General features: G+C 44.7%; 1 pseudogene; it reads right to left on the bottom strand.

Annotated features, from left to right (window-relative positions):
• Window positions 1-44,773: 44,773 nt before the first annotated feature.
• On the bottom strand, window positions 44,774-47,833 carry LOC129326199 (mitochondrial ribosome-associated GTPase 2-like; annotated as a pseudogene).
• Between the last annotated feature and the right edge of the window lie 24,256 nt (window positions 47,834-72,089).

The following is a 72,089-nucleotide window of genomic DNA, read 5'->3' as shown; positions in this document are numbered from 1 at the left end:
AAGTCAATGGACATCCAACTGACCTCTGGAATAGTTTTATTTAGCATATTTTTATCCTGCTTTTCTCCCCAATGAGTACTCAAAGCAACTTACAAAAAATGCTAACATAATTTAAGCTAATTGAAAGAAACAAAATACAGTGTATTTTGGGAGGAATATACAAAAATGAGCTGGTATCCACCCAGTCAGTCCACCAGGTCTCAGGCTGTGAGCCAAAGGCCAAGATGCCATGCCGAGATGTTAAGTCCCTCAGAAGAATGCAAAGTTTACTGCCCCGCCAGACGCATACTGAAGGGCAATGTGTGTGAAATGGTGCCTCCATATCAATGGAATCCACACGGCTGCCCACATGGTGAACTCTCAAACTGGCTTCACTCAGAAAAAGAAGTACTTCCGACCATCAAAAGAGTAATCCAGAGTGGGAAAAGGGGACAGAGCCAGTGGCAACAGCTCTGCCCTGGATAGAAAGAGTTTCATCCCAGGCGCTTCTACATGTTCTGGTGCACCCACTTATTTAAATCATAGCACAGATAACCACAGGCTGATTGCCTTCTGACAGACTGCTCTTCTCCATTTATTTTCTATACCAATTCACCAGAACTGAATGGAACTTTGCAAGCTCCATGCTGAAATTACACGGCACGATCCCAACAGCAGAAACTTCACATTTCACTTGCATTAGGATTATTCTGATCAACACCACAATATTGCATTGCAACTTCTGGAAATGTTGTTGGTTAGGTGAGAGTCCAACAGAGCTCTGTATCCATTTTTATCCCACACTTCCTGTCAATGGATCATGCTGGCATATACAGTTTTCACAACAACCCTGTGAGGTAGTATGAGCTGAGGGAGAAAACATGGTCCCGGGTCAATCAGGAAGCTTCTTGGTTGACTGTGGACTGGAACCTGGCTCTCCGCAATCTTAGTCCAGTTACAACATATTGCCTCTCGCCCCTATGAGGAGTAAGCTCTTTCTTGAAACCCCTGGTCAAAAGCAGTTCCCACATCCTTCACCTGAAATACTTAAACGACAGCTTGGGGTTGCCAACTCTAGGAGTGCTCTGGCCTTAAAGGAGCTGCTGCCGGGGACTGCTGCTGCTGAAGCTGCCTGCGCTCTGCTGACCAGGGAGGCTACTCCATTGAGGGCTGAGCTTTTCAACCTGCTCAGCCCTGCCCCCTGAGTGCTCTGGCCTTAAAGGAGCTGCTGCCGGGGACTGCTGCTGCTGAAGCTGCCTGCGCTCTGCTGACCAGGGAGGCTACTCCATTGAGGGCTGAGCTTTTCCACCTGCTCAGCCCTGCCCCCTGAGTGCTCTGGCCTTAAAGGAGCTGCTGCCGGGGACTGCTGCTGCTGAAGCTGCCTGCGCTCTGCTGACCAGGGAGGCTACTCCATCGAGGGCTGAGCTTTTCCACCTGCTCAGCCCTGCCCCCTGAGTGCTCTGGCCTTAAAGGAGCTGCTGCCGGGGACTGCTGCTGCTGAAGCTGCCTGTGCTCTGCTGACCAGGGAGGCTACTCCATCGAGGGCTGAGCTTTTCCACCTGCTCAGCCCCACCCCCTGGGTGCTCTGGCCTCAAAGGAGCTGCTGCCGGGGACTGCTGCTGCTGAAGCTGCCTGCGCTCTGCTGACCAGGGAGGCTACTCCATCGAGGGCTGAGCTTTTCCACCTGCTCAGCCCTGCCCCCTGAGTGCTCTGGCCTTAAAGGAGCTGCTGCCGGGGACTGCTGCTGCTGAAGCTGCCTGCGCTCTGCTGACCAGGGAGGCTACTCCATCGAGGGCTGAGCTTTTCCACCTGCTCAGCCCTGCCCCCTGAGTGCTCTGGCCTCAAAGGAGCTGCTGCCGGGGACTGCTGCTGCTGAAGAACTGGTGCTGTTTATTGCTGCTTAGGATGTTTGTATGCTGTGATAAGGGGATGGATATGAGGAAGGCATCTGAGATAGGGCCAGGGATACCAGTCCTCTGGGGACGGGGGAGGTATGGCGGTGGGGCCTGGTTTAAAGGGAGAAGGTCACGGAGATGTGGAAAGGCTCGGTGCCCTTCTAACCTACGCCCCATCCCGAGGCACGCCGGTGCTGGAGCTAGGAAAAATCCTCCTTCGACACTGATGTTGTGCAATGCCAGGTCCATAAATAATAAGACCAGTATGCTGCATGATACTTTTATGGCAGCTAATATGGACCTGGTATGCGTGACCGAGACTTGGGTGAGGGAAGGAGAAACAGTTGCTCTTGGTGAGCTGACCCCCCCGGGTTATGCGGTCCTTCATCAGTCACGAACTGAGGGTCGGGGGGGAGGGGTGGCAATCCTTGTCCGGGAGGGTTTCTCCTTCAAGCCGCTTCCCGCCCCGAAGATCTCTGGCATTGATTGTGTGGGCCTGGTGTGGAATGCCGAGGAGAGTTTGGCTGTCTGCTTGGTGTACCGACTGCCCAGCGCACCAGCAGATGCCTTACCGCGCCTGCTAGAGGTGGTTGCTGGGTGGGCCTTGGAGTACCCCAGGTTTTTTTTTTTTTTTTTTTTTTGTAAAATTTTTATTGGGTTAGAACATTAATATTTTTACATTACATTGCATTCAATTATCCCCTAATTTTTCGTTTCTAACCCCCTCCCTTTCCCCCCCTTTTGTTGACTTCCAACAGCTTTCCCACCCTCTGTCCCTTTTCCCTTACTTCTATTAATTTCCTCTATCTAAAACAAATATATATTCTCCATTATATTAAGCAGTACATCTTTAACTCTTTTACTTACTAAACATCCAAACTATACTTCTTTAGATAAACAATTTATCCCATTTTCCAGTTTTGAATATTTCTGTATGTCATAAACCATAAAAATTTCCCACATTTAAATCAAACAATTTGATTTGTTCTCTCTATATTAATCATTTCTTCTTTTTATAGTATTTCTATATAACTCATCACATAGTCAGTCATTTTAACTCTTCTATACATTCAGTTTGGTGCATATAAGTCTTATCAAGTAAAAAAAAATATTGTTAATTACTCAATCCTCATGTTTAAACCGTTAATTATTCTCTATCAATATTCTATCAATTAACCTTTACATATCTATATATATCTCAATCAATTAATTAATCTAACTGCTTATAAATTCACATTTCTCTTCCTCCCCCGGTAAAGTCACCCCTCTCTTTTATACTTTTATTGTACTTCAGTAGTTCTCAAACTGCCACAGTTTTCCTCCCACCTCCCACTTCTTCTCCAGATATTGTTTCAGCTTCTCCCAGTCTGTGTTAAACTGCCCTGAGTCCAGATCTCTCAGTTTTCTTGTCATCTTGTCCATTTCAGCCATATACAGCAATTTGTAGATCCAATCTTCAATAGTTGGCACTTCTTGTACTTTCCATTTCTGCGCATACAAAAGTCTAGCTGCTGCAGTCATATAAAATATCAACGTCCTATGGTGGGCTGGGATTCCCTCCATTCCCAAGTTTAGCAGCAGGAGTTCTGGGTTCTTATTTATTTGAAACTGTAAAATTTCACTCATTTCTCTTATTATTTCCCCCCAGAACTGCCTAGCTACCTCACACGACCACCACATATGATAGAGGGAGCCCTCATGCTTTCTACATTTCCAGCATTTATTAGAAGTGTTCAAGTTTCCTAGCGCAATCTTCTTTGGTGTCATGTACCAACGATAGATCATTTTGAAAATGTTCTCTTTAATATTAATACATGTCGTTGTCTTCATTGTAGTTTTCCACAAGTATTCCCATGCCTCCATTGTTATTTCTTTATTAAAATTTATAGCCCATTTCACCATTTGTGTTTTAACTGTCTCATCCTCGGTATACCATTTCAACAGTACTTGGTATACCTTGGATATTCTTTTCTTGTCCTCTTTAAAAAGGGTCTGCTCTAGTTCCGAATTCTCTGTTCGTATACCTCCCTTTACAGAGTCCGAGTTATACAAATCTCTGATCTGTCTATACTGGAACCAATCGTAGTTCGGTGATAGTTCCTCTTGCGTCTTTATTCTAAGTTTAGACACTTCAGTTTTAGTTATTTCTTTGTACGTTAAACATTGTTGTTCATTATCAACAGCTCTCGGATCTATCACCTCGTATGGAACCACCCACAAAGGGGTTCCTTCTTGTAGGTAAATTCTGTACTTCTTCCAGATTGTATATAAACTTCTCCTTACAAAATGATGCAGGAACATCGAGTTGACCTTTACTTTGTCATGCCATAGGTATGCGTGCCATCCAAAAATTTTTTTATATCCCTCTAGGGCTAATAGTTTCTTATTCTTTAATGTCATCCACTCTTTTAACCAAACTAGGCAGATTGCATCATGGTAAAGTCTCAGGTTGGGCAGTTGCATTCCGCCTCTTTCCTTTGCATCTTGTAGAACTTTTACTTTCACTCGAGGCTTCTTGCCTGCCCAAACAAAATCTGATATTTTCCTCTGCCATTTTTCAAATTGTTTAGAGTCTCTGATGATTGGTATTGTCTGTAGCAAAAACATTACTCTTGGTAACACATTCATCTTAACTGCTGCAATCCTGCCCAACCATGACAAATTCAGTCTATTCCATTTGATCAAGTCTCTCTCTATCTGAGTCCATAATTTTTCATAATTATTCTTGAACAAATCTATATTTTTTGCAGTCAGCTCAACTCCCAAATATTTCACCTTACTAGTTACTTCACAGTCCGTTGTTTCCATTAACAATTGTTGTTTCTGCTTAGTCATGTTTTTACATAATATCTTTGACTTCTTTTTGTTAATGAAGAAACCTGCCAAGTCACCAAACTCCTTGATCTTGTCTATCACTTTTGGCATGTTCTCCAATGGATCTTCTACAATTAACATTATGTCATCTGCAAATGCTCTAACCTTGTATGAATAGTCCTTTATTTTTATTCCTCGTATTTCCTCGTCTTGTCGTATTTGTATCATCAGAATCTCCAATACTAAAATGAACAACAATGGAGATAACGGGCAACCTTGTCTTGTTCCTTTACTAATCGTCAATTTCTTGGTCAGTTCATCATTCACTACAATTGCTGCAGTCTGGTCTCTATAAATTTCTTTAATTGCTCTGATGAATCTTTCTCCCAATTGTAGCTTTTCCATAGTGGCAAACAAAAAATCCCAGTTTAAATTGTCAAACGCTTTTTCAGCGTCTACAAAGAAGAAACCAACCTCTTTGTCACAACGCTTATCATAATATTCAATAGCATTGATCACTGTCCTTAAATTGTCTCTTATTTGTCTGTCTGGCAAAAAGCCTGCTTGTTCCTCCTCTATGACTTCCGAGAGCCACCCCTTCAGTCTCTCCGCCAATATCTTCGTAAAAATTTTATAATCATTGTTAAGTAGTGATATAGGTCTGTAATTTTTCACGTTAGTCAAATCTTGGCCCTCTTTTGGGATCAATGATATATTCGCTTCGCTCCAAGTGTCTGGAATTCTTTGATCCCTAAAAACTCCGTTCATCACCTCTTTTAGGAATGGTGCCAGTTCGTTGGCCATTGTCTTATAAAATTTAGCCGTAAGTCCATCTGGCCCTGGCGCCTTTCCTAGATTTGCAGATTGTATTGCCTTACTTATTTCCTCATCAGTTACTTCACTATTCAACTTATTTCTCCAAGCTTCCGAGATCTCTGGAAGTTTGGTTTTCTCCAAATATGATGCTATTGATTCTTTGGTTACTTCTTTTTTATTATACAGCTTAGCATAAAATTTATAAAAGGCTCTACTAATGGTAGTCTGCTCCAGGTACGTTTTATTTTCTTCACAGATTTTATTTATTATTTTCTTTTCCCTTTTCTTCTTCAATTGCCATGCCAAATATTTCCCAGGTTTATTAGCACCCTCAAAAGCTTTTTGATTCAGTCTTTTAAGGTTCCACTCCAATTCTTTATTACTCATTGCTGTTAACTGTTCTTGAAGAATTTTAATTTCCTGATGTATTTTCTTTTTCCCTGGTCTCTTTTTTAACTGTATTTCTTTGGCCTTTATTTTCTCCTCAATCTCTTGTCTTTTCTCCTCTTTCTTTTTCCTTGCTCTGCCATTTAAGTCCATTAGTATGCCCCTTACAACCGCCTTGTACGCGTCCCAAACTTTACTGGTTGGTACTTCTTTATTCACGTTATATTGTATAAAAAACTTTGTCTCTCTTCTCAATATTTCCATATTTTCACTTTCCTGTAGCAAGTCCTCATTTATTCTCCAGGCTTTCCTTTTTCTCCTTTTTCCAAATTTCCACATAATTGGATTGTGATCTGAGCCTACCATCGGCATTATTTCTACCTCCTTAGTCCATAACGCTAAGTCCTTTGAGGCCCAGATCATATCAATTCTTGATAATGTAAGATGCCTTGCAGAATAAAAAGTAAACTGTTTGGTTTTAGGATATTCTCTCCTCCATACATCTTCGAGAGTCTCTTGTTGAATCAACTCAAAAAAAAACTTTTGCAATAGTCCTCTTTTCTTTTGTGCTGTTGTAGTCTTTTTATCTAGTTCCAAATCTGTCACTCCATTAAAATCTCCAGCAAGAATTATCTGGTCATATACAAGATCGTCTAAATGCTTCCTTAAATCCTCAAAGAAGCTTTCCTTTGCACCGTTAGGTGCATAAAGTCCGACTACCAACACTCTCTTTAAATTCCAATTACATTCCACCGCTACAAATCTAGCTTCCACATCTCTCATAACAAATTTTGGCTGCAGCTCCTCTTTTATGTACAACACCACTCCTCTTTTTTTCTTGTTAGAGGCCGCTACAAATTCTTTGCCCAATTTTCCAGATTTTAAATATTTTACATCCTGTTTTCTAATATGGGTCTCCTGCAAACAAACAATATCACATTTTTGTTTTAGTAGCCAATGAAAAATATTTTTCCTCTTATTCGGTGAGTTTAGTCCATTTACATTCCAAGATAATACATTACACTCCATATTCATGGTTTTGTTGGTAAGTCTTTTTCATTGTCCTTGATAAATCTCTCCATCTCCCGCTCAGATCTGATGCGTTTTTTTGCCCCTCCAAACTCAAAGGACACTCCTTCCGGTAACTCCCATCTGTATCTGATATTCATGTCCTTCAAAGTTTGAAGTAGCACTCTATATTTTTTCCTGTCCAGTAACACTGATCTGGGCAGTTCCTTCATTATGATAATCGTCTTGCCATCAATCTCCAATGGATCTTGAAATTGTTTTGTCACAATCCTCTCTTTCATGTTTCTAGTTGTAAACTGCACAATCACATCCCTTGGTAGTTTCCTCTGGGTTGCAATTCTCGAGTTCACACGGTACGCCACATCTAGGATAGCCACAATTTCCTCCTCCTCCTTCCCCAGGTAATCAGCCAACACCTCAGTCATCTGTTCTTGCGCTGACTTCCCTTCCACTTCTGGCAGACCACGAAAACGAAGCTGCTTCTCCATGTGTTTAGTTTCTGCAACTGACATCCTCCCCTTCACCAGTCTCATCTCTGTTTGTTGCGTTTCTATTAAATTCTCCATCGCGTCTTCTACTGTTTTAACTCTCTGCTGCGTTCCTTGTAATTCACTACTAATCGTTTCCACGCCTTTTTTCACTTCTGACAGCTCCGACTTTACTGTCTGTGTAACTTCTTTGACCTCTTTAATAAGCTCCAATTTCGTGTCCTTAAGTTCTTTCATCATGTCTATAAGCTTTTTGTCCAAATTTTCTATTGCCGATTGCCACTCTTTTTTCGACATCGTGGGGCTTGCTTTAGCTCGCTCCCACGAATCTGCTCTCTTCCTTAGCTCCGTGGCGTATGTTTAAACGTTTTCCTTTTTTTCAAATGTCCCAATCTTTGCCAAAATTAATTTTTTGTATCCAAAATGTCGGGCGTCTTTTCTCTATGGTTTCTCTATGTTATTGTAATCCAAGATGGCCTACTTCCTCTTCCGCTGAAGCCGCGACCCTTCCCTTTTCAAAAATGGCGATTCCCTACTTCCTGTCCGTCGGCAAGGGCCGCTTCCCTCCAGCCACTCTATTGTTGTTACGCACTTCCTGTCTCCCGTCTTCCCACAGCAGGTCTCGCGATGGTGTCTTTTTCCCACAGCTCCAAAACCACAGGTATTCAAAACAATAGTCCGATTTTTGCAATAACTTCTTTAAATTTAGTCTCTTTTAAAATACAACTCCTGCCGAGTCTTCACCTCCTTTTCACTAGTCTGTTGCAGTTTAAAAATCTACTTTCTTTCCTCTCTGTTTTTATCAATCTGTCCCGTTTCAAGAGATAGCGATCTTTACCTTCTCTTCAACTTTCTCGGGTTGTAATCGCTGTTTCGATCTTAAATTCTCCTCTCGACTTCCCTCCCCGATCGAAGCTTGGGTATGTAGGTCTTATGCCAGCCGAATTGGCCCCAGAACTGCCGCAGAGATTATAGCCGACCCGTCGCAAGGTGGGACCTCAAGGATTGGGGGGGAGACTCCTTGAGTAGAGCCCCCCCTCATCCGAGATCTAGCTCACCCTAGGGTCTTGAGCGTTCTTTGCCTGCTCCCCGCCTGAGAGCAGTCGGCCACGGGTTATTTTCACCCCTCCGGCCGGTTAAAACGGCAGTCCGGTCAGCTCCGCAAATGGAGCTGCGTTAGACCTCCATGAATCCCAAACCGGAAGTCGGAGTACCCCAGGTTGATGGTGCTGGGGGATTTCAATGCCCATGTAGATGATGCCACCTCGATACAGGCCACGGACCTGGTGTCAGCCATGGCAACACTGGGACTCTCCCAATTTGTATCGGCACCCACACATGAAGCAGGCCACACGCTAGATCTGATCTTCGGGATGGGATTGGATGTGGTTCTGGATAAAGTAGAGTTGGTGCCATGGTCAGACCACGTGGTTGTGAAGGCCCGGCTGGGCGTGCCACCCCCCTCCTGCAAGGGCGGTGAGCAAATTTATGCTCGCCCGCGGAGACTGATGGACCCAATTGGGTTCCAGAATGCTCTGCGGGAACCAATGCTCCACGGTGGTTCATTAGATGAGCTAGTGGAGGGCTGGCAAGTCCGGCTCTCTGCGGCCATCGATGAAATCGCCCCCCGTCGTCCTCTTCGCTGCCGGAATCGCCGGGCTCCTTGGTATACAGAGAAGCTGCGGCAACAGAAACGGGAGCTAAGACGACTTGAGCGCGTGTGGCGGCGATCTCGTGACGAGGAAGCAAGAACATCTTATAGGCTGTTTATGAAGTCCTATGAGATGGCGGTGAAAGCTGTGAAGAAAGAGTATTATGCAGCTTCCATCGCATCAGCTAGCTCTCGCCCAGCTAAATTATTTAATGTTGTCCGTTCATTGGTCTCCCAATCAGGTGGAGACCATCAAAAGTTGAATTTGGAGATAAGCTGTGAGGCTTTTGCAAGCTTTTTTACTGATAAGATCTTGCTTCTCCGCCGCGACTTACCAGCCACAGTTGATACAGTAAATGAACTAGAGGCCCCTTGGCCGTCTTCGGGACCCATATTAGATCATTTCAGCCCTCTTTTCGGGGAAGAGGTGGACAGGATTCTGCAGGTGGTACGGCCTACCACGTGCCCCTTGGACCCGTGCCCGTCATGGCTGGTGAAAGCCAGTGTTGACGGGCTTCGGAATTCCTTGGAGGCGATTATAAACCTGTCCTTGAGCTCTGGGGTTTTTCCCAAGGCGCTGAAGGAAGCTGTGGTACTGCCTCTTCTGAAGAAATCATCATTAGATCCTGCTGACCTGCTCAATTACCGACCAGTTTCCAACCTTCCGTTTTTGGGGAAGGTGATTGAGCGGGCGGCAGAGAAGCAACTGCAGAATTTCCTGAAGGAGACCTCAGCCCTAGACCCCTTCCAGTCTGGTTTCTGCCCGGGACATGGGGTCGAGACATTGTTGGTCGCCCTCACAGACGATCTCCGCAGACATCTGGATCAGGGCGGATCAGCACTGCTGATTTTGCTGGATCTGTCAGCAGCGTTTGATACGGTCGATCATGAGCTTTTGACCCACCGCCTTGCCGATGTGGGGATTCAGGGGACAGCACTGCAGTGGCTGGTCTCCTTTCTCCACGATCGGGGACAGAGGGTGGCGCTCGGGGAGAGGGTGTCATCTCGTAGGCCACTGGTTTGTGGTGTGCCACAGGGAGCGATACTCTCTCCATTATTATTTAATATCTATATGCGCCCCCTCGCCCAGCTGGTGCGGAGTTTCGGGCTTGGGTGTCACCAATACGCGGATGACACCCAGCTTTATCTGTTGTTGGACGGGCAGCCTGGATCGGCCCCTGATGCCCTGGAGCGTGCTTTTGAGGCTGTGGCTGGTTGGTTGAGACAAAGTCGGCTGAAATTGAATCCCACGAAGACGGAGGTCCTGTATGTGGGTCGTGGGGAGATGGCTTTGGGACCCCGGCTTCCTACACTTGATGGGGCAGCACTTACACTGGCCCCGAGGGTTAGGAGCCTGGGGGTGATTCTGGATTCCTCCTTGAAGATGGAGGACCAGATCACTGCAGTTGCCAGGTCTTCCTTTTATTATCTTCGGCAGGCCAGGCAGCTTGCCCCTTATTTGTCTCCCCGTGACATGACTACAGTGGTCCAAGCAATGGTCACCTCTAGGTTGGATTACTGTAACGCGCTCTACGCTGGGCTTCCCATGGGCCTGATCCAGCGGTTACAGCTGGTACAGAATGCAGCAGCGCGGGTCATTGCTGGAGCACCGGTGTGGGAGCATATTACACCGGTGCTACGCCAGCTGCATTAGCTGCCAGTGGAGTACCGAATCAGGTTCAAGGTTTTGGTGTTAACCTACAAAGCCCTACGCGGACTGGGACCGACGTATCTGAGGGACCGTCTCTCACCATATGAGCCCCGGAGAACTCTCCGCTCTGGCGGAAAACATCTTTTAAGTGTCCCTGGCCCTAGGGAGGCCCGCCTGGCGTCGACCAGGGCCAGGGCCTTTTCAGTCCTGGCCCGGACCTGGTGGAATGCTCTGTCTTGCGAGACAAGGGCCCGGCAAGATTTGCTTGCATTTCGCCGGGCCTGTAAGACAGAGCTATTCCGCCAGGCATATGGCTAACGCCAGGCAGTGCCTGCCCCCCCCCGTGAAGGGGGGGTTAAACCATCACCCCTATGCAAACACAGAGGCATGTATGAACCACTGGGCAGCATGAATTGTTATATTTAATGTTTTTAAATGTTTTTAAATGTATTATTTAATGTTTTTAAATGTTTTTAAACATGTTTGTATTTGTTATCCGCCCTGAGCCTGCGAAAGCAGGGAGGGCGGAATATAAATATAATAAATTAAATTAAATTAAATTAGGTTGGGAAATTCCTGGAGATTTGGGGACGGAGTCTGAAGAGAGTAGCATTTGAGGAGGGACCTCAATGGGGTATAATGTGATAGTCCACCCTCAAAAGGAGCCATTTTCTCCAGGGCAACTGATCTCTACAGTCAAAAAATCAATTGCTATTCTGGAAGAACTCAAGTTCCCACCTGGAGGTTGGCAACTGATCTGTTGCGACTGGGCCAAAAAAAGGTGATTCTATTTTCATTCAATGCACTGAGCTCTACTGCAAGTTATAAAATACCAGGATGAGATACATTTGCCATCTTGAATTATTGTCTAATGAGGTGACTATCAAGAAAATTGTCCACAGTGTGGGCATTTAGTTTCTTTCTGTTCTGTTCTCAAGAACAGCCCAAGGGACGGGGCTCCTTACGCTGCTATGAACCTCCCTTTGCATGGTGCTCTGCTAAAATCGTTCAATAAGATGATTTGTCGTGTAATGCCCTCTGCAGCAGCCTGAATGACTCTTTCGGCTGTCACTGTAGCATTGTGCCACTTCAACTTCTCACTGACCTATTGCTGAATATAGCTTTGGCCTTTAAAAGAATTGCCGATACCTTTTGCAGGGATAATAGCCTCCAAGACTTTTGCTCCAAGTTCAACTTTTAAGATTCCTCTCACTTTTATAGGCTTTATCGGTTTAATGCAATGGTTTTGTTTTATTACTCGCTTCAGAATCTTCTCATCTATCCTGCTCAAACCAAGTTTGCCTTCCACTTGGGTAATACTTTAGAGTTGTTCTACAATTTTTTGTCTCCCTGACTCAGACCAATCTGTCTTTCGTTTATGTCGTGTCGCTTGGCTGAACATTGAATGGTGGATTGATAACTGTGCACCTTTCTTATGGGCTATTATCATGTCGTGTACATTTTTATAGCAATCCCCTGCTACAATATTATTGGAGCATTTGATCAAGTAATATCAAATTTCTCTATTAAGTACTTTAGTCTTTACAAAACTTACATTAAAAATAAAAGGCTAGAGATGGTGCCTTCCTAAGAATGGTCTAAAGTTCTCCCTCCTTCCCCCTCCTCAAAGAAACCATACTATATTATGGAAACAGAGAGGACTTCAGACTCTACTAGGTGTGTGCAGTTCAGGTCCAGAATTATTATTAGTTTTTGCTCATTTGTTTAAATTCCACTTTTCATCATCAAAATAGTGGATACTGATTTGGTATTCTGGATTCAAGCCACCAAATTAATTCAGTTTAATTTGGAAAACCAGGCTCGGCTGTTCCTTTGTAGTTTCCCTGCAAAGAAACAGCAGTTCCAGTCTTATTTGCAGAAGGGGGGCATTTTTCAACCAAACGCCACTCAATTTTCAGAGAACCTATTTCTGATGGTCCTCTAAATACCCCCCAAGTGTCATGAAGATTGGACCCCAAGGCCAATTCTTTGTGCGCCCAAAGAAGGTGCCCCCAGCCCCTCTCCATTATTCCCTATGGGGGAAACTATCTGGAGGCTATCTAGGGGGCTAGGGGTGGCATTGTTCAAGAAAAATCTACCAATTTTTCCAATGGCCAGCTCCTGTCTGGCCTCTAAAGATCCTCCAATTTTCAAGAATATTGGACCCCGGGGTCAAATTCTATGGGCCCCCGAAGGAGGTGCCCCCATCCATTCCATTGTTTCCTATAGGAAAAAGTCAAAGCTGACTTCTACTGCAGAAACACACTAGGGCAAGGCTGCCATGGCCAAGGCACCCTCCCAAATACAGGCTGATCCCATCCAAGAGAAAGCCCAACAGAATCAAACTGAAACATGGGAATACGATTCCTCCAGAACCAAAGTGAAGCAAGGGGACCAACATCAAACCAGAGAATCACATCCTTTCCATCCAAACCAAATTGAAGCAGGGGAAGCAAACTAGGTGTACTTACAATCTTTGTTAAGAACCCCTTGACATAATGATCTACAACAGCACTGGACTATTAATACACAATGTAATAAAAAAGAACACAACAAAAAGTTGCATGTCCTAGCCTTACACAGCTTATGGAATTCATACTGGATCTGAATATATTCATATCCTATCTCTTTGTACGTAGCTTTCATGGATTCTTTCTTTTTCTTTTTTTCTTTTTAGTGGGTTTTTCATGGATTCTTGACCTTGGGCTTGCTTCTTTCTCAGTTTCAATTTCTGAAAAATAAAAGGGTGGCTGTATAAGAAAACAAGTAATTTTATTTATTCAGGAAATACATAAACTGCCACTCCACAAACTTATTTAAGGGGACTCAAAATCAACATAAAAATGATGAGAATCACCAATATTAAAATAAGCTGAGAACTGTTTTATGAAACTTGTTTTAAGCAGCTAAATGTTTTACATGCTGTTTTATGCTCTGAGTGGGTTTTTTTTGCTTGTTTTTTAAACAATTTTATTACTTTAATGGTGTATATTGCATTTATGTTTTATTTTGTGAGCTGCCTCCAGTAAGTCTTCTGGAGAGGCGGCACAGAGACTTTTTAAATCAACCAACCAGTAAAAGACAAATAAAATCAACAATATCAATTCAATTTTTTGCAATTTTTCGTAACTAGAGAATTATTCAGAACTTTAGATGAACAGGAAAAATTTAGCTGTACACCTAAAAATGGTAATAATCTGCCCAGCAACAGAGATGTACTGCATCTGTACATGGAAGTTCCATTTAGCTATAAGTTTCCGGCCTTAACTGAAGTGCCACCAGCTGCATTCAGCTGGTGGTACTTCTTGATTGTGTCCAATTGGAATACATGCAGGGGAGACAGGCAGGCTGCAGCAGTAGATATAGCCTCTGAAGAAGGCCAAATGTTAAATGAAGCATCCCAGCCGAATGCCGAAGCGACTTCAGAGCATACAAATGGCCCAGGAAATAGGATCTGCCACATAAACACTTGCAGCATCTGACGATGAGTTTAATACATACATCATTTCTAGCATATTCTAGTATATCTCAATTAACCACCACAACAAAAGATCCTGGCATACTTTCATCTCTTATATTGTTCTAATGGGAAACAGATGGCTGAACATTAAAAGATATTTGCACCCTTGTGATGTTTCAGCTAATGGATGAATTGAGCCTTTTCTAGTGTCATAGACAGCTATCAACTGCAAGAAATAGATACACTTGATTAGTTCCAACAGTATTTTTAACTTTTAAGATGTTCTCAAACGAAACACAGTAGGTTACATTTTTATTGAAGTGTACAAACTGGAAGAGACGGTTACGTTTTATGTTATTCTTTTGCTCCATAGTGATCAGAACAGCCAACTCCACCCCTCCCACCACCCCCGCCTGTTAATGTTCCATTTGTTGTTTTTCTTCATCCTTTAGCTTGGAAATTTTTAGCTGTAAAAGTTATTTCAGATGACAAGTCGGCTGTCAAAAATAACTGCAATTTTGATACACTAGTTTGAATGAATGTTTTAGATACCATATTTCTGACAAAATGCCCCCCAACCCCCCCCCCCCCCCCACACACACACACCAATAATAAGCAACTGTTGTTTGGCAACTAGGCCAAGATACTAGATATTTGTGTGTATGGCCAATTTTCTTTATGCAGCTATGTTATGTATGCTATATAATCTGATATATCGACTGATTCTAGTGTTTACATTTCTCTCTCTCTCTCTTTTTTTTAATTTAAAGGTAGAAGGACCCAACACAGCCGAAGTTGAACATTTTAAGTTCAGTTGGTTTGAACTGAAGCAAGTTAAAACTGTACTTTAGTTTCGCATTGAAATCAATGGGTCTCAAAATATGCACCACTTCAGTTGGAATGTGCCCCTTAAGAATTCTCACAAATTAAAAACCATTTCCACCTATTTGCTTTTCCGTGCCAGTTCTTCTTCCTATAAGTGCCATTCAACAACTTTAAAATGAAACCTTTATTTTATTTTGCATGTATTTGTCAGCATTTTAAAATTTTATTTCTGCCAAATACTAGTAAGCATATGTTGCTTATACCAGCCAGATAACCATTAGTTAATTATTGTCACATTGGGAATTGTCTGCTAATCTTCACTTCTGATGCCATCAAATAAGGGAATGGGTGGCTGGGCAGAGCTTTGGAGGAGGATTGCTGAAACACTGACATGCAAAGATACTCATAACCAAAGCAAGATCAGAAGGACCGAAAGGATGTCAGCGTGAGGCCTAAGCCAAATGTCTGAAGCAACTAAACAAACTTCCTTACTCCATTTCTATGCCTGCAGGCCTACCAATTCCAGGAGATTTGATTGACCAATCAGTGCATTGCAGTGACATGTGATGGTGATGCTATGGAGCTCCATCAGCATCACCTCACACCAGGAGCACGTGAGGTACTCCTAAGAACCACAGCTGGATAGATATGTTTAATGGATGTTTAGCCCTTGCCTCTCCATAGACCTGGGGACTTCTTCCTCATTACCAGCACCTGTACTAGAAAACTGTAGAGTCATTCTCACATTGACTGAGCTTACTATAATGCAGGTAGGCTCTTGCCAATAGGCCATAATTCTTGTGATCAAAGAGACCAGTTTCTCTACAAGGGATCCCCAACCTTTTCCAGCTGCAGGCACCTTTGGTAAACTGGCATGAGGTGATAGGTGAAGCTACAAAATGACCATCTGTGGAGGTAGGAACAACCACAACATAGCTGCCACAAGAGGCGGGGAGTGAGGTCCCGCATAACTCTAATAGTAAATCTTTACCATTTCAGGCAGAAGTTGTCTTTAACAGGATAACTTTTGAAATGAACATTGTTTTAAAATATTTTCTTGCATACACACAGCTTACCTTCAGTCATGCAGAGAAGATCCTTGTGCTGTGGAGGAAGCTGCTGCTGAAGCAACTTTTTAAAAATCTGCACAGCCAATCAGATCTCTAATTGCCAATCAGAAGCCCTGCTGGACAACAGCCCCACCTACTTTCTAAAAATATTTGCTGAACACCTTGTTGGTGACCCCAGATATAAAATTTATCTATACATAACATTAACTCAAGGAAAATAAGCTTTCCTGTAGCTTATGTTTTATCCTAATTTAGCCTGAATTCTCCCTGTTTTCCTCATGTTCCCAGCTACATTTGATAAATACTACTTAAGACCTAAAGGTCGAAAGAGAGAAAGAAAGAAACATTAAATCTATGCATAACGTTTTACATAGTTATGCATGGAGTAATCCCTTGAATGCAAGCTTAAGAGTGTGTGTGCACACAATGCCTAATGAAATCTACACTACAGCCAATGTTACTTTATAGGGATACCACTGGAAAAGGCAGATATGTATACATTTGCTTATTTTGATCATTTTAACAGTTTTAGTAATGTTTTTAATTGTGCATTTGTACTGTTTTTTAGTCTTGTTATTGGACCCTTTGGTTCTTTTTGGGTCCTTGTAGCTAGTGCTGCTTTGTTAGCCACCTTCAGTTGGAAGAGACAATGTGGGATACAAATATGGCACCCGGTTGAGTTACGGATACAGTTCAAGGTACTGGTCTTAGTATTTAAAGCCCTCCATGGACTGCGACCTGCAAACTTACGGGGCCATCTCTCTCATTATGTCCCCTGCAGGGCCTTGTGCTTTGCGGATAAGCAGCTTCTGGTGGCCCCCGGCCCAAGGGATGTTCAGCTGGCTTCAACTAGGGCCAGAGCTTTTTCTGCTCTGGCTCTGGCCTGGTGGAACACTCTCCCAATGGAGATCCGGGCCCTGTGGGACCTTTTACAGTTCCTCAGGGCCTGCAAGATGGAGATGTTCCACCAGGCCTTTGACTAGGGATCAGCTTTTTTGTCCCCCTCCTGATTGCCACACCCTCCTTTTGTAGCCACCTTTGAGTTACATCATGGTGGTGCCAGGGCTTATGATGATTTTGCAGTAGCTGAACTGTCTGATGGTGCCTGAATTTTAATGTGTTAATGCATTAATAAGGTTTTTATTGTAATTTTAACAGTATATTTGTTGGAAGCTACCCTGAGCCCACTTGCGGGAAGGGCAGGGTGTAAGTTGAATAAAATAAACAAATAAAATAAAGAAATAAAGTTTACAGGAAGCTGAAATTTGCTTCCTTGGGAACAGAATTTGGGTTAATTGGGATGTGTGTGAATATGTAGAACCCTTCCTGTAGGGCTGCAGCTGTGTTAATATACTTAAATTTTCTCTTTTCTCTTCTTAAGGCTAAGGCAGGCAGTTTTTTAAAAATCTCCTGAATTTTTCTGATCTATCCCTGTGCTTTACAGTCTGATTGCCAAAAAGCTCTCGGTGCCCTTTGCACTTAGAGCATCTAACCAATTCTGGGATGCTGGTTTCCATGGCTCCCAAATGTTATTCATTTTGTTTAATAAATATCATTACTGACACTCATCTTTCCAGCAGCTTGAGCAATTTTGCCCCAACGAAGAGCACAATAGCTCCTGCAGCCTTGTGTAATGTGACCCTGAAAATTAATTTCCCATGCAACTTTTGTCATTAAGGATTGAAGCAAAGACTGATTTCCCTCTGAGTTTTGAACCCCACTCCTGGCCTCACTTATGTTCAAAATAATTGTAGCCTGGCAGCAGTAAAATACATGTGAAACAAAGAGCCTTTAAATGTTAGAAGATCAATTATATTGGTTGGTCTTTCTTGGGAGCCAAATCACTAGCACAATGAGATATATTAGTTCCCAGTGTTAAGTTCTAAGAAATATTCCTTTTCATGCCTTAAAGGGAAGGGGGGAATCCTCATTTCCACTGCAGCTCACCCGCCAGATGTTTCTGCCCTGAAGGTTGTGCATTTCATAGAATCATAGAATCATAGAGTTGGAAGGGGCCATACAGACCATCTAGTCCAACCCCCTGCCAAGTGCAGGATCAGCCTAAAGCATCTCTGACAAGTATTCATCCAGCTTCTTCTTGAAAACTGCCAGTGAGGGGGAGCTCACCACCTCCCTAGGCAGCTGATTCCACTTTTGAACTACTCTGACGGTGAAAAAGTTTTTCCTCATATCCAGTCGGTACCTTTGTGCATGTAGTTTTAGCCCATTGCTTCGCGTCCTACCCTCTGCTGCCAACTGGAACAGCTCCCTGCCCTCCTCCAAATGACAGCCTTTCAAATATTTAAAGAGAGCAATCATGTCCCCCCTCAACCTCCTCTTCTCCAAACTAAACATTCCCAAGGCCCTCAGCCTTTCCTCGTAGGGCTCAGTCTCCAGACCCCTGATCATCCTCGTCGCTCTCCTCTGCACCCTCTCGATTTTGTCCACATCCTTTTTGAAGTGAGGCCTCCAGAACTGCACACAATACTCCAGGTGTGGCCTGACCAAGGCAGTATAGAGAGGGGCTATGACCTCCTGCGATTTCGATGCTATGACCCCTTTGATACAACCCAGGATTGAATTAGCCTTTTTTGCCACCGCATCACACTGACTGCTCATATTCAGTTTACAGTCCACTCTTACCCCGAGATCCCTTTCACATATACTACTGCCCAGAAGTGTATCCCCCATTCAGTATTTGTGCTTCTCATTTTTGTGGCTGTGTTCATATTTGGGCTGTGAACATCCAAGAACAGGTCGCACCTGGATTGGGTCAGTGCTGAATAGAATCCTCACAATGTCATTCTCAGCTAAAGAACAAAATAACAAATGAGAAGTGTCTTGAAAGTACTTAAATTGAAGAAAGGACATTTCTACTTGGTGCAATAGAGCCAGCATGGTGTAGTGGTTTGGGTGTCAGACTAGAATCTAGGAGACCCAGGTTCAAATTCCCACTCTGCAAGGGAGGCTTGCCGGGTGACCTTGAGCCAGTTAAATGCTGCAGCCTAACCTACCTCATATGGTTGTTGTGGGGATAAAATGGAGAAGACTTATGTAAGCCATCTTGGGTCCCCATGGGGAAGAAAGGTGGAGTAAAAATTAAGTAAATAAGTAAGTTAATATTCAGCCATTCGGGCCACCACAGCAGCTAACAAAACAAAACAAAATAATACATATAATAATACCTACAAAATAATACAACCTGGGTTGCCAGGTTCTTATACACACCTGGAAGGACGGGGGGGGGGGGTGGCATTTCCCTTGTGACTGTCATATGCTCCATCCAGAAGTGGCATCATCATGCTGGCTGCAGGAGCACTCCCGCTCTTCTGTGTGTGGCCAATTCAGTCCATTTGGGGCCAAAATTGGCCCAAAACAAAGCATGGGAGCACCCTCACAGCCAGCACGACGATGTCACCTCCAGGGGGCTTGCTGCCTCATGCCGATCGCTGTTGGATTGGCAGGTAAGAAGACAAATCCCCAGGAGTCTGCCCACCACCAGTGGGCACTTGGAATCCCTAGTTATAAGGCAGCAGTCCCCATCAAGTATATCTGGAAATAAAATGTGTAGGTTTACAGATTGACCCATCTTGACCCAACAAGTCAAATTCAACTCACTAGTCATTAGTGACACCTTTACTGGTATGTTTTTCTCTACTTTAGCTTCCCATAAATTTGCACTGATACTTGTTCATAATTCACAAAACAAGCAGCATTTTGAGACACTGTTTTGAGACATTTTCTACATAGTCAGTGGCATTAAATATTGCAGGTGACCAAGGAGGAGATGCCCTCTGAATATATACAGGATGACAGAATTGCTGGGATTACAAGTAGAGATGGGCACGATCCGCATTACGATCCAAAAAACCCCACGATAATGGCGATCGCGCGATCGTGACTCAGCGGATCGTGATTGGCCATGGCCAACAATTCAGTGATCGGGAGGGGGCTGGATCGGGGCTGGATCGTGCTTGGATCGGGAAGCCAGACACTCAGGTGCCAGTAATCTATTCCCGGGGCAACGGAGCCAGGGGAATGCCTGAGCTGCGTTTCCCCTCCTTCTGTCGCCCTGGAAACCCGAATGGAAGCCCAGCTTGCCTTGATCAGCAGGGTTTCCTTCCAACCATGGAGAAGCAAAGCAGTCACCAGTTGGGAGAAGACACCCAGGGGAGGGAGGGGGAAGGGGGTGTTCTGTAGCCATGGGCACTCCAATCTCATCCCTGCAAACCCTGATAGGCAGCTCTGACGGCCAAACACAGACGGCCAAACACAAACACAGATGCCGCCGGCATCACCCACCGTTCTTTTCTCGCCAGCGCGCTCCTTTTTGGCCTAGCGGGCAGGCACATGGGGGGTGCTGCCGGTGAGCAGCCAGACCCCCTGCCCCCTGATGGGAGGCGGTTCGTCGCCGTCTCCCCGTGCCCACTGGGCCCGGTGGCCGCCGCCAACACCCACCTTCCCACATAGCTGGGAATAGCAGCGTGCCCCGCTTTGGCTTCCACAATCCACGATCCACGTATCGGGAACGGGAGATGATCGGTGTGGATCGTTTAGTTGGGATCGTCACCGGCGCCGATCCACGATCAGCTGGATCGGCAATTTTTTTTGGATTGTGCCCATCTCTAATTACAGGACATTCCAGTATCACTGTGGGCAGAATGTGCATCATTTAAAATCAGCTGCACTGAGTGTACACACTGTTGTCATGTTTCCACAAATCCTTCCCAGGCCCAGGTGCAAGAATTCACAAAGTCATCCTGTTGAGAACACTAGATAAACCCACTCAGTTTAGGAGTTAGGCACAATGGGCAGGCATTGAAGAGACAAGCCATGTGCCTTTCCCACCCAAGCAGGCACCTCTTTTGTAAGTTAACTTTTTTTTTCCTGCCCGGTAAAATGGAGAAAATGAGTTTGTTATAAGAAGGCAGTGTGAGAACAAAATGTTTGCAATACAATTTAGAACAATGTTGAGCGCTCAGTGACAACAAACTTTTCTTGATTCTTTTCCCCCAAAATGCTGCCAGTACTCGGTATCTGCAACCAAATTGCAATTCAAGCAGAAGAGAGATCACATACCACTATTAGCTATGGACTTTAGCCTGCCAGGTGCTTGGCAAACTCTACGTTCCCCATTTCCTGCTCTGGTTCTGGTTCTGTTCTGGTCTCCATTTGTACAGCATTGTGACCCCAATACTGTATGACAAGAGCAAATTGGTATTTGGGGGGTGGGGGTTATGATAATATTTGTTGATAGATTGTTCAATCAATAAATAAAATTAATTACACGTGAGAAACATGCTCAGTGTAGAAATTTTCAGGCCCTTTTACAAGGTCAACGTGCAGAAATATAGCATATGAAGCTTTCCTTGGCACAGGGATAAAATGATCTGACATTATACATTAATTTTCATCAGGGCTTTTTTTCAGCTGGAACGTGGTGGAATGGAGTTCCGGCACCTCTTGAAAATGGTCACATGGCCAGTGGCCCCGCCCCCTGATCTCCAGACAGAGGGGAGTTTAGATTTTTACTGAGGGCAATTTCAAACTTTAAAAAACTCCCCCCTTGTTCCAGCTGACCCAAAGTGTTGTCATTGCATGGTCCAAGAAGGGTGCATGCACCTTGCACGTGTGCACGTGGTACCAGGGGCACCACCTCTCACCAGGAGTTGCCCCTTGTGCTGGCAACCCACTGAGTTCCACCACCTCTTTTCCCCGAAAAAAGCCCTTATTTTCATACTTCAAGCTTCTGCTAAAAACATGAGCTAGACTATAAAAAAATGAAGTTATAATTCGATTCTAATAGGTTTGCTTAAGAAGCCCGGTTGCATTCATGAGTTAGTTAAAATCTTCATATTCCAGAGGAGCTTCCCATCTCACGAGAATTTCACACTACTCCGATTAGAAGGCAGGACAGATGAGGGACCCTCGGTGAAAAGATACTGAAGTGGCTCGTATCAATTCACATCGTCCAGTTTCATCTGGCTTGCAAAGAAACAAAAAGCCTTTCTGGTTTCTTCTTTGTCTAACTTGTTTGTCATTTGTGGAAGGTCAACCAATTTAACCCAAACTGTTATTTCTGTGGAAAGTTAGTCTTATTGGTCTATCTGATGAGAACATTCAGGAAATGTTGCTAGAAGAAAATTAACATGGAGACAGAACTCCCTAATAACTTGGCTTTAATGCAAAAACAAATGCTGCCAGTTTATTTATTTTTTAAAGTAACCCAAGTGTTTAAAAGTAAGCATCCCTGGTTGAACTATTCTAGCAGTAGGTATCCCTAGCAATGAATAGCAATACACATCTACATAAAAGCAGACAGCTGACACAAAGTAGTCTTTTAGATCGCTACTTCAGAAAAAAACAGGAGTTATTGTAAAATATTGACTTTCTGGTAGCAATAAATTTGCTTTTGGGGTTGTTGGGTGCCCTCTGAATACCAATACGATGCAAATGAAGCAATGACACACAGTGATTGGCATTTCTCTTACCGCTGCCAACCTTTCAGGGGGTATCCACATACAGAATGCCACTGATTTGTATGCAGCGCTAACTCATTCTATCTACCATCTCACAGAACAGCAGGTGCATTTGACCATGGTGTCGGATAGCATTCAGTAAGTAAATTTTATGCTGGACAGTTTACTCAGATGCTTGACTCTTGGGTTCTGTTTGCTAACAAGTTCCTCAGAAATGAACTGTCGAGGCTGCTATGGACTTTTTCCTCCCAGCTTCAATCTTCTTCACTCCAGACAGCAGTAGGCCAATAAAGCCTGAAAGAAAACACATTACTTCTCTGAAGGGGCACATTGGATTAATGTTCAGTTTCATTACCTCAGCTGCAGACAGTCAAACAAAAATGGATTCCACAGTGCTCTTTCACATGTCTGCCACGGTGGATTCTGCCGTTTTGTGAAGGAACAGCCAAGGACGGAGAAAGAATGGTTTCGATATAAGGGTTTTCATTGGGGGAGGATGAGATTTTTATCCCACATAAAGAAGAAAATTAATGGCAGGGGGAAAAGAAAATTGGAGGCGAGGGAGGGAAAAAACTGCACAGAACTAGACGAGTATAGTAACCAGGGCTAGACATGGGTGGCCACCCTCCTTTGAGGGTCATAAGACATATGTCAGGTATTGGAATCATGGACTAACTTCTAGCTGAAGGTTTTTCTCTCTGGGAAGCTTGCTCTCACTTGCTTTCTTCTGCCACAAAGCAGAACCTTGATCCATGGGACAGGACAAGAATAAGAACGAGACATGAGAGCTGGAACAGAAACTCAACAAGCAACAGCTGTACAGAAAAGCTGGCCTTCTGGACAACATCTACAACAGCCAGACCGTCTATGTGTTGCTTCCTTCTTACCTGCTCCCAGACTTCTCAGAGCAACAGGGCTGGCCCTGCAGCACAGCACTGGTCCACAGCTGCTGGCTCACCCAGTACAGGTGCAGATGGCACTGTTGCTTGCTGGCCTAGGCCAGATGCTGTTGGCCAACTAGCATCTGTGCACCTGTACCAATGCTAGTTGTACAGTTCTGCAGGCACAGCCCAAATATTTCTGTCATCAGTTCTTGATAACGGCTGGTAACCATGCCTATTCCCTATCAGATAGTGATAGTCATGGGGACTCTAGCAGAATGCGCCCCATTAGAAAATACGACTGAATTGGGTAGTTGCTAGGCATATTTTGCACTAGCTTTGTTTGCTCACCATTGCCCATGAATATGCTAGGCGCTGGTGACAATCTTTAAACCTAACAGGGACAGTGCTTGTCATGTGCACCTGTCTGGCAGTCTTTTAACAGAAATGTTCAAAACTAATAACAGCTTTTAAGTTTCTAGCCCTTATGGTGGCTTCATTGCACTAGCTAATTAAAATAATACTTTCTGCCAGAGTTGGAACAAAATACAAGAGGAATATTAGTAAATTAACTGACAATCATATATTTAAGATTTCAAGAGAAAATTGGTATCAAAATTAGTATGCACCAGTACATATTCTGACGCACATTTTTTATAAAGGTCTGAATTGTCAGGCCACCACCTACTTTTGAATATGTGTAACTTAGGCCGATTCCAGACGGCCAGAAATAGCGTTTTTTCCATGGGAATAATCGCTTACCGGCCACGCGTGTATTTTCGCCTCCATCCGCTTTGTCTTGTCTCCATCCGCTTTGTGCCGTGCCGTCCCGCTTCCGGATGTTCGCACGGCCAACTGAGGAACCCGGGATTGGTTCTTTCCTACCCGGCACAACTGACGTCGGGGGCCTTCATTAGTTCACATCTCGGGGGGGGTTTTTTGGTCTTTTTTCTTGTTTTGCGCAAATGCGCAAATGCGCATGTGTGCGAAAATGCGACGTCGACGATGCTCTCGATGATTGGTCGGGAGCGTCTTGCGAGGTACATTGGTTGACGATGTGGCCCCTCTCAGCCATCTGCCTCGAGATTGTTTGGAAGTAGTCCAGGTTCCTATGGGTGCTTCGGAGAGCTTCCTGTATCTTCTCCTCCCCCCAGAAATGTAGCAGATCCATTATCTCTCTATGCCGCCAGGACACCCCCACTTCCCAGCCACTTCCCCTCCGCCGGCCATGCTGCTCCCAACAAGCCGATATTGCACAAGCACAAGCGTGTGTGCCTGTGCCTGCGTGCTGTGATTTCTCGGCAACCGAGATTGCCCCCCCCCAAACGCCCCTGCAATCTGCGCACAAGTCTGCAGGGCAAAGGTCAGCGATACGTCTTAGGGTTGGATTCTCTGAGGGTGACAAAATGGCGGCCGATAGTAAAGCCTCAAGTGCGCATTTCAGGAGGGCCACACCAATGCAATTGCGCACATGCGGAAAATGGATCGGAAAAAAACTTGGCCACGCGTCCTGATGCTGATTATGCATCTGTGCACATTTGCGCAGTTCTATGTTCGCAGACGTGCGAGTGCGCAAATGGCACCTGTGTTTTTTTTTTTTTTTTAAATGGCGATATTGTGGCCGGCCACCCGGCAAAGGTCTGGAAAGGGGAGTGCCTCTCCGCCATGACGAATCGTCATGAAGTGGCCAAACCTGCCATACCATGTTCACACCGTCCGCTTTTATAGCGCGACCAAGCGCCATGGACCGCAGGTAAGCCGGGATGGGAAATTGCGGGTTTTTACGAATGCTGTTGCTTGAAAAGCGAAAGCACTCGCTTTATTTGTGCCCGTCTGGAATCAGCCAAAGTATGTATTGTTGAGTTGTTGCAGTGGAAAATCGAAAAACTAGCATCATAGCCTTTTCCCGGATGATTCTATCCTCTTTCTGCAGGTGTATTTGCTGAGCATTTTGGTGGGGCTTTGCACATATTCTATGGACATCGCATCACAAAGATTTATCCTACTATACTCGGCTTAGGAAGTTTTTTCTAAAGGGCACTGTGTCATCATAACACAGATTGGGAGGCCAAAGCACAGTAAGTACATCCCACACTGTCCGTCCTGAATAGAGAACAGAGGTCAAGTTTCAAGCCTCGCATGAATGTTTCCAAAGATAAATGCATCTGAGTATGAAATCAGACAGATAGCTTTTCTAGCAAACCATCTGTAATTCTAATTGGGAGGTCAAACAGTTTAGCAGACAACTCAAGCGTAGATAGAAAACAAGCCGATTATACAATCTCCTTGTCAGATTCAAAGGGTCTATATTTCTCATTTTTTGATTACCCCAGATTACATTTTATTAGCATCAACCATTCAAATACTCAGACAAAACGCCAAAATATCTGAAAGCCAATATCAGCTACTTGCTTAGCCAAGACTGAACTACAGGTGAGCCAACCTTGGGACCTATCTGAAGGAATGCTAAACTGGGGACCTATCTGAAGGAATTTTTACTCACCCCTCAAAAATGCCATCCTAATTCCAGCAAATTGGGGAGAGGGAGAAATTGAAAGGGCATGTTTGGGGTGGGGAAGAAGACATTCTTGCAGCCTTGGCAACCAATCCAACTAAACTGCAGCAACAAAACTACAGCAGAACACACAGCTGGTTTAAATGTCCATTTGGATGCACATCACAATGCAAGGGCTCATTTCGAGGGGGAGCGTGCAGGAACGCAGTTCTGGCAGTTCTCCAAAGAGGTCACATGTCAGGTGGCTCTGCCTTGTGCCATATTTAAATCATGTGGGTTGAGGCAAACTGGGCTGAGGCTTAAAGCCATGAATCTCACTTATCCCTAAGCATGATCACTTAAAAGTGAGACCATTTTGTTGCCAAGTAGGCCCCCTCCCCTGCTTTGAAGCCTGCTATGAACTGTGTTAAAGTTTCCTGCGTGGCTGTTTTACTGCTACACCCAAAGACTGCTTTGCACGTGTGTGTTCTGATACACGTGTCAGTTTCCTGCCTGCGTGTCAATTACCTTGCTGCTGCTATAGACTGTGTAGTTTACTGACTCCATGTTTGGTTGACTGCACAAAAAGGACTCTCTTCCTGGGCAAGCCCTGCCCTGGCCTATATCTGGAATTCCCTGTGTGCGTTTGGACTCTGTTACAAGTGTGCCCCGTGCCTGCATTGCCATCTGCCACGGACCGTGCCTGTTCCCTGCCTTGGACTGTGTTTTAAAGTGTTGTTCCCCCTGCCTCCATGGAAGCCTGCCTCATATGGGCCCAAGCCGCTGCTAGCAGCCGGGCGCCTGCCGGGGAAACCTCCAGCGAGCCTGGCTAGGCGCTCCCTGGTCAGTTCCCGCCTGGAGCCTCCCGCGGGCCGGTCGCCGAGCTTGCCCTCGCTACCGGGCAGCCTGCTATCCAGCCCCAGCTATGCCCAGCCGGCATCCATGTTCTTAGGCAGCCAGAAGACCCTGGGAAGAAGACTGCTTTGAGAAGCCATTTCGGCGAAGCGGGCACACCACGTCCGCAGCGAGAGCCCCTCGCCCCGCTCTGCATATCTTAGGAGCCGCCCCGGAGAAGGAACTAAGTGCCGACCATCCCAAGCACTTAGAGAACGCATCTCAAAGAAACCTCCGCATTCCAAAGCTGATGACATCAGGACAAGCCCTGTCCGCTGGAACATCCTTTCAGCCCACTTGGATTTCCCCCTCCCTCTTTTGTCCCCTCTTCCTGAGGTGTCACTTATCACAATCTGATTACCAAAGTGGCCCATCCAAGCCATTCAGTAGCCCATTAGACCCTTTGTTTTAATCTGTGAGAACCACCAAGTACAGCACCAGCCCCAGGGTACGTTTTGGGGTATTTAAGCTGGTCTCCCAGACCACTCGGTGCTCAGGCCATTCCTATCCAGACTTCCTTGCTGTCCGTCTGTGGTCCCAGTGCTGGCATTGGGCCACCTCGCTGTTGTGTCTCTGCTTCGCTTCAGGATAAGTGAGTATTCCCCCTATCATCGTTGGGAACCAGCTAATGCGAACGTCTCTGTATTTCCTACTCTGTATTTCTTAGACCTTGTATGTTCTTTGTATGATTGTGCAAGCTAGGCTTACGCTACACTCAATACACGTGTTTGGACCTTACTCCTTGTCTGCCTCTTTTTCACTAGAGTGTCTGGGATCGGGACCTCCGTAAACATAGGTTATGATCCTCGCTTAATATTAATAGTTACAGACTGCTACAGCTAATTCCCCATTATAATAAAGAGCAGTTCTGGTAACAGTTTACTGGTGGAGAATGCGGGCATAACCCAGTTCGTGTGAATGCACGTGAGTCGACACGCGTGTCTTCATCGAACTGACTTAGAGGAAAATTTTCCAGACCTCTGTGTAAAGAGTGCAATTTAGCTCAGGGAATTAAAAGTGTGATTGTGTGTGGCTCTAGCGAGCATTTCTATCTTGTGGGTTGGCTTTTCCCCCATTTCCTCCTTCAGCCAGCTTTGGACTACTTGCCTTTTGTGGTGCACCGCGAGGCCCTCCAGCCGTTATAACCGGTGTACTGTGGGTGAGGACCTCTGAACTGGTGAATTTCCTGGCCACCTTCCGGGCCGCCTAAACGCGTCTATGTGGGTGGGATCCCAGAAGTAGGCTCTATAGATTTATATATATACGCATCCTGAAGCAGCACATATAAAATTCTTTTCCGCCCTCCCCCGTCTCTCCTAAGTCCGTCCAAACCCCGTTCCTGCCAGCACTTAGGCTTCAATCCCCGCTCCGGAGGAAACGTGAAGGGATCGTTAGTCCGTTTGGTTAGTTAGCTTTGGGAATCTAAAGCCAGGTTCCTGAAGCCCCGCGGCAGCTGGCCGCACCGTGCTTAAGAGTTTTAAGTTAGACTCTTGGGGCGCCTTTCCGCTTGCGAGTTTTAAGTCAGACTCGTGGGCGCACCTCGCTTGGGAGTCAGTGGGACTCTTGGGCACACTTTTGCTTGGGAGTTGTTTGAACTCTTGAGCGCACCTCGCTTGGGAGTACAGTAAGCTTTACTCCTGAGCAATTTTGCTTGGGGACGTGCAGAGGCAGTCCTTGAGCGCTTTAGTCTTTTGGTCGAGGCTTGGAGACAGTTTAACCGTTTGTCTCTGAGCGCGAGGCCTGGGGACACTTTGAGTTTAGTTCTTGGGCTTAGAGAGCTTGAGAGCATTGTTGGCTTCTGAGCAGAGGCTTGGAAGCACTTCAGTTCCTGAGTAGAGGCTTGGGAGCATTTCTGGTTGCCTAAGCAGAGGCTTGGGACACCCCTTAATTGCAGTTTCTGAGCAGAGGCTTGGGAACACTTTTTGGTTGCCTAAGCAGAGGCTTGGGAGACCCCTTAATTGCAGTTTCTGAGCAGAGGCTTGGGAACACTTTCTGGTTTTCTGAGCGCATAGGCTTGGGAGACCCCTGAGCTTTAGCTTCTAGGCAGAGGCTTGGAAGCACTGAGCGTTTTTGGTTCTTGGGCTTAGAGGAGCTTGAGAGCACCTTCTGAGCCAGTAAACTTTTCCTGGTCCCGTGGCTTGTAGGCAAGCTTGAAACGGGAATAGGAATTTTCTCTTCTCCCCCGGTGGAGAAGAAACGAGTGTAGGACCCTTAAAATACCCTGTAAACCCTAAAAGTAGAACCTTAAAACCCCCTGGTAAAAACCCTTGAGGACCTGAGGGAAGGATAAACCTCCCAAAAGGAACATAGAGAGGAAGAAGTTGTTAAAACCCTTGAGCAGCTTTAATCGCCCCACCCCTGGTGTCGCTGATCCACTCTTTAACCTCCCCCGAGATCAGCCTTAAACGAAAGTAAAATGTACCGGGCAACCCCCACCGTGCCCCGCCTGGAGAAGTGGCTAGTTAAGAAAGGAGATTGCCCTTGGGAAGCCGGTTCCTTCAAGGGACCCGACCCACTCCAGATAGTTAGAAGCGCCTTCCAAGATTTTTGTGAAAAAGAGAAACCTAGGTCCAGTAAGAAGGATAGGTATGGAGCCTGGGCACTTTTCACCGCCCTACAGGACAGCGTGTCCCTAATTAATAAGCTACAGATAGCTCAGGAAGAACAGGAGCAGGAGATAGAAAAGCTAAGGAAAGAAAAGAAGGAACATGAGGAAAAAGCAGCCGAGTGGCGTTCAGAACGCGTTAACTTCATGCTGGAGAAGCAGGGACTAGCCGCTGCCCTCCAGGACGCCCAGCACAAGGCTGAAGTAGCCACCGCTCGTGCTGATATGGCTGAGCACGCAGTAATTGAAGGTCAGGAGAAAATTGCAAAATTAACCCATGCTGCCCAGTTCATGGCAGAGCAGAAAGTTGCAAAGATAACCGCAGCAGACCACTCCGCTTGTAAGAGGGAGCTAGAGGCCCTAAAACAGCACCTGGGGATGCAGCAGGCCGTAATTTCCGCCGTGCATCCCGCAGCCCTCTTGGCCCTCCCCGAAGGTAGTACCGACAGTTGGTCACCTCCTTCGTCCCAGCCCGAGGAAGCTCCACAGCCCCTCCATCCGATAGCTACCAAAGAAATCGTCACCACAGACGATGATGGCAGGAAGACAGACCGAATAGTTAAGGAAACCCGCAATTGGAGGCCCGATGAGCTCCAAGCCATAGCGGACCGCATGGGACCCCTGAACCGAGATTCAGCTATACAATGGTTTGCACACGTGACCATGTCCCAGCCCTCTGCCAGTGGCTCCGATGTAGCTCAGCTGGCTCGCCATTGTGCCAGCCCCGAAATAGTCACCTCTCTTAACGCATATATTTCCAACCGGAGACTAGCCACTCGCAGTCAGTATGGTGCCATGAAAGAGTTGTGCGCCTTCCTGTGGCCCACCAAGAGTTTAAAGGCCCTATATATTGCAGAATCTCAAAAACCCGGAGAGGATCCAGAGGCATATTTAGCCAGGAAACAGCTCCTAGCCGAACTAGCAGACGAGGTAGATTTAGATTTAAGTGACATGCCGGACTTCGACGACTTGGAGTTCAGGAGAGCAGTCATAGATGGACTCAATAGTACCACCCGCCTAGCACTAGCAGGAGTGGAGCCCGGGAGCATTACATGGGGAGAGCTGGAATCCCGCATCAGGAGCGTTGCTGGCCTGTTGCGAGAAACCGGCGCCATCCGCCATGTGAAGTCCCCGGCCCCCCATAGGAGAGAGAGTGAGCCCATCAACACAGTCACGTATGCCAACCATGGTCCCCACTCCCAATATCGCCCCCAAGGGCACAGCTCGTACTCGGAGCCTAGAGGTGGCATCTTGCGTGGGAGAAGTGGTAGCTTCACTCGGGGCCGCAGCCAGAGGGACTCGCATCCAGGAGTAACCTTTGCGCCCACCCCCAGTCACTACCCTTCCTCCCCACAGGTACCCTCTGAGCCCTGGAGACCTGTGCTGCCCTCGGCACCCCCGCCCCCTCGGGCACCTCACCCCTACAATCACCAGGTCTACCCTCCCCCAAGTCAGGCTGACTCCTGGAGACTGCGGCCAAAGGACCATGAGGAGCCCTCTGACCTAGGAGAGCCGCCACCAGCTGGGAACCCCTTTTTCCAATAGGGATGCCCGGGGGTCACACATTATTCTCCCCACTTAACTGCCCGTGGGAGAAAACCAAAGGTTGAGGCTAGCCTTCGACCTCCGGGAACTAAAAATAGCTGGAAACTTAAAAGAGAGAAGGAAAGATTCCAAAGGGTGATTCGCACCCAGAACCCAGCACCAACTTTGCCAGACACCTCTGAAAGAAACCTGGCAGAGATGCAAAATAAAATTCAGGAGCTTATAAGTGTAAACAGGGAACAGAATTTAAAAATAAATGATCTTAATAAAGAGAATAAGGAATTAAAAGAAAAATTAAATGCTTGCACAATAGAGAAAGAGCAGCTCCACAATAAATTCCTTAGCATGCAGACTTTGCTGGAGAACCAGAATAATGAAACCGCCACTTTAAAAACCCTGATGCAAAATCTCCTGGAATCCCAGAGACTCACTGAAGCCAGATTAAAGACTTTAGAGGAACAATCAGTGATTGAATCAGCACCCCGCCCCGCCAAAGGCAGTGAAACAGGTAGCCAGTCACCTTTGCCTCCAATTTCTGCCTCAGCCCCCATGCCCAAGAAGCCAGAATTCACTTTAGCCTCTGAGCATGTGCAGAGTTTAAAAGTCATTCCCCAAGAAATTGTCTTGGCTCCCATAGACTGCCCCCAGCCAAGCTATACACAGCCCACCGTGACAGTGCCCTCTTGCAATGACCCTGAAAACCAAACAGACGAGAGTAAAAATGCAGTTCCTTTAAAAGAATTAAATTGCTTTGAGAATCCAGTGCTTGCAACTACACACCAAATAGCTTTCTGTCAGCCTTCCCTGACTAACACCCCTGAAGAAAACCTCATGTTGGGCCTGTGTGGTTTAGTAGTGCTTGAGCTAATTCAGAGATATTTGTGTATCTGTTTCCTCATTTTAAAAGGCTCAAGCCCAAAACTTAATGAAAAGGTAGAGCCTCCAGCAGTAAGTGCAGTCAGGAATGTAATAATGCAAGTGAGCAGATTCCAGAAAGACTCCCAGTTACTAGCAGCATCTAAAACAGACTGTTCCCACTCAGCGTTGCACCCCCACCCCTCATTGAAATGGAAAAACTGGCCAGACCAGGATTCTGACCTCCTCCCAGTTCTTCCTTTTGTCCTCTCCCAGGCTGAAGTAAGCCCAAATAAATGTAATCACTGGTTCCCTGTCAGAATTTGGAAGGGATTGGAACCAGGAGTGGAAAAGCCACCTTAAGGAGACTTGAGTTCAAGTCCCCACAGCCCCCGTCCCTTTTCGTTGTGCAGTCTTAACTTTATGTGTGTGTGAACCTGAAGCCCAATTCCCTTTTGAATTTAGATGTAAAAGGCCAACGTAGCTTCCTATAATCATGTAAAAGGCCAACTTAGCTTCCTATAATCATTTAGTGTTTTTGCTATTTCTTTTCGGTTCTATTCTTTAACTTCATTAGGCGGGCCCCACAGTTGGGACCCTTAGGGAAAGACACGGCAATCAAAGCCAAATAGGACCACCACCGAAAGTGATTCTTGATTGGATTGTAAGCCGCATGTTCGGAAAAAAATTGCACAGGCAAAAGAGATTTGCTGTGTATGAAAGTGGGCGGAGAGGCGTTAGCCCAAGGGTGCATGCATTCTTTCGAACATGGTGGAACCACCAAATAAGGTGATCCCTGTATTCGAAAATATATCACCCGCCGTGCTGGTGAAGATCCCGCATCTACGTAGATTCGGGGTCTCACCTGCCAGACCCACGCTTTCGCATGATGGTCGGCTTTGGCTTTGAGGGCCGTGCCTCCCCTGGAAAAGGACCCCCAGATAGCCCAACATCCCTCTTTTACTAATGTTCATATTCGTCATGGTGAGTTGCTATACGGCGCCACCATCCAGTACGCTTTAGTGCAAAAGTAAAAGACCCGCCAGTATTTTGTAAATATGTTACCTCTGGAATATGTTATTGGGGTGCGTTCGCCACGCACAAGGGGCAGCGTACCTCATTTACATAGCCAGAATCCCCCGCGCCAAAATGACCCCCGAATAACCCAGACCCAGTGGCGCCGGCAGATCTCGGCCGCCTCTGCCGCTTTTCGATAAACGCCGCCGAGCACCTTCGGTTCCACTTCGGCCCTTTCCGCCAGCAGCCGCCCGCCCCACGTAATCTTTTCCCTTGCCCGTACCGCACAAGGGAAAAGAAGGGGGGGAGGCATATTGAAGTTTTATTAAGCCCTGCCAGGCCTTCCAAGTGAGGGCAACCCAAAAGTACCCCACACCCGTATGCCTCTTGCTCCGTGTATTTTTCTTTTGGCTCAGTGCATTTTTCTTTTGCTCAGTGTATTTTTCTTTTTGCCCAGTGTACCTTTTTTTTTAAAACCAGAAGATGGGGCCTCCCGAGGGAGTCCCCCCCAAAAATTGGTTGTCCTGCAAACATATGACGAAGGCCTATTTTTGAAAAATTAAAACGAGGGCCCCCGTCTGCAGCAACCCTTATAGTTAATGGAAACCGCTCTTTAGTTTTTTTCTTTTTAAAACGGCAAGGCCAGGCCGAGCCGGACCGATAGCTCTCAGCCCGCAAGATAAGAGCAGCCCGCCGCCAAGCAAGGGGCACCTGAAGGCCACATAGCCTAGGCACCCAGGGACCCCTGGGGCGAGTTTGCATAATCCCGCCTAACGCACAGCCGACCCTTGCTCGACGTAAAGACGTTTCCCCTCTGAAATATACATGCTTTAGAAAGGAACCTTCGCACAGGAGCTCCCCAGAGCAACAAGCTGGAAGGCTCGCTTAGTGCTCTGGGACTTCTCGTTCGAGCCCCAATCAGTAAGAGTGCTGGCAGAAAAACCCCCTCTCTTTTTCCCTACTTCACTTTATTTTATTTTGCTGCAACCAACTCAGGGAGCCTGTACTTATATCCGCAGGTCTCCCCAGGATATTTTCACCACAAAAGGAAAAAGAAGGCCAGGAGATGAGGCACTTGGCTACTCTGTGTCTGCTCGTGCTGGCAGGCACCCTAACAGAGGGACGCCCGTCCAAATTAATGCCCTACCCCCACTGGAGATGTATTAATACCCTGGCAGGAAATGAAATGATGGTCTGCAAAGTTGTGCAGCAGAGCAATATGACCACCCCCACGGATCGCACAAACTTCCGCAGCTGCGAAGAGCAGTGGATCCGACCCCCAGAGCTTGTTATTTTATGTGTGGGAGTAAAAACTCTGTCCCAAGAATTAGTATGCTACTCGTCTACTGACACAGTGTCACCACTTGCTCCAATTCCATGTATGTTTCTTCCCCGTATAAGGCCAGCCCCCACCGCAGTCCCGGTGGTAGACAAATATACCACCCCTGCCAACTTCGAGACCTCGCCATTTGTTACTGAGGCTCTCGGACCATACTGTGAAGTTATTTTAGTGTCGGCCGCAGTATGGAAGGCAGGAGACCCCTTTAGAATGACCATCCTACTAGGCACTACTACCACTGAATCTGCATCGGTCACTATCACGCCCCCTTCAGGCGCAGTTCTCTCCTTTGCTATAGAACGCTGGGAGAACCTGACCTGGATTGTAAAGGAGGAAGACCTAGCCAAACATGGCCCACCTGATTGGATTCTGGTTCAACAGACGCCCGAATGCCAAACCAAGCCCCTAGTAGAGAAATTTCACCGGCTTGGGCTGCTCTTTGTAAATTTGACTCGTGAACCAGGCAATTATTCCCTGCTGATCCGGACCCAGGAGACCCACACCATCCAAATTGACCCTTTGATTGCTAGCAATGAACAATTAAGCCAAGGCGGCACGCATATAGTGGGCTCCCATGTTTTGAAAACTGACATTCGAGAGAGAGTTCTAGTCCGCCCGCAAATGTCTTTAAAAGAGATCCGCATAGACTTAGCCGAACTAAATGTAACCCAGAGGCTGCCGCAGTGCGCTCCCTATCTGGAGGCCGGTAGCAAGGGTTGGAATGCATGGCTACAACTGTGGATCGATCCCTCCCCCTCTCTCTCGCGTGCCAGACGAAGCATTGCCGACTGGACTGCTCCTGCAGCCGGAGGCTTAGCAATCATGGATTCGGTCAATATTGAGACTCTCGCTAATAAGTTTGCCCATGTCACGACTAGCATCTCCGACTTAGGTAAACCGGTGGTGCAGTCCCTAAATTCCATTTCAAATGGGCAACACGAGATCAGCTCCATTTTAGTTAACTGGGAGAGTCAAATTGAAAGAGAATTTTCTCTGCTGCTCAAAGGGACACAGTCTTTTGAACGCAACGTGTCAATAGCCATGGCATGTATGCAAGCCCAACAATTAAATCAGGCTGTGGCCATGGGGCTAATTCGGCAAGCCACGGACGGGCATTTGCCCCTGGAAATTAAAAGATTGATTATGCCCAAATTGTCACCCATAGAACTGGAGCTTGAATCCTGGTGGTCTCTTGTAAATTCCTCGTTCTCACCGACCACCCAGGAGCTTAAATTATTTTTATTAACGGCCAGTGCGCACGAGTCATTCCATGTGTATCCAGTCGTGCCTCTGGGACTCCAAGTCAGCGACACCGAAGTCCTCTACGCCCGCCACCCCGACCATTGGGCCCGCTTCACCCCGACCGGATGGCAGCTCGTCAGCCTCCAAGGGTGCCAGCATCGAGACCAGACCGGCTTCATTTGCCAGGACCAAGCCTTTGCACCTCATCACCCCTGTGTAGCCCCGCAAGTCGACGCCCTCAATGAGTGCCCTTTCGAGGTCGTCCAGGAGAACAGCTCCGCTGTGGTCTACATTGGGAAAGGATGTGCCTGCGTGCGAACGGCCTGCGATTTTGTGGTCCTGAACTCGTTCCAGCTGAAGCCCGTGATCCCGGGAGTCAACCGCTGCTTCTGCAACCTATCTTCGGTGGCAGCCTGCGACTTCACTTACACGGTACCGGTCTGGACCCAAGAAGAGATCCTGGTGGCACCCTCCATCTATCGACATGTGAAGCCAGTCCCCCTTGGCATCGGTCTGGAGCTAATCCATGAGCTCCTGGCCCACCCGCAGCTCCACCGCACCCTCCAGAGCATCCAGAGGGACGGGGACACAACTGCTTTGGTTGTGTCCCACAACGGAAAGGAGATTTTGGATCTTGTCCAGCGGATTAAGACCACCGGCGAGCACTCGTGGTGGGAGACCCTCTTTGGTTGGAGCCCCACTGCCACTGGAATTTACAATTTGGCTTTGCACCCGATCGTTGTGATTTTGGCCTTTCAAGTCTTGTTATGTGCCTCATTACTTTATCTGGGCTGTTGGAGCCGCCGACAGCTCCAGCAACTCCAACTATCCCACCGCCTGGACCATTACAATCCAGACCTACTCTTGCCCTAATGGTGATTCTTGGCGCCCTCCTTTAACCCTTGTTTATTTGCTTATGTTATTATGAACTATGCTTGGATTTTGTTATGTGTACGGATCCTGCACCGGCCCCATGGACGCTCTGCTGCCGGACACCGCTCCAAGGCCCTCTTGTGGACTAGGGGGGGACGTGTTTCTCTGCCTCCCAGCCCACGGCCCGTCTCCAAACGACCGCCAGCGGCACTACCTCCATGAGGACTAGAACTGTGTGCCTGAAGCCCTTCTCGCCGCCTGCCGACCCTGCTCTGCGGATTGACGCAGACAGCAAGGGGGGGTGGAAGTGTGTTTTGGAGCACATGGACTAAGTTTGCTTGTTCCTGTATATATGCAACCCAGTCCAGCAGCTGTACTGCGGACTGAGCCGTCTGTGATCTTTGTTACTCTATGGTCTTATGAATTTCTCCTCATTGCTTTTATGAATTTTAACTCCCATGAATTTAGCCCCGAACTAGTCCCCCTCTCTATCTATTGCAAGTGCGCCCATGAACTTTATCCCTATGAATTTGATTTTAACCTTAGGAATTGCCTTTTTAACCCGACTCCCTCCGCCGAGGTAATTCTAGCATATCTATTATCTTATGAATTTGGTTTTAAATGAGATCCCTCCTGAACGGTCTCTTTTACTGGATATTTAAACATTGGTTTTAGCCTGTATGAATTTGGTTTTAATTTGACTGTATGAGTTGGTCTTTTAATTGAGAATTCTATTTTTTTTTTTTGACCCCCTATGAGCCCTTCCGCCGCTCACCCCCATGAATTGTTTCTCCGCACTTGCTTTTATTGCTGCTATCTCTATGAATTGGTTTTAACTCCCTAGATCATTGCTTTTATCCTATATAGATATTTATGTTTTTACCTTGTATGAATTGCTTTTAATCCTGCATTCATGAATTGAACCATGAATTGTCTTTGCTTTTAAATCTTATGCTTATGAATTAATCCATGTATATTAATTGCTCCTGGTTTTTAGTGCTTTTAACCCATCATGAGTTCCATATGAATTACCTTCAATCATGAATTAATCAATGTACACAATTATGAATTATTGCTATTTATATGCATGAATTGATCATTGCTGCCTACTACTATGAATTGCTATTACTTATGAATTATTGCTATTTATTCTGACGATTGCACTTAGCACACCCCCTGGTGTGAACCCAGAGACCTGCAGCCCATTGGCTGATCTAAATTGCACTTATTCGGTTAGGTGGTTCTCCGAACTAAATTTTTGAGTGACGCCTCCCCCTCCTTCCCTTCCCACTCCTTCTTCGCTCGAAGCTCGACCACCGGACATTGCCGACCACCTCGCCTTTGAAGTCAAGTTCGGAGACCCGCGCGCCTGACGTCCCGGGGTCTCCGAGGGGGGGAATTGTTGCCAAGTAGGCCCCCTCCCCTGCTTTGAAGCCTGCTATGAACTGTGTTAAAGTTTCCTGCGTGGCTGTTTTACTGCTACACCCAAAGACTGCTTTGCACGTGTGTGTTCTGATACACGTGTCAGTTTCCTGCCTGCGTGTCAATTACCTTGCTGCTGCTATAGACTGTGTAGTTTACTGACTCCATGTTTGGTTGACTGCACAAAAAGGACTCTCTTCCTGGGCAAGCCCTGCCCTGGCCTATATCTGGAATTCCCTGTGTGCGTTTGGACTCTGTTACAAGTGTGCCCCGTGCCTGCATTGCCATCTGCCACGGACCGTGCCTGTTCCCTGCCTTGGACTGTGTTTTAAAGTGTTGTTCCCCCTGCCTCCATGGAAGCCTGCCTCATATGGGCCCAAGCCGCTGCTAGCAGCCGGGCGCCTGCCGGGGAAACCTCCAGCGAGCCTGGCTAGGCGCTCCCTGGTCAGTTCCCGCCTGGAGCCTCCCGCGGGCCGGTCGCCGAGCTTGCCCTCGCTACCGGGCAGCCTGCTATCCAGCCCCAGCTATGCCCAGCCGGCATCCATGTTCTTAGGCAGCCAGAAGACCCTGGGAAGAAGACTGCTTTGAGAAGCCATTTCGGCGAAGCGGGCACACCACGTCCGCAGCGAGAGCCCCTCGCCCCGCTCTGCATATCTTAGGAGCCGCCCCGGAGAAGGAACTAAGTGCCGACCATCCCAAGCACTTAGAGAACGCATCTCAAAGAAACCTCCGCATTCCAAAGCTGATGACATCAGGACAAGCCCTGTCCGCTGGAACATCCTTTCAGCCCACTTGGATTTCCCCCTCCCTCTTTTGTCCCCTCTTCCTGAGGTGTCACTTATCACAATCTGATTACCAAAGTGGCCCATCCAAGCCATTCAGTAGCCCATTAGACCCTTTGTTTTAATCTGTGAGAACCACCAAGTACAGCACCAGCCCCAGGGTACGTTTTGGGGTATTTAAGCTGGTCTCCCAGACCACTCGGTGCTCAGGCCATTCCTATCCAGACTTCCTTGCTGTCCGTCTGTGGTCCCAGTGCTGGCATTGGGCCACCTCGCTGTTGTGTCTCTGCTTCGCTTCAGGATAAGTGAGTATTCCCCCTATCATCGTTGGGAACCAGCTAATGCGAACGTCTCTGTATTTCCTACTCTGTATTTCTTAGACCTTGTATGTTCTTTGTATGATTGTGCAAGCTAGGCTTACGCTACACTCAATACACGTGTTTGGACCTTACTCCTTGTCTGCCTCTTTTTCACTAGAGTGTCTGGGATCGGGACCTCCGTAAACATAGGTTATGATCCTCGCTTAATATTAATAGTTACAGACTGCTACAGCTAATTCCCCATTATAATAAAGAGCAGTTCTGGTAACAATTTAAAATCAATGCACCGTTTCACAGTACATACTTAACACAGGAGCATAGCCTATTCAAGCTACTAATGATCAAAGTATATGTTGGATATACTTGCATGAATAATTACAATAATAATGCAAACTTGTAGACACATAGCTCTGGATCTAAAATATGAATAACACCTGGCCAGTTTTCCACTTACATGACCAGTTTTTCCCTTCTGTCTAGCTGCTAGATGAGCTTCTTTCCATAAAATAGAGAATAGAAGAGACACATTTTTAAAACAACTGTTCAGTGCCTTTTCAGGAAAAAGAAATTGTCGTAGTGACTTTAAGAGCTTCATCACATAAGGCTTTCAGTCAATTTTCCTTTGTGGCCCATTTTTCCTGTGCTTCAAGAGCAGCTTCTCTAAACATTGTAGCTGAGCTGCTTTTTCTGCTTTCCTTTCTCCTCAGCCAGAGACAAAGAATACAGATGGAGAACAATGCACCTTACTTAGTTATATCAGCATTTTCTGTTGACTCCAACTTTGACTCCTTTGCCCTGCTCTTTGACCACTCAGCTGTGTTCCTGGGTCCACCGTTGTGTGGGTGGAGCCTGAACTGGCTCCTCCCCCTGCCATATTTGTGCCTTCCGAGAGCTGGAAATCATAATCCATTGAATCACAAGAGTCCCATGCATCCAAAAATACTACAGACTTGTGTTTCTCATACACAGGTTTCCTGTCTTCCTTCTTCCATGCTGCACAGCAGACTCTTTTGAAACTGAAGAAAGTTTGAGAAGCTTTTCATTATAAAATGTGAGAGCCTGCCATTCAAAGTGAAAGATCCCACAGGGCATACCTGCAGTAGCACTTTGAATTCCAGCCATATGACTCAGTTATAAATGTTATGTGTGCATAATTGCTCATATAATTACAGCACAGTAGGACTACATTTTGCAAAAAAAAAAAAGTTACTAGGATTAATCCATTCATAGATTATACCTTACACTCTAAGAAGCAAGTCTATGACATACACAGTACTAATATACTTAACAACATAAGAATATATATCTACATACACAGCTTCTTATTTTGAGTCTAATCATTTGTCCGCTCAGCATGGCATTATGTGCCTCGATGGGCCACAGCCCTTAGCTAAAAATCTTTTGATAAAGGTCTGGGATAGACATGGGCCCGATCCAAAAAAAAATTCCGATTCAGCCGTTCGTGGATCTGGGCTGCTGCCAAACGCAGGCCACCAATTCTAAACGATCAACTCTCGTTTCCGGTCCGCAATTGGGAATTGGGGAGGCCAGTGCCCAGGGCAACCGTAGTTAGGCTCTTGCGCGCTCGCTCCTGAGTCGCCCCCGCCCATGCAGCAAGCCGGCTGTCCCGGTGCACTGCAGAGCTGGCAGCAGTGCGACTGCCTCGGAGGCTGCCCGTGCCGTTCACCTGCCCCGCAAGACAAGGGGCGGCCGGCTTGCCCACGCGCCCCTTGTCCTGAGGAAAAGTGAACAGTGCAGACGGCCTCCCAGCCACCCGCACTGCCTTTTGCCTTTCCCCAGGACAAGGGGCAGCCGGCTTGCCCACGAGCCCCTTGTCCTGGGGAAAGGCGAATGGCGCAGGCAGCCTCCCAGCCACCTGCACTGCCTTTTGTCCAAACACAGCTCATTTCCCTGACTCCGTTGCCACGGGAATAAATTACTAGTGCCAGAGTGTCTGCAATTCCGAACAGAAACTGACCCATCCGATCAAGTCCCGAACAAGCAAACTCCCGACCGCTGGATCGGTTGCCATGGACAGAACCGATTAGCTGAGTCACAATGGCGAAAACGCCAAAATCCGGCGGGGGGGGGTTGAAATTCAGATCATGCCCATCTCTAGTCTGGGAATCTCTCAATGGGAGATGCCGGAGACATCACCCGGCACTGACGCGATCCCAGCCATTCTGGCCCCGATCCCCGTGGGATTGGGGCCAAAATGGCCCATTTTAGCCAGGATCAGGGTTGAAATGGCTGGGACTGGGGCGGTGCCAGAAGGGGGAGGCTTCTCCTACCCAGTACCGACACAATCCCGGCCGTTTTGGCCTCAATCCCAGTAGAAAATGGACCAAAATGGCCCAGATCAGGGCCAAAATGGCCCGGATTGGGTTGGAGCTGGGTGGGGGAACCCTCCCCTGCCTGGCACTGCCTGGTCTGGGCTGTCTTGTCCCTGATCAGGGCCCAAAAGGGCCAAAAATGGCCCTTTGGGGCCCTTTGGGGACAGGATTGGGGACCAAACGACTGGGTTCAGGTTGCTATCCAGTGGAGGAGGCTTCCTCCACCTGACACTTACCCAATCTGGCCCCATTCGGCTACAATCCAGGACCCTTTGGCCCCGAAATGGGCCCAAAATGGCCATTTTGGGCTCGTTTTGGCCAGGATCAGGGCCGAAAAGGCCGGGTCTGGGTTGGTGCTGGGTGGGAAGGGTTCCCACACATGGGACTGACCCAATCTGGGCCATTTCAGCCCCAATCCGGGCTGAAACAGGACAAAAATGGCCAGAAATTGCTATTTTTGGCCCGTTTTAGCCTGGATCAAGGCCAAAACGGCCGGGACTGGGTTGGTGCCAGGTGGGGGAGGGTTCCCCCACTTGGCACTGACCCAATACAGGCTGTTTTGGCCCCAATCCGGGTTATGTCAGTCCTTATCTGGGCTGAAAAGGCCCCAAATGGCCCCAAACGGCCATTTTGGGCCTGTTTCAGCGCGGATCAGGGTCAAAACAGCTGGAACTGGGTTGGTGCTGGGTGGAGGAGGCTTCCCACATCCGGCACCGACCTGATCCAGGCCATTTTGGACCAGATTCGGGTTGTTTCGGCCCCAATCCAGGCCTAAATGGCCCTAAAGTCAAGTGGGCAGTGCCACCTGACTTGGGGGAACTGCCGGAACACTGTTCTGATGCATTCCCCCTCGAAATGAGCCCTGCATCTAAAGATCCGTCTTTCTCCTTATGTTCCCATGCACCAACTACATTCTGGTGGCCACCTTGCATTCTTTCTTTCCTTAAAATAGCTATACGGCCCCCAAAGTAAATTGGAAATGAAAAATGGCCCTGGAAAGATCCACCATAGTGGCCCTAGGTTAAGAGGCTCGAGGGTTGCCAGGGGCTGGGGGGCAGCAGAGTACTTACCTCCGAGCAGACAATTTTTACTGAACTGGACTTCAGTGTACCTCACAGCTCCTCAGTCATGCTGGAAAATGGCATCATTTTCCAGCTCAACATGGGAGTACAGGAACACATGCATGTACTTCTCCCCCCATTCCTCCCCCTTGCCAGCCAAGTGAGTGGGGCCGAGGGGTGGCGGGAGGGGCAGGGGGATGGCAAGCCTAGGTACTGTCTAGCAGGTCACAGATGTAGCCTCCCAGTTCAACAGGCATGGAACTGTAAGGTGCCCAGCCAGCAGCTACAGGAATGAAGGGGGGGGTGTATCTCCTTACGTGCAAAATCCAAGGTGTGATCTTTATCCCACATTGTCTCTCAGGAGTTCAGAGCAGCATACATGGTTCTCACTTCTCTCATTCTCACAACAACTTTGTGAGGTAGGTCAGCCTGGGCCCTGGGGAAAAGAAAGTAATATATGCACCATTGGCTCAAAATCACTGAGCAAACCATATCCAAGTGGCAACATGCTCCAAGCCTCCCACACTCTAACTACTGCATTACATGTAATTTTCTGTCTGTCAAGTCTTAGATGAGGACTGAGAGAGAAGGCCACTTAGTGTGACTGTGGCAAGATGAGAGCTGGGTACCTCGCAAAAGGCCATGATATGCAAAAACAAGTTGTAACGTTTTTGCATAATAACCAAGATACGTACAGTGACTGGTCTATATATTTGTATATATATATATTTGTATTCTGTTTTTTTCTCTCTCCCAAGGCTCCTGAAACAATTCATGACAGCAAGGCAGTTAACCTATGAAAGTGAGGGTTTTGCACAGTCTTACATTAGAAGGCTATTCTTTATCCTTGATATCACTTACTGGATTGGATCCAAACAGCCTTTACGCTGGTCAAAAAGGGAAGGAGGAGTCCCCTTTGACCACCCAAAAGGTTGTGCAGGGGATCATTGGACCTGCATGAACAAAAGCCTCATGGGTCCGAGACAGTAATAAAAAAGGGACTTTAGCAAGATTAAGAGGAAAAGCTTGCTGGAGCCAACCCCTGAACTGTCAGGCAGGAAAATTAGCCAAGTCTAATCAAGTTCTTGGCATCATTAGATTCTATCCCAGGCATTTGGAATCACTTACAGTGTAATCTTAAGAAGAGTTACCTTTGTAAATCCATTAATTTCAATGAATTTCGAAAGATGTGACTCTACTTGGGATTACACAGTTGGCTGGCTGGTATGGCAATGGAAGGAAATGGAAACAACCATGCTGAGGGGCAGCTAGTTCAAATGGAGAACCGGCACAGTGGAAGCATATTTGTTTCATCTATTGTACATAAGAGATGCTGAACAAATGTAGCTTTGCACACTCCGCTGGTTTTGCCAAAAGGTCACCATAAAAAAAAGTAGATGCAAATTGGCTAAAATTTCTCCACACTGGCAATGCAATCTTCGATCTGTTTAAGCAGCTTTGCTTATTCTTATACAGCCTGTGTACAGGTAATCAGCCATTTTACAGATCAAAATGCAGTCAACATTAAGTACATCCAAGCTAGTCTGCAGACTAAACACTGTAATTCCAAACACTGCATAATATTGCATCTACAAAAATTGATCCAATTAAAGATCTCATTGTGCTTATATGTAAAATACAATGGAAGGTTTCTTAATATACCAATTGAGATAATATAAACTTGGCTTATTTCAGCCACCTACTACAAAACTGTTTTCCCCTCCCCAATCTCTACAAAACCTCCATAAAGAGATAACCCCTTTCCCTGAAGCATACTCTTTTTATTCTGTAATTACCAGTTCTGTTTCCGGTCATTAACACAGATCCCCACTTTTCACTAATATATAATTTTAATTTTGCAGAAACAAGGATAAATGAATTAACAGCACTGGGAACAGAGAACGGTCCCCTTTCTCTGTTTCCGGAATTGCTAATTAATTTATCCTTGTATTTGCAGAATTAAAATTATAGGAATAGGAAAGAACAGAAGAAGATGGAGGCAATGAAAGAGAAGGAGGCAGAAATCAACTGGCTGTTTATGCTGGGCTGACCATCCCAGAGCTCCGGATATAGTGCGGCTCCAGATATTCGCTCAAAAAAGTTGGAAGTCCTACCCTGTTCTAGCCTTCTGTGCTGGGGTATACAGTGAAACAATACTTTACAAAATGTTAAGTTTTTAAAGTGCCAGTGCTATATAATTCATACATTCTGTTTTTCTGTCTGTTAGGTTAGGCAGGTTAGGCCAAGGATTTAACTGAGGTTACAATTGTTAACATGAAGATATTTTCTGTACCTAGAAGATATTTTCTGTACCCAGAAGCCCATATTCAGTGTAATATACTGCAAACTAGATTAACTGAAGAACTGTTTAGGAATTCTCTTTTCTCTCACCTCCCACTTAGAAGAAACAACTTATTTATCTGCATTTGTCTTAAGCTTTGAGATGAAAGAAAATCCTATGGTCAAGAAGAGCTCAACAGACACAAGTCTTAAAATAATACAGATTCCTCCCTTCCCCCTGATTCCTTCCACCTAAATGCAGTTCCTCTTGGAGCTTTGCTACCAGCTACCATTTTAGAGGTTTATGCTTCAATGCTTCTTCAGTTTTTACATAATCGTCATACAGTACTTTCAGATGTGAGAAAAATTCCTCTAGATTTTCTTCTGTCAAAGCAGATAGGGGATGACTCTGTGTTGTACCCGCTCCTTAAGAAGAGGTAAATTGCTTTTAGACTGTGGAAGATCAAGCTTATTTCCAACGATAGCATAAGGCCTCTTCAACAAGCCTTCTTCATACTGCTCCATATTTTAAGTCTTGGAGCTGAGTCAATGGCATGGACACAGAAAGATCCAGCATGTACAAAAGAAAGCAGCAGCGTTCAATGCGCCTCAGGAAGGCAAAGCCAAGGCCCCTGTTTGCATGGGCTCCTTTTATTATGCCAGGGATATCGGCAACTGCAACTTGCTCATAGTTTTCATAATGGACGATGCCTACCTGAGGATTTAAAGTTGTGAATGGGTAAGCCGCCAGCACCGGTTTTGCATTGGAGATGGCTCTTAATAGTGAAGATTTCCCTGCATTAGGGAATCCTACCATCCCTGTGTGGGCCATAGTCTTGTGTTCCAAATGCAGCACTCTTTCTTCACCTGGTTCTCCTTCAGTAGCTGTTTTGGGTGCTCGATTGTCATCGTCCAGAAAGAAACTATTGCCTTTCCCTCCAGCACCCCCATAGGCTGCAACATATTCTTCACCATGGTGGTTGAGATCAGTCAACTCTGCAATCCTCCTTCACCACAGTACTGATGGGAGCCTTAATGTAAATATTCTGACCAGCAGAACCATAACAGTTTTTGCTTCCCCCTTTTTCTCCACTGATATCTCGATAGATTGGGAGAACGGAAGACAAGGATTTCATTTGCTGATCCACTTTCAAGATAATATGCCCTCCATCTCCTCTGTTTCCACCATCGGGACCTCCATATATTTTTCTAGGTTCACTGTGAAAACAGCTTATCTCATCACCTCCATTTCCTGCTATCACATACACTTTTCGATGGTCTACAAAGTATCAGGTCAGCTTCTTTTCTGAAAAGTTTCTTTTATGTCCCAACCACCGAGACTTGAAACACTTTGTACAAGTTGTGCTTAAATCCCTGTGCCAGTTCGTAGTCTGTTTTTGCAATAAGCAATTGAGTATGTATGAATAGGTGGGTCTGCATTAGAGATGGGCACGAACCTAAATACGACCCAAAAAACCCCACAAACCAGGCCGGACCGGGGTTCGTGAACCAGGGTTCATGGAAGCTCCTTTTCACGGAACTTCCACGAACAGTATACTGGTTCACGGCTGCCATTTGAGGGGCAGGGAGGCTGTTTTCGGCCTCTTCCACCACCCTGTGGGCCTCCAGGCCAGTAGAAGAGGCCGAAAACAGCCTTCCCACCCCTCCTGGGAGGAGAGGAAGGATGCCGTGCTGCAAAGGAAGGTAAGTGTGGGGCTGAGGCTGGGGGTGGGGGTAGGGGGCTGGGGTTTGGGCAGTTTTAAGGGCCCTGTCACCAGCAGGTCCCTTTAAACTATCAGCTGGCAGGCAGTGAGGGGGGATCCCCCCCACCGCCTGCCAGCTCATAGTTTAAAGGGACCTGCTCCTTGCAAGGCAGGAAAGGGCCCTTTAAACTGTTCAATGCCCATTTCCCTGCCACTGTTAAGGCCGGAAAGGGGCAGTTAAACCCCACGAACCACGAACTGGTTCGTAACTGGTCCAGTTCCCTGGTTCGTGGTTCATGAAACCCACGAACCATGAACCTCCTGGTTTGTTTGGGTTTTTTTGTTCCATGCCCATCTCTAGTCTGCATCTGCTTTCCCACCAAGCCCCAAGGATTTTCACTTGCAGCAATCTTGCCTGAGACCCTGGAGTGCCTGCCACTGAGTCACTCCATCTAATAACTCTTGCACCACTTCTTCCTGTCAAATGTCTCTGATGTCACAAGACTTCTTGTTGTGTTCTTTGTGCTTATATGCCTCCCTCCCTGAGGGTGGGAGAAGGTAAATGAACTCACAAATAGGTTCTTCTGAAATCCCACGCCTCAGCCTACAACAGCCATTTTCTGATGGTCTTTGCCGTTGGGTCCTCACCTTTCTCTGAAGCATCTCAGGTCCCAAAGACAATATTTAAAAATTTTATAAAAACAAACATGAAACAACAGATACAAAAACATTAAAAAACAATCTTGAAACACCTGATGGCCCCACTAGCAAGCTATTCCCCCTCAGCCAGGCTCAGGCTAATCTCTCTAGTATAACTCTGATTTACAGCTTCACCAGAAAGTCAAGCAGGTAGGAGCCCCCCTGGTAACCTCTCAGTGGCTGTTCCATAGGTATAGGGTAGCTGCTGAAAATCTTGAGCCTGGGCTGTTGCCAAATGTGCCTTAGACAACTAGGGTACTAGCAACAGTCTTTGCTGGGAAGAACAAAGCAGCACAACAAGAACATGCAGGAAGAGGTAGACCTTCAAGAAGGTCATGAAGGGCTTTAAAGTTGAACACTAATACCTTCATTAGACTGGGAACTAACAGGCAGCCAGTGAAGGGACCTCAGAACAGAAGTAAGACAGTCCTCTTAGTTAGCCCCAAATAGCAAATGGGATGCTGCATTTTGCACCAGCTACAGTTTGCACTCCACTAATGTGTTTTCTACTCTGGACAACACACTCAGATCCTGGACCAGGACAGAAATGGAAGGAGCCAGTGACTCATTCAAAGAGAGATATCTTCAGCTTATCAATGACAATCTTCTCCAAAGCTTCAGATAGTCTCATTAAGGGACAGATATTAAACAACATCGGTGCTTTATGGGACTTCCCCATGTCAGCTCTCAAGGGGATGATTCAGCAACCTTTTGTGAGTGGTTGACAGAAAAGAAGGGAACCATCTCAACACTGTCCACCTCACCTTTCAGGCCCTTCAGCTGCATCTCCTGCTACACCATCTCAAAGGCTTATAGTTGTTTCCCTGCTTAAGGTGGCCCACTTGACCTTCACTAGAAACTCTTTTTTTTCTGTTGTGGCTCCCAGCTTGAAGAACGAGCTTCCTCAGGACAGGCATCATCTTTCGAGGTTTAGCAGGCATCATCTTTAGAGGTTTTTAGGAAGTCAGGTAAGGACTCTTTATTTTGAGGGATTTAAATAAAGTTTAAGAAGCTGATATTTTCTTGGGGTTGGAGTGCAACAATTTATATGTTTTTAATTTTTGGAATTGAATGCTGCCTTAAGAAAAAGGGGAAACAAGACTATAAAGAAGAATATAATTTTTAAAAAAAAATATATATACATTAATTAATTAAAAGCCACTCACCTTCTGCTTTCTGTTAGCAACCACAAAAACACTGTGCTAAATCACCTGACATATTTGGGTACTTAGATATACCATGATGGACCCAAATATAGTTTAGATAGATAGCAAGAACAATAGAAGAAATAAGAGTCTATATGTTACTTGTACGGCATTTAATTGACTTGCAGGAACGGGTGTAATAGAGAAGCAAAAATTCTGGAAAAACAGATTTATTTTGCGGGCCTTTCAAATTGCCAGTAAGTGAGTTGGCTTGATGTAATGGAATTCCATTTCAGCTGTGAAGTGGTGTGATGTGACGCTGCTAGTTCAGAGGCATATTTTACTTTTGACAGCCTCAGTCTTTTATGAATATGCCTTTGCAAGACACACATAGCCTGCTTCAGGTTAAGGCCTATTCACCTAGGTCTGCAGGGCTAAAAGAATGACCCAACTCTGCCATGATTCCAAATCAGTCCGTCAGATATTTAGGAGCTGTTAAAGTTCTTGGTCAGTGATATAAAAACAACACAGGAATATTATCAAAAGCTTACTTTCGTTCAAAAACTACAGAAGGATAAATATACTGTGTGAGTTAAGTTGGAATTTCCCCCCCTAAGACATGCTCAAGTTTGCTTACTTTTGAAAAAAAAAGTGGTAATTAATTTTATACACCTGTAGCACAAACTCACAAGAAGATTGGGTCATTTTTCAGGATCCTGCCATAATTTAAGCAAAAAAAATTACTCACATTTCTCATGCGGATAATCGTGCAGATAATTGTAATTATTATTTATCACCTAGCACAATGTGTGCTTTATTGTTGATATGAAAAAGAAGATTATCCATATGAGAAAAACCCAGTGTCATAATCTATGAACTATTCTACAGATAAATTCATTTCAGAAATCTAGTGATCTAATATACTGTAAATATAATAAATACTGTAGTTAAGTATTCCATGCATTATTATAGTTGACATTATGACTTCATTTTGTGGTGTAGTGGTTAGGATGTTGGACTACAACCGCGGACTACAACTGCGGGAGTGGGCAGCAGCAGCAGCAGCAGAGAGAGAGCAGGTGGCGGTGGCAAGAGCAGGCTGCTCTCACAGCTGTGGCCACCATGGCCCACTCTCTCACTGCTGCCGCCCCTGTGCAGCCCGCACCAGCAGGAACAAGGGGCACAGTGGCGGTGAGAGAGAGCTGCCCGCTCTCTCTACCTCTCCCCGGTATGTGTGACGTTGTCATGCGGGGTGCCCTTTGACTCTGCGTGATGATGTCATTCCTGGAAGTGACGTCATCACGCACGCTGGGAGCATGCATGGGCTTTGAGCGCATGCGGTGGAAAGACCCAGAGCAGTGACAGGGTAAGAGCTAGCATCCCAGTCTCCTGCTGGGAGACTTGAGGGACCTGGCAACCCTAGACTATAAAAAAAGGAGCAAGTGGAACTGGGATGACACTAGCTAGAGGGAGTGGTAGAAACAGAAAAGCAAGTGGAGGGAGGTTACAGTGCCATGGGTCTCCTTCCTTATAATGGAATGTAACTCCAAGGCGGGTGAAGCTAACCCCACCTTCAGGTTCTTGGATTTGGGCAGCTTCTAATAACCAGCCTGTGCAAGTAAACAGTGACCGGGCTGCTGCTTTCAAGATCCCAAGGATGCCAGATATGTTCCCCTGCCCTGAGAGGATATCACTGTTCATTGAAAAAACCCAAACTATTTGATTAATTGAACATTAGAAATAAAAGAATTTCTATGCACTCAGTTCTCAGATTGGTTTGATAATATACATAGCCTTGGTGGAGTTTAGTGGGAAGGATTTGAAATATAGCATGCACAACCATAAGTGCCATAAATTACTTCACATTTTTAAAGACATATTAGACCCCTTCCTTTTTGTCATACTTGATTCACAATGAAACAAAATCAAAATCCTTCCCCATTTCTTCCCTCCATGGTAATTTACAATTGTCTGGAAAATTTATTTACTTCATTTATACCTTGCCTCTCTCCCCAGTGGAAACGCCAAGTGGCTTCTCGTCTCCATTTTATCCTTGCAACAGCCCTGGAGGTAGGTTAGGCTTTGTGTGTGACTGGCCCAAGGTCTCCCAGTGAGCTTCCATGGCAGAGCGGGGATATGAAACTGGGATTCCCAGTTCCTTGTCCACCTCCCCCAGGCTTGAAATAGGGGGATGGAGGCTCACCAGGAGGATCTACCTTGCACATAAACACTAGATCAGGCGGCAACGTTTATCAAATCTGCCCTGCACACAACCTGTTGCTTTCACAATGAGCAAGTGTTCTAGAGGGGATGGGAGTGCACCGTGGGGCTTTCAGGCCCATTCCCATGACATCCTCCCCCTCAGCCAGGTGAGAGTGGCAGGGGCAGAGGCTGGGAGGGGGGAACCCCACCCGCTCCAGGGGAATGGGATCCTTACCCATGGGATCATGGGATCAACAGCAAGAAATAAAAAAACTTTTTAAAATCCTTGGTTAAAAGTCTGGGCAACAAGAAACGTTTTGGTCTGGCATCTAAAAAAAGTACAGTAGGGGTGCCAAGACAGCCTCGGTGTGAATATTCAGAAAGCAAGGTGCCACCATTGAAAATATCCTGCCTCAGTTTGCTTGAAGAAAATGGCAGCTTCACAGAGTGGACTCTGTGCTATCCCTGTCAAGCTGCTTCGTCTCCCTAAACTCCACCATCTTCTGGCTCTGACCACAAATCTCCAGGAGTTTCCCAAGTTGGTTTTGTCAACCCTAGTTGTCACCCATCTTATCTCTGAAGACAGAGGCAAGGTTTGGGAGGCAAGTCTTGGCAGTCTGGACAACAGACTGCCAATAAAGGATAAAGTCCTTCCAAAACCCTGCCTCCAAAGCCACTCAAGGTAAGAACCAGCACTTTGAATTGAACCCAGAAAGGGATGGCCAAGAAAAGTGGCCCTTAGGCCACAGGACCACCAAGCATCTTTCCTGTGGCCATAATGGCCCATCTGCCCCTCACTGCAACTGACACAAATATCCACCAGCTTTGAAAAAACCCATAATTTTGGTTGGATACAATTTTTTCCCAGAAAATGTTTAGATCATGCAAATGTTCCCCCTTTTTAATCCCATGTACCATTCACTCTTTTGGCTATTGCTAATTCTATCTAGTGAGGGTGACTGGGATGATGTCGCAATGCTACACAACAAGTCAGATTTGTCTAGGAGATGACATCAGTAAGGAAAGATGAGGTCCAAATAAATATGAATATTTTTTGCATTTAGTGAGAGAGAAAAGCCAGTGGAAATGCTGGCTTTTTTCAGCATTGCTGAAAATACTCATTTATAATGTAAGTCATTTTGCTGAGTTCTAATCTTGGTATCTATATATCCTTACCCATCCATTTGGTATGGTATTACCTGCAAAGCAAATGTGTCTACGCTAGCACTGCATGGCACATTTGATATACTATTTTGTTCTAAGCTAATGAAGAAAAATAGAAATTAATCAACAGTGTAAGTTTTGTAGAGCATCATAATTCATCAAAATGAGAACAGTGATTAGGCATTGAGAAAAATAGCCCCCCTCATTGGAATATTCTTCAGAGGTTACATTTGACAGGCAATCAATGAGGGTACCACCATGCACTAATGGTAAGTGTATATAGTCTGTATTATAGGAGCACTTTGGTGACCTCACAAATTAACCTTTGAAATAGTATTTCTAAAACCAAGGTTTGATCAAGTACATTTAGATTAAAGCCTGAATATCTGCAGGTGTCAGCACAACCCATTTTTCAGGTAGCTAATAGTATGCATTTGAAGAATGGACGTGCCTTGAGAAATATTTCCAGAGGTGAATCACAAGGGAAATCAAGAGGTGTCTAGCATTTGTAAACTGTCATTGGGAGGTCATTGAAGCAAGTTCAGCTATAAATGAATGTTGGCACCTTGAAATGTTCTGTATGATAGAGAAAAACTATTCTTACTACAGAAGTAAGGGGTTTGGAAATTGTATGAATGACAAAGAAATTGTGCAATACTTTCTATGCATCCAGCTACTGAGAGGATTACTGGCTGAGATAATGTCTATGAAGTGCTTTGAACACAGCAAAGTGCTATGTGAAGGCTATTATTATTATTAGCATGGCTTGAAAGTGGTTATTTGGAGTTTTAAATAAGAGTTGATCGAAATGGCACATTTCAAAATGGGAAACTCCAATATGAGCATTCGTTTTCCTTCATAAGTGCTGGTCTTCAAATAGGCACTACGGAAAACTGGGATATTTAACTATCAGCATGAATATTTAATAAGTGAGAAGATTTTTTTTTAAAAAAATCCATGAATAAATGCTGTGGCTGAAGTTACCATCTTTCACCAAAGACCAACATATCTGAATGGCTTATGAAACACTTTGGAAGAATTAGCAGGAAATGGTGTGGGTTATTCTAATAATACTTTGATCTATGCGGGATGGAATTTTGTTCTTGGAAATCAAGATGATTGCCCCACAAGGTGCCAACTCATTCAAAAGAGTGCCCAGCCTGTGGCTTATAGGGGATAAAAGATGAGCAGACCAACTTAAATATACTCACGTTGAAGATGCCAGACTTACTAAGAGTCCATTGATGAACCTCTGAGATGGCAACTATGATAGCAACAAAATTACTCTTTTTCCATCTGCTTGCAACGGAGTACTACAGAGCTGCTGGTGGTGAATGATTTATGGAGCCCTAGCTGGCCACCTGGAGAAAAGGTCATCTGTGTTCCACTATAATACTTGAGCAAGATTCTTTGTTTATAAAGTTGACCGTATTTAGTTCAATCTTGATACCACAGTTTACACAAAATTCATCAGAGGCAACCATCAGTTTCTGCCTGTGAAATGACATTCAATAGGGTTTCCTTTCATAAATGCTTGCTTGCCTGTCTTATAACAAACATTTTATTTTTTCTGCTTCCTGTTCTTATGAATGGTAAACAGAGGGTCTTTAAACAAGTAGTAAGGCTTTCCCAAATTTTATATATGGTTTCATAGCCATTTATAGTTAATTGCATTGTACTAGCAACACTGAATGGGGGTGGTGTTTTCCCCAAGCTATTGAGTTTTGTGGCTACTTTCATGGAAAAAATTGTCTCCCCAGCTTTCTTTCCATGCTTCTCAGATTTTGCAGAGCCAAGGGTTTTTATGTGCTTGGAGGTTTCATTTATAAATTGGTGCCATTGAAGGTTCCTCCACTGCTTTACTGAGAAACCATACTCTGAAATTACATTTGTTAATATGTGGAGAATAGGGTTTCCAGGTCCCCTATGGGCCAAAGAAGGGGGATCAGGGGGCTGGGGGCAACAGAGTACTCCAAATGGGCATTTTTTTAATGAACTGGGATTCAGTGCAATGGAATGTGCACTTCTCTCCCCCAGTGACTTTCCAGTCCACCAGCCAGGTGAGTAGGGCAGGGAGGGCAGCAGGTGGAGGTGGAGGCTTCTTTGCTGTCATTTTCTGTTAACAGTGGCAAAAACGGAACTGCCTGTTGGAAGGCAGCTACTTTGAGGGGTTACAAACTGACCTTCCCAATATCCAATACCCACCAAAGTTACAGGGGACATAGTCCTCACTGTCCTCCAAAGACCCCCCCCCCCAATTTCAGAGTGTTTGCACCCCGGGAAAGGCATGATCCATGAGTCCTTCCCTTTGTTGTCATATTCTCTTCACAGTGGCAAAAATGGGACTCTCTGCTGGAAGTACTTTGAAGGGTTAAAGCCAGAAGGAAAGCCAGGAGTCCTGACAGAGTTCAGTCCCTGCCATTGCTAGGGTAATTGATTGAAAAGCGCCAGACTGTGTGGCTTGATGAAGGCAACGAATGAGGCTTGCAATGACCACTTATTCGTTTAGAATGGAGCCTCACGAATGGCTTGTTTGCAAACAGACGAATGGGCTATTCGTGGGTTTTTTCCATTCGTAATGCTGTTCGTGCCCATGTCTACTCATGACTCCTGGGATAGTTTGGTATACGGTACTGTTTTAATTAATTCTAATTAACCTTTTTAAACTGTGATACTGGAAGTTAACTGTTTATTAGTTGATATGATGTTTGGAAAATTTGTGACGACCTATGGCTATAGACAATAAACTCTGCAAAGATAACATAAATTACACAAATACTGTTTTACAGTGTATTCCTAAGTAGAGTTACACTGTTCTAAGCCCCTTGAAGTCAACAGGCTTCAAAAGGCGAAACTCTTTGTAGGATTGGAATATTAAAGTTCTTTATCCTTCACCAACTTGTAGTCAAAGCTTCTTATTATGGAACCATTTTAAAAACTATCCATTTTTTTTTTAAAAAAAGTTATTTCCAAATGCATGTGCATGCACACACATGCAGAGAATGACACACGGGTACTGAAGCCTCTCCATATCAAGAGAACAAGCCAGCAATTAGCGCTGGAATAACATCGATATTTCAAATCCGACCACTATTGTTTGCATTGCAGCATTTCAGCATGCCTTTAAGAAGTAGCATGCAATATTTCTGGGTCCACAAATAAAGACCAAAGGATTTTTCATACATTAAAACCATGTGTACTAGGATCCCACCAACTGCACACATTGGAAGCTCCCACTACCTGTGATCCCTCTTATATGCTCGCTGTCCATGCTGTGTGAACAGGAGCAATGCATGAATTTACCAACCAAGGATAGCTTGGGTACACATGAATTAAACACTGGATTTTTCAGGGGTCTTGTTACAAATATAGGAAGCTGTTAAAGCATGGTCAATTTGCTCATTTCCTCTGTTCATATAATAGAACAAGTATGCATATAAGAAGGATCACCACACATGCTCCCATTACTTGTTGGTTGTGGGCTCTCAGTATATGTGGTTGTAAGGTCTGAAAATCCCTTAGCTGAATGAAATGACTTTAAAAATGCAATACGAACAGCAACTAAAACATCTTGCAAAGTAATCTCTAAACCTTGCTCTAGAACAAACTAAGGTCATGCAATCATGGAGCAATTTCTCCAAATCGCCAGTTCCTTAACACTATTAAATAGAAAGGGATGCCTCTAAACTGCAAATTCTATCACTACATAGCAAACTTACTACCATTTCCTTAATAGTAAACTGATTGTCCCAATTCGCCCTGTGCCCTTGAAGATACAAACAAGTTGAAAAGGTCATTGTGCGCTGTACATTACTGCCATTATAGGACAAAACAGAGGTCTGGAATCTTGACAGCGGGAAAGAGAGACAATAGGAGATTGACTGAGGAAAAGCAGTGGCTGGTGGAAGGATAAAATGCCCCTTCTCTGCTGTTCATTTTCCAATGTTGACACCACTTTACATCAGAGAAGCAGCAAGAGGGGTCTAGGCTGCAGTGAATAATGGGCGTGGCTGCCATGGATTCATTCTGGGTTGTTGTTTTTTTTTACTTTCCTGGTTCCCAGTACCTTTTCCTTAATGGAATTATCTTTTTGGACACGCCTGCTATCCTCTCTGCTATCTGAACCACAAACCTTAAGCCATGTGCTTAATGGAGTTCCCCCCCCCCACTCTTCTGGGATGTTACCTAAAAAGAATACTTGTATCATGGTGACACATAGGACAGTTCCCCCATGTGTACGACCTTTACGTTGGCACTTGGGCATTTTTAAGTGTATTGTACACACAGTCCTGGGCCTTAGTTTGACAAACCTACAGAGGCAGAAGGGGTGACAGACAGATGCTTAAGCAGAGAAAAGGTTATTGTCCTAATCAAGTTAGAGTAAGAAAGAAAAGTAAAATAATAGCTTCCCTCTGCAGCAGTGTGCAATAGTAAAATACGGTAGTGATTCACTTGCAGCAATTTAATAAAACATCTGTATGGCAAGATCCTAGTATCCAATTTAATCTGAATAAATGCATTTCTCCCTTGTGGCTATATCAAAGAAACAAGCCTCCAAAGGAGCAGTGAAAAGTGTAGAGGTTGCCCCAAATGGGATAGGGAAAATGTAGACATTGTGAGGAGAGGAGGTAGGAGGAGAGAAAGGAAATCCCTGACAAGGAACGGGGACCAAGAGGCTATGGGAAGATGGAGCCAACTAGAGTTTCTGACAGAAATTGGATAAGCTAAGATAATGGGAATATGCATGGAGGGAAGGTTTCAAGGACTGAAAGTAGAATGGGAGATATTAAAAAGTGGTCCTATTGTCTTTTGTCAACCATTCAAATTGGGGGGAATGGGAGATTAGAGGTCATTCTCATACTTGTTTTCCCTGACTAGTGCAAAGATGGGGCAGTGCTTAAAACCCTGTGGGATACCTGTTGACTTGATGCTGTTGACAGGTTAGGGTACAACATTTGTGCGGCCTGATGTGATATATCAACTCAAAGAAACAAGAAGTAATATATCAGGCCCACTGTGGACCAGTGCTGCAGTCAATTACAAATGTGCAAACAGGCCTTTTTTATTCTATTTGTTGAGCATTTCTTGGAAATATGTGTACAGCTTGCAAAGATGATGCCCTATGGAAGCATGAAGATGTACAGCTATTCAGCCCTCTAGAAAATTAATCATGCTGTAAATATGAAATACCTGCTGAAGAAAGAGGGATACATTTAAGTGATATGCTGCAATGATTTTTTTTCTTTAAACCATATTACATCAGGTTGGGATGTCTCATTACCATGTGTTATGACTTTATGGTCCTGTAGTTTATGTTGTAGCTGGGAGACTATAATCTAATGTTATGTGCTGTAGTTGTGAAATGCTATTAAACTAGGATACTCCAGAGAATCAATGAAATACACTGTTTTACCAATCACTGCTTCAGTACCTTTAGGGGAAAGTGCTCTAAGGAACACATTTATTATAGGATTTCGTGGGTTTCTTTAGGTGTCTTATTTGAGCCCTATATAAACTTCGTTATTTCAAGAACTGCCACTGGATTTCTACAGGGTTCTGTTATTGAATTTGGTATTATGCTACTTTTTTGGAGAGCAGTGGCTCAAAGCAGAATTAGTTTTCAGTGGAAACTGGCAGGTTTAGTCTGAAATGTTTGGCTCATCTTAGCAGTTCCTACGCACTAATTCCTCTCACACAGAGTTCTTATGACCACACAGTGCAATGAGGAGGAAGCAACGGATCAGCTAACAGGACTAGGGGCAATTTAATCAAGTTAGGATGTATGAAATGTGCTCTTACAAGTCACCACCAGGAAATTGTGTTGGGGTCTTATGTTACTTCCCCTGTACAATACTGGATAGATTACTCTTCTATCTGGGGAATTTTAGCATATATGAGAGTACCTATTGGCAGTTTAACACCTTCTGAGAAACTGATCCTAACTGTGAATGATGAGGTAAGTAGCATTCAGCTTAAACGTTTGTGTAGACCTGTGGCTTTTTTGGACTTCCTCCACTATGTTGGAAACAAAAAGGAATATTGGATTTTTTTTAAAGAGACTATGGTAAATTACGCTCTTTATATGTGCCACTCCCCCATCTACCCCTTCACCAAAGGCTCTCTTTCCTTTTGGACCTTGCTACACTGATCCATCTTCCATGCTTGAGTAGTTCTGCGTGGGGTTTCCCTTGAAGACAAATTGTAAGCTTCAAATGGTACACAGCAGAGCTGCCAAACTTTTATCTGGCTGTGGGTGGTGCCACCATATCCAAATGGTTCAGGTACTAGTTCAAGTCCAAAGTCAATTTAAGATACTGGCGTTAAACCTCCATGACCTGGGAACAACATATTTGAAGGCTCCATGTGAGTCTCTTATGCTGTTACAATCTGGTCCACTGTGATAGTGCTCTCCATCTATCAAAAAAGATCACAATTGCCCAAGTCTGGAGCCTTCTCAGATGTGACTCCTGAATCCTGATCTCTTGAATCAGCTCCTGCAAGAGGTAAAAAAAAACTTTCCATAAGGATTTTTTTTCTTGCTTTATATGGCAGGGTAATCTTGTTCATGGTGATGTATAGTTTCTTTTTATGTGATTTTTTTATCATGTTGACTTATTATTGATACTTGTAAACTGTCTTAAACATAGATCATGTGTGTATGGCTTGGTTTTCTTATTCCTTATCTCCCTCCCATACATAACATTGTGCGTAACATTTTTCAAGAAAAAATTGTGTGGGATGAAATGCATGTAGGGAATAATGGGAGAAATAATGTATATGTCTAAATAATCTATTTCATGCTAAACAAAATTGAGAAACTTGCAAGTAAAGGCTTTTCGCAGCTTTGTGGCTGCTGTTTTGTTGTACCTTCTTTCAAATCTGCAGTATGAACAATCGATTAAAACTATTTTCCCCTCTAAACCATCACGCTCTCCTGAGGGTTACAGGATCTCTGCAGGTCAAAGATATCAGTGGCCTTCAACTTTTTGTAAACCTACAGGTGATGACTTGTCACAGTGTCACATCAAAATTGGTTTTACATCTCAAAGGAAAGGTTAGACTATGTCAGTGAAAGCAAAGTTGAAAGCAAAATATTTTGCCGGATCTAATTCATTTTCTTTCTGCCTTTCTGTTTAATTTTTTTTTTAATTAAATTTGCAAAAGCAGGATTATACCCTTCTAAGTCTGTTCATATCAATAAGCCCAGAGAGTGTAAAAGATTGCTCTACTGGTATCTTTTTTACCCTTTTTGAAGACATGATGAGCCCAGTAACAATATGCAAATAGGTAGCATTGCCACAAATTAGCATAATACAGGACGGTCTCTCCCAATATGTTCCTTGAAGGGCTTTACGCTCCTTTGATAAGCACCTACTGGTTGTCCCCAGCCTGAAAGACATTTGCCTGGCCTCAACCAGGGCCAGAGCTTTTTCAGCTCTGGTGCCAGCCTGGTGAAACACTGGAGATCCAGTCCATCCAGGACTTATTACAGTTCCATGGGTCCAGTAAAACAGAGATGTTCTGCCAGACCTATGTCTGAGGTGATTTGTCCTTCCTGGCCTCCCTTGTCCTGCCCTACCTACCCTGGATTTCTTTGGCGTATATATCCATCTACATTGCTTGGTTTCTCTACAGCCATCTTATTTAGATGTGTTAGCAGGCCCCTCCAACTGGTTGCATTGATCTGATATTTTATATTGTATATTATTGTTTTAATGTAATTTTGTTATATTTTATATTATGTTTTGTATAATGCTTAGGCTTGCCAGACTCCAGGTGGTGGCTGGAGATCTCCTGGAACTACAACTAATCTCCAGGCCACAGAGATCAGTTCACCTGGAGAAAAGAGCTGCTTTGGAGGGTGGACTCTATGGCATTATACCATGCTGAGGTCCCTTCCCTCCCCAAACCCTGCACTCTCCAGGCTTCATTCCCCCCCCCCCAAATCTCCAGGTATTTTCCAACCTGCAGCTGGCAACCCTAATAATGCTTGACATTGTTATCACCCACCCTGAGCCTGCTTGCGGGGAGGATACGCTATACATTGAAATAAATAAATGAATACATAAATAAATGAATACGGGAATCAATTTCAAATTTGTCCATATTATTATATATTACTAAACAATTTGTTAAGAAGAATTAGGAGGCTTTCCTGAATCAAAGAGCTTAAATCAAAACAAACTGACCACTATTTCATTTATTTAACTTTTTGCACTCCTCTTCCAGAAGCAGCTTACAGATGGTTCCCAGGTAGTTTTCCATTCAGACGGCTTACAGGATCATAGCTCCTGCAAAGCTTCAGCAATGGGCCTTCAGACTGCGTGATGAACATGTGAAAAAATACAGCGCAAATGTTTTAGGGAAGAAAAACAGAAAAAATATTCCTTGAAAATGCATCCATAGTTGATGACCTAAATCAGGGCAATTGGTTGGTCTGACCACTGCACCAAACAAGATGCTGGACTAGATGGACCACTCATCTGATTCAGCAGGGCGCTTCTTAAGTTCTTCTTTTCTTAAATTTGTCTTCCATGTCTGTGCTATTGTTAGAAGACATACTTGTTATTTCAGCGGTTATTAGAGATGGGCACCAACAGAAAAAAAAAACGAACATGATGTTCGTTGTTCATTGCCATCCACAAACAGGGACTCATGAACAACCATGAACATGGCCCTGTTCACGAACATGTTCGTAGTTGGATGTTCGTGGGTGCCAGTGGGCTCTCCTCCAGCCATCATCCAAGTTTGGTCAAGATCCCTACTGCACCACTCCCAGAAACCTGACCTGAGCAGGCAGCAGAAAAGGTACCAATAATAAATAACAGCTTGGCCCCAGAGCCTGTCAGCAGCCCTGGAACTTGAAGGGGTAGATCCCTATCCCACCACACACAAAGAAAATTCAAGCTCCAATGCACTCTCTCTATCAAACTGCCAACAGCAAGTGTCTCTCCACTGTCTGCAAAGTCAGATCTGGGAGCCCCCCTCCCCTCTGCTCTTTGCTCCCTTGTTGTAACAAATTTGAAGCTCCACACTTGAAAGGAAGACCTGCCTATCAAGCTAAATTGGGCTTAGATTGGGGTTTCCAGGGCAACAGCAGGAGTTCAGACATAGTTCAGACAATCCCGGCCTAAATTGCCAAGGGAATTGATTGCAGGTGCCAGACTGTCTGGCTTGACAAACAGCAATGAACCGCAATTAACCAGGCTTGCAACGACCACCTGTTCAGCTTGCAATGACCACCTGTTCATTTAGAATGGGGCCTCACAAACAGCTTGTTCGCGAACAGCAGATTGGACTGTTCGTGGCTTTTTTTTGTTCATATTGCTGTTCGTGCCCATCTCTAGTGGTTATGAAATGGCAGTCTAGTATAGAAGAGACATCAATTTCTAGCAATTCTAGAGGATAGTCTAACATATGGTGCAACCACATAGGGACCAACATTTGTAATCAAGCAATCATTTCCTGAGGGAAAAAAGGTAAAGTGGGAAAGTAATTTGATTGAAGTCAAATTACAAATAGACCATTCTATGTACAATACAGATAAGAAAAAGATGTTGATATGATACTGTTTAGTATCCCTAATTTCATTTTAACTGAGTTTGCTCAAAGCAAGAATGGGAGAAATCAAAAAAGCAAAAGCCATGTCATACTTTTTTAAGACCCACCAAAATAGCACAAAAAGTGTACAAGGTTGAGTTTTCCACAAGTCTTCACCAAGTTTGATGATATTTTTCAAAAGCAAAGGAGGATGGAAACGTTTTACAGTGATTTCAAAAGTTTGAAGTTAAGGACAAAAATGTGTAGATCTCTGTCATATGGATAATTTCTTTGTGTGAAATGTAGGGGGATTCTGCATGATTGATTTTGATCAGACTTTCTGAGCAGTTGTGCTACTGTGGAGTACTACGAATCCACCGCTCTCCGATTCCACATAAAGGCTTTTGTTTCGGATTGACATTTCATTTCATCATGCTCAAAGTTCATCGTGCAGAATTTGCCAGTATAAAAATCAATTCCTTATCGCTTTTTCCAGGGGAAGTGTCAACAGATGTGCATCTTCTTCATTTTTAATTTAAAACAACAACAACAACAACATTGCTACATATAAACGTTGCATCAAACAAACACATCTGATAGGTCAGAGCATTTCCCGCCAATATCGTGGAATGAGTATTGGTTATTGACATTTGGAAGGAAAACTTACCGATGACCCCGCTTTCCCTCTGCCTCAGCTTTCAGCTGTCAGCTGTCAGTAAGCAACAAGTAACAAATCTGGCGTGTTGAAAAATGGACCCGTTATTGGGGTCACGTGACACAGGATATGTTTCTGCATAGACATGTAGAAATATTGCAACTTTTTTAGAATTTTTTTTTTAAAAAAGAGAGAGAAACGAAAGGGAAAGGGTAGTAGGTGTGGCTTGGAAAATGTGATCGACCAATCAAATTTAGTTGATTCGAAGGGCGGGAGAAAAGGGCAAGGGTGGGGAGAACATCGGATAAAGAATTTTGCATGATTAAAATCCCTAATCTGCAGCGAATGGACAAATAAATCGGAGAAAAGCAGGAAGGAAAAAAAACAGACAAAACCTGCAGTGACTTTGAAACTGCTGCTAGGATCGTCTTCCCACATGTGGAAATGCAAAAAAAAAAATCGAGGTCATTTGGAAGCTGAACCATGGAAAACTACTAGTGGGGAATCACCTGTAATCATTCCAACAAAGTGCTTATGTATAGAATGAAGATGAGCTTGGTGTTAAATTGAAGGATTGGGAATATTTAGAAGAAGTTACCAATTTAGCAATAAAGAAATCCAATGAAAAACCATGCATTCACTTGAAGAAAAGGGTTCCAAGAGAAGATTTCCAATTTATTTTTTTCTCTCTATAGCACAGTCACTTGTCATTTCAGATTAAGGAAACTACTAGGAAACACTGGCATGTTAATGGCATTCTGAATGTGTTGATTATTCCACTGTAGGAGAACTAGAGCTCTGAAGGATTTCTTAGTATGCCTTATCATTAAGAGCATAGGTGATCATCATTACAGACTTTATTTTTTTTTTAATGTGAAAGCAGTGTTAGTTACAAACATATTAAGCAATTTATTCCTTCAATCAATTTAGTGTACTTCAGGTTATTTGTGTGTTAATATGCTAATATAAGCTTACTTATTTCTTTAAAATTATATGCTGGGTTTCCTAAACATGAGTGCGTTGAAAACTGCAGATAAAAATTTTAAAAGATCAAAGACAAGTCTTTAGATTTCACTGCAGGTATGTGAGGAAAACCAGAAGAAATTTTCTGATCATTTGTATTTGTACTCCACTGTTCATTCAGTTCAATCTCAGGATGCTATTGAAGTGTAATCCAGTCTCTGACACATAGATGATATTCAGTTGCTGATGCCTGATGGAATGGACAAGCTGTTTCAAAGTCTCTTACCCAGCAGATCTAGCGTCGATCCTCTACTTTCTTTGCTGGAAACCATTAGGTAATTCAGGCTGGTGGAATGGGTCTGGGAGGTTCTAAACTAGTCCATAATGGAAGGGGTGACACTGGTTACCTCAAATGAAATGGCCATTAGAGGTCTCCTAAATTAGATATCCCTGAAGCCAGGTGGCATTAACTACTCCTGACTCGTGGCCAGTAATCCAGTTCTGAGCAAGGTGCCTGAGTGTGGCTGAACAACTTTAGGAGGACTCAGCTGGAAATAGATTATGTAGATCCATTTCAATTAGGATTCAACCTGTGCCTGGGTTAGAAATGACCTTGGCACCCCTGACTGATATTTGCTGGGAGAGCAATGAGCAGTTCATCCTTGTCCTCTCAGCAGCTTTTAGTACCATTAAACATGGAGTGTCTGATCCAGTTGAGAGTGAAAGGCATGATGCTTAAGTGGTTCTGCTCCTGTCCTCAGTGGCCACTTTCAGGAGGTGTCGTTGGAAACTGCTATGGAGTCCCAGAAGGGCCAATCTCTCCCCCCATTCTATTTAACATTTGGTGACATCAGCTGTATTTCTCTGTAACTATTGAAGCAGGTGGGTCTATGGAAGTCCTCAACAAATGTCTGGAAAAGGCAATGGGAAGGATGAAAGCCATTAAACAAAATCTCAGCCCAGAAAAAGACTTCTGTGCTGCTGGTGAATTGTAAAGAGCTGCTAAGTGAATAAGGAAACAGCATGTCCTGTAGAATGCTGCACATACACCCCACCACCAGAATAGCAGGTTTATAGTATGGTCATGTTCCTATGGTTGCAGACTCAGGGCTTCTCCATGGCACATAGCACCTTTTAGACTTTTTTTTGAAAGCTGTTATTTGACCAAAGTGATCCATGAAGCTGCCATCAGTCCATCAAGGACATCATTGTCGACTCAGACTGGCAGTGGCTCTCCAGGGCCTCCGGCAGAGGACTTTCACATCACCAAATACTTGGTTCTTTTAACTGGAGATACCAGGGATTGAACCTGGGGCCTTCTGCAAGCCAGGCAGATGTTTTACCACTAAACCACAGCCCCTCTTCCATTGTGTCCACATCCAGGTTAGAATACTGAGGAACATCTGGAGAGTTCAATTAGTTCAGATTGTGGTGACTAGGTTGCCGTTGGGGCAGGAGTAAAGGATCAAATAATCCCAATTATGAAAGGTCTGCACTTGCAGCCTATTTATTACTGGGCTCAGTTCAACATGTTTGTTCTCATAATATGGTAAGTTCATTCCTTCATCTCAAGTTTTACATATATGTATCATGGCCTGCCACTTGAGAGAAGACTCTGGGCCTGTATCTTACCGCACCACTAAGCAACACTTGAAGCCTTCCTCCAGCCTAAGGAGACTTCTTCCAGCTCAAGTGGTTCTTACCCTAATAGAAGGTACCACCCACTAGATACCAACCCATTGGGATGTATGATTCGGTATATCCAATTTAAAAATATACCTGAAAAGTACTGATTCAGTATTATTTGGAGATATTTGGACATACTGTCTTACTTGTGTATATTTGGATAAATCAGTATTTATGTGGATATATTTGGGGATAGCCAGAAATTGCATTTTAAAGGTTGCAGCACCTTTGAGTTTTGTTGGTTTGCATTGGGAGGCTTGACCAGTGTAGTTGCTCTTGAGTGTTTGACTAAGACTCTTTTTAAGCGTCTGTCTTTAACCTGGAGAAAGTATGGGATAATGCTCCCATAGGAAATAATGGGAAATGGCTTAGGGCACCATTTCAGGAGCCCTTGGAATTGGACCCCATGACCCAATCAACTTGAAACTTGAGAATTTTTTAATGGACAGGCAGAACTAGGATCTCTGTAATTTCAGTATAAATTTTCTTGAAAAGCGGCCTCTCCAGCCCCCCTCCCAAAATATTCTTCCATAAGGAATAATAGAGCCAAATATATTGAGAATTTCAAATAAAACCCGAATCTGAATACCATACCAGTATTTTTGGACCAGAATATCAGGAACAGGGCTCATTTCAAGGGGTTCCAGCAGTTCCCCAAAGAGGTCACATGCCAAGTGGCCCTGTACACCTGACTCTTAGCCATTTGAGGCCCGTTTCAGCCTGGATTGGGGCTGAAACGGCCTGGATCAGACCTCTGACGGTTGGTGGATCGCTCTTCCACTCAGCAGCGGCCTGATCCTGGCTATTTTGAGGCTCTTTTTGGCCATTTTCAACCCCTTTTTGCCATTTTGGGCCCAATTTTGGTCCTGAATGGCCAAGATTGGGTCCAAAATAGCCAGGATAGGTGATGTCAGGGAGTGTAGCATATGCAAATCAGTTATGCTAATGACACACTTCTGATGATGTCAAGGGGCATGGCATATGGTAATGAGTTATGCTAATGAGTTAAGCTAATGAGTTCCTCCAGCTCTTTTTTTACGAAATGACCCCTGATCAGGAATACCAAATATATATATTCTAGATATCCAAATCTGAAAAAAATAGTTGTTGTTTTTTTTTTAGTGCACACCCCACCTACTAGTTTATTAATAGAACTATCATAATTACGAACAGACTCAGGAAAAGAAGGTAGACCTTCAGCCACCTTGTATATAAAATATCCAGCTCTGCTAAACTTCTTTAAGAGAGGAAGAGTGTGATGTTGCCTATTTCTAATTAATGTTTGATTTTGGGGGAAAGTATGCTCTTGAGTGAGAGAGGTTAAATCTCTGTTCTGTGTCCTTTACAATAATATTTTTGACTAACTGCAAGTATGTTTCTAGGCTTTTAGCAGAATGTGTACTGAATTCATTTTAGAAAGACAGTTGTTCCTCTTTAACAGAACGGATATGAATATTTGGCAACAATCCATAGTACATATCCAGGCTCTGAATTAATCATTCTTATCCACGAGAAATGCAAGGAAAAAATTAAAAATTCAAGAAAGGTAATTTCCTTTTGTTTTATGCCATATGAATGCTAGTGATGGAAGCCCAGCTGTGTAAATGTGCATTCTTCAATAGGCTCTTTGAGACCCCATTTGTGCAAGCTCTAATGGTTTCCAAATACTAGAATTTGTGTGACATAGGTGAGAAAATGGAAAAAGAGAGCCTCATGCATTTGGACATCTACACTAATGATGGCAATCTTTCAACCATATCCTCAACAGAAATGTACTAATTTATTATATTTTGTTTCTGCATTTGTGAGGGCAAACACCTTCATGATTAGCTTGATGCTGTTTATATATTAAATCCTTGATTTGAAAACTTTCAGTGTTGACTTATGAACCAAATCTTGAGAGGCACTGAGCCTTTGAAACCTGAAAAGAGCGCTCATTCATGTCCTTAAGAGACTGGTTTACATGAGCATTTGTGCCATAGCAGCTTCTTAGAGCTTACTATAGTGAATTGGGTATGAAAATGTGAGATGTTACTTGAATTGAAAAGCTCAAGTACTAACTGACCACCACAAAAATGATAACTTGGATCCCATGCAGAATTCCTTGAGCACAGGGGGGGGGGGGGCAATTTTTTCCAATTTCTTCTTCCCGCAGGAGATCTCTAAGTTCTCCTCAAAGCTATTTTGGGGGGTGCTCTCCCATTTCCTTAGAGGTACATTTCAGGAGGCATTTGGGACTTCCATTGGAGAGTGGAATCAATGAAAACTGTCCTCCTTCCTTGTGCCCCTGGAAATCTACATGGGATCCAAGCCAGTATGTTTCCAAAGGCACCTGAGTATCTTGGCTATTTCATGTGAAGGGAATACCAGAGTATGAAAGGCCAAAGAACACACAAGTCTGTTTTGCTATTAGAAAGAGAAAAGAAACCTGGAATGTGGGAGGGGGGAATAAAATTAAAGGAAACTTACCTGCATCTAATCTCCACAGGCTATTAAAAGTGTTTTATGCTGGGACTACCTCTGACTGGTTGTTAAATTATATACAACTCTACATTCAAAGTGATATAGGTAGTAATGATTACAGGCATGGGAGTTGTTACTTGAAATTGTGATAATTACCTAATACTCTGATTTTGGCAAAGTCTTATTACCTTATTACAAGGAACTGTTTATCTTTATTATAATTGTATAACATACATTTGGGTCTGGTTTGTGTCATATAATGCCAGTTTTGGTAATTGTTAAAAAACTATGATCACTCAATGAAATAATGTTGCTTTTAAGAAAAGTAATATTATATGACCACATTATTTATACCTCCTTCCCACATAGTGAACTGATGATTACCACCTTTCCCGATTTCCTCTTGAAAATCTGAGAAATGGAAAGAGGCCCGTGTTAGTTATGACCAGAAGCTATAGACAGAATCTTTTTTTAAAAGGTTGCTTTTTCCTTCACTGCTGTCAGTTATGATGGAGCTGGCTATGGCCTGTCATGAAACACTGACAGGAGCGAAAGCACCTACAGAGTTACATTCCCTGCTTGTTACTCCTCCTCCTACATTTCCTACTACATCTCCTACAGTCTATGTAATCACAAGAAGCAAATTCAATTCACATTTTTTCAGGTGGGTGTGGGGACAGTGCTCAGAGTAGAGAAGTGGAAGTTGATCCTAGCAGGATGGAGGGGGAAAGCCTTAATATTTTACCTTGTCCTCTGATGGCTGCCAAGTAGAATATAGAAGAAAGCAGCAGGCACTGAAGGTGACAAACTTGGTCTGCCATTAAGAGAGAGCAGTCGGGCGATTCCATCAAATTCTAATCTGAAGGGTGAACGAGTGCAAACCCATTTTAGGAGCATGCAATGCTTTGCCAGGTAAATAGTTTGTGAATTTTTATTTGCCCCCCCCCACAGTCAAAATAAAAGGCAGAGACCAGGTGTGGGTATAAATAAGGGCCACTTTATTAATTAACATATAACACAACCTGTCATTGCGGCAAGGGATCTAACTGTGGAACAGGTCAAGCCCTGGGGTCCGCCTTGACCTGTCTAGGCGAGCTCCCACTGCCCCGGGGTGTTTCATCCAACAGATGGCTGGGACCCGGCAGCCAGGCAAGTGGTTCCCTTTTAAAGCTCCAACCCCCACAGCCATGGAGCCTGGGGGTGGCCTTGTCCAAGGTCCCCACCAGGCAGTCTGCCCTTGCAGCTGGCAGCTGTACAGCCTCACCAGCCGCTCCTGACAGACCCCAATTCCCCTAATGGGAATGCACCAAGTGGATCACCGGCCCACTCATTTTGATCCAATCCTACCAGTGGCCAGACTATTCACAACCCCACCACACCTGATTAACAAAGCATCCCAACAGTGCAAGGTAGGCAAAAAACAACTCCCCTTCAGAGCCAATTAGGGAAGAAAAAATTAGGGAAGAAGAAAAAGTTCCTCCCTGGCTTTGATAAACAGCGACTGGCTAATCCTGCACTGCATAAAGGGAAAGGTGGGTGGGCCGAGTTCGAGGTGCCAACTGAGGGGCCAGATGAGCGGAGCCAGCAACCCGCCCTAAGGCTCCACCCCCCAGCAAATCCCCAGATGCCTGGGAAGAGGCAGGCTGCCTTTTTCCCTTCTGGGGTGGCGAACGTGGCCCCCGGCCCAAGCAGCCTGGTCTGCCAGCTGGGAGGGCCATATTCTGCTAATTAATGTGGGGGTTTGAATATATGTTGCTATTGTTTAAAATGCAGGCCTCTAAAGAAAGAAGAAGGGTTGGATGGGTGAGTGAAGTGAATGGATGGTAGCTATACCCTAAGGGGCAGAGTGAACTGCAGTTTAAGCAGAATCCTCAGAAAAAGTGTTCAGACAGTCAGGTTCAATCAGTCTGTGTAGAAGTATTTGTCTATGTGGGTGAAGGGGAAGGAGTTATTCTGTGAGTAAAGTTCTGAGAGAGGAAGTCCATGATTTTACTTTGTGGATGAAATCAGCCTATGTGGCAAGTGAACTTCTGGGAACTCAAAGTATACGGACTCCCAATATTTGTTTAAATAGCCTGCTCCTGGACTGTTTTAATGACTTTTAAAAATATATATATTATTGATTTTATGTTTTTGTGACTTTTAATGTATTTTTAAAATGTTGTTAGCTGCCCTGAACCCATCTTTGGGGAGGGCGGGGTATACATCGAATAAAATAAATAAATAAATAACTCCATATTCTTCTCTCTGGGGGATATTTTTAGTCTAAGTGGCAACTGTCTTTGTGACTTGTCTGTGAATAAACGTTTAAATATCTATACCTATTTTGAAACTACTATGCTTATAACATATTGTGAGACCAATATGGTTATAAATTATTCTGAAACCATTATGTACTTACAAATAAATTCTATTTCTGGTAAAGTAAAATGCCTGTTTCACCTAGAATAAAAGATCGGTTTTTTTACCTCACAGCCACTCCCTGCACTGACTGTTCTTTCCTAGCTTAGTTAGCTATATTCTATATTGAAGTCAAACTGAGAAGGAACTAAGGTGAGAAAACCTTTGGTGGCCTTTGGTGGCCGTGAACATTAAAGAAACCAGGGAGGCGGAACAAAAAATTCACCTCAAACGATTGATACTGTACATTGAAAGTGCATTATCCAACGTGTGCGGAATCAGCCAAATGTTGCTGTTGTTGTTATTCTCATCTATCCTGTGGACATTTTCTCTTTAACGTCTGCTTACCACTGAAGGTTTTTTGTTGTTGTTGTGCTTCATTTAATTTGATAAGAGAAGAAAGTGTTAAGGTTCCTTTTGGTGCAAAACCGGAGACTAGCCTCAATGTTCTCTTGTCATCTTCTCCTTCCCCCACTTCCAGTAACTGGACTTTTTTTAGTTCTTTCCAAAACCTTGCTAACAGACATTCGGGTACAAGGGAATTGCTTTCTCATCATTAATGCTTGGATACCAGAAATAGGGTGGTTCATTTTTAGTCCTATATGTGAAGAGGTTGATGCCCATACTAAGACTCAAAATCCCGGGTCAAATATATATCCTGCAGGGCTTATGTGAGGCATGGAATGCCATGAGACATATCTTCTAAGGTTGCCTTAGAGCCGAAACAAACAAGACGAAATACCTAGGTTCAGCTCGTGTTCTCTTACCTCAAGGTTTGTCGGGAAGTGTAGGCGTCCTTGCAGCTTAAAGTTTAGCATTTACAGAGCAGCAGGGAGGGAAGTGCAGGTGTGGGGCACTTTTCCTCCCGCTCTCAAGGTGCATCACAGCATTTTCCCTTCCCCTCACCTGGCCTGGCCCTGCAGAGTGATGCCTGGCTGCACCCGGGAGACTTTAAGCTGCAAGGACGCCCGCACTTCCCTCCCTGCTGCTCTGTAAATGCTACTTGAATTGAAAAGCTCAAGTACTAACTGACCACCACAAAAATGATAACTTGGATCCCATGCAGAATTCCTTGAGCACAGGGGGGGGGGGCAATTTTTTCCAATTTCTTCTTCCCGCAGGAGATCTCTAAGTTCTCCTCAAAGCTATTTTGGGGGGTGCTCTCCCATTTCCTTAGAGGTACATTTCAGGAGGCATTTGGGACTTCCATTGGAGAGTGGAATCAATGAAAACTGTCCTCCTTCCTTGTGCCCCTGGAAATCTACATGGGATCCAAGCCAGTATGTTTCCAAAGGCACCTGAGTATCTTGGCTATTTCATGTGAAGGGAATACCAGAGTATGAAAGGCCAAAGAACACACAAGTCTGTTTTGCTATTAGAAAGAGAAAAGAAACCTGGAATGTGGGAGGGGGGAATAAAATTAAAGGAAACTTACCTGCATCTAATCTCCACAGGCTATTAAAAGTGTTTTATGCTGGGACTACCTCTGACTGGTTGTTAAATTATATACAACTCTACATTCAAAGTGATATAGGTAGTAATGATTACAGGCATGGGAGTTGTTACTTGAAATTGTGATAATTACCTAATACTCTGATTTTGGCAAAGTTTTATTACCTTATTACAAGGAACTGTTTATCTTTATTATAATTGTATAACATACATTTGGGTCTGGTTTGTGTCATATAATGCCAGTTTTGGTAATTGTTAAAAAACTATGATCACTCAATGAAATAATGTTGCTTTTAAGAAAAGTAATATTATATTTTGGTGCAAAACCGGAGACTAGCCTCAATGTTCTCTTGTCATCTTCTCCTTCCCCCACTTCCAGTAACTGGACTTTTTTTAGTTCTTTCCAAAACCTTGCTAACAGACATTCGGGTACAAGGGAATTGCTTTCTCATCATTAATGCTTGGATACCAGAAATAGGGTGGTTCATTTTTAGTCCTATATGTGAAGAGGTTGATGCCCATACTAAGACTCAAAATCCCGGGTCAAATATATATCCTGCAGGGCTTATGTGAGGCATGGAATGCCATGAGACATATCTTCTAAGGTTGCCTTAGAGCCGAAACAAACAAGACGAAATACCTAGGTTCAGCTCGTGTTCTCTTACCTCAAGGTTTGTCGGGAAGTGTAGGCGTCCTTGCAGCTTAAAGTTTAGCATTTACAGAGCAGCAGGGAGGGAAGTGCAGGTGTGGGGCACTTTTCCTCCCGCTCTCAAGGTGCATCACAGCATTTTCCCTTCCCCTCACCTGGCCTGGCCCTGCAGAGTGATGCCTGGCTGCACCCGGGAGACTTTAAGCTGCAAGGACGCCCGCACTTCCCTCCCTGCTGCTCTGTAAATGCTAAATTTTAAGCTGCAAGGACACCCACACTTCCCACCCTGCTGCTCTGTAAATGCTAAACTTTAAGCTGCAAGTACACCTGCACTTCCCTCCCTGCTGCTCTGTAAATGCTAAACTTTAAGCTGCAAGGACGCCTACACTTCCCAACAAACCTTGAGGTAAGAGAACACGAGTTGAATCTAGGTATTTCGTCTTGTTTGTTTCGGCTCTAAGGCAACCTTAGAAGATATGTCTCATGGCATTCCATGCCTCACATAAGCCCTGCAGGATATATATTTGACCCGGGATTTTGCACAAGCCAAATGGTGATCTGATATTTATTTTACTTAATACACTTGAATCCTTCTCTTCCTCAGGGAAATGTATGTCATTCTCTCTTCCTTATTTTCTAATAATAATAACAGTACATTTAGATACCACTCTTCTAGGTAGATTAGTGCCCCTTTCAGAGCAGTGAACCAAGTCAGTGTTATTATTATCTCTACAATACAGCTGGGGAGCTGGGGCTGAGAGGAGTGGCTTACCCCAGGCCACCTACTGAGCTCATGGCAGTAGTGGGATTTGAACCAGCAGAATGCAGATTTGCATCCCAACCACCAAGCTTTGTGGCAGTATGGAGATCTGAACCTGGGT

The sequence above is a fragment of the Eublepharis macularius genome, chromosome 3 (genome assembly GCF_028583425.1).
Source record: "Eublepharis macularius isolate TG4126 chromosome 3, MPM_Emac_v1.0, whole genome shotgun sequence".
NCBI classification, from domain to species: Eukaryota; Metazoa; Chordata; class Lepidosauria; order Squamata; family Eublepharidae; genus Eublepharis; species Eublepharis macularius.
This window is presented reverse-complemented; position numbering and strand designations above follow the sequence as displayed.